Consider the following 72,089-nt stretch of genomic DNA (forward strand, 5'->3'; position numbering starts at 1 on the left):
CAAGGCTCATCTCCGAAGCTTGTAGGTAAGCAGCTGATCTCTTTGACGGCATTTTGAGCTGATATAACCAAGACAAACGTAAGCACAAGCCTACGGCTCAAAACAAATAGCACAAGCCTGAGGTACTCGGTTGAGTACGAGCTACTCGGTCGAGTATGCTGACTACTCGGCTGAGTACTCCGATTCCAGTAGCTGATTAAAAATACACATAACGCATACTCGGTCGAGTACCTTACGTACTCGGTCAAGTACCGCCTCTACTCGGCCGAGTGGTCATATTCCAGTAGCTACTGCCAAAAACACAAGCCCCCTCACTCGGTCGAGTGACTGGTTACTCGGTCGAGTACCCCCTACTCGGTCGAGTACCTGCCCTGCTCGGCCGAATATTCCTTTTTGATTTTCTATAAGATTTTAGCCCATTTGTAGGAAATGAAGCAAATTAGGCGGAAATCACGCAATTATGGAGCATTTAGGAACTAAATAGATGGTACTAATAACCAAGCATAAAGAGGAGACAGAAACTAGAAGACCGTAGCAAGATTTTAAGGCTAATGGAGTCAGTCGCCACGGCCTAGAGCCATCCCCCACGGATTATAGGGCAGCATTTGAAGAATGAAGAACTTAGCAGAGGAGCCTAGGCCGGTTCACTAGCAACCCGGGTTGGCAAGCCACCAACCCGGGCAAGTTCTCACCCAGAGTTCCCCTTTGACACCATCAACCCGGGCAGGGCATTGCTTCCTCGCCTTCGGATTAAAAGTGTATTTACTTAATTAGCCTTGTAATCTTGTAGTTAGTATAAATACCCCTCATTCCATTAGGTTTTCATATATATTATTAGAGGGATAATTAGGAATCAACTACTTTAATTAGTATCTAAATCTTTCAATTAGCTTAGTCTTTCCACAATAATTTCTAAATCTAGTCTTTGTATTGAAGAATTCTGGGGTTGTATTTGAAGAAGGTGACAATTCTTCATTAATCAAAGGGTTTCTTCTTCTTTTATTCATCATTATTGTTCATGTTCATTCTTAAAGTTTGGTATAAATCCTTAATATCGACTTTATTTCTTGTTAATCCTTGTTATTTACTTACTTTGTTCATTACTTTGTTCATCATGTTTACTATTGCTATGATGCTTGACAATATTATTTGAATGATCAACATGAGAATGAGTGATTAGTCTTCTAGCTAGGTTTAATGGGGGATTAGGATGAATAATTAAAGGTAGATCCATACTTCAAAATAATTTGTAAAATATAAGTAAGATAGAGAAGGTCAGAAGGTAGCCAATTATAAAATTAGTTTCTCCAAAAAAAAATAAGATAAATGACTTGGAAGGTATTAAATAATAAAAGTATAAAACAAAGTTTAACAAAGTAAAAACTATCCATTTAACTTCTCAGTTTAACAAAGTAAAAACAAGATTGTACATCTGATGTAGTATATCAGATAGTATAATTTTTGAGCATTAAGATAAAGTTTTTGAGTTTTAATCTAAAATTTTCGAGTTTTATTATAAAGTTTTTGAGTTTATTTACTTAAACTCTAATTTCAAAAAGTTACATTATATCTCAAAAAAATTACATATAAGCTCAAAAAAATTTGAAATAGACAAAAAGTCAAAAAGTTATTAAGTATGATGTAGTACATCTGATGTACAATGCTTTTTCTCAACTAAAAACTATCCATTTTCAAGAAGCTTACAATGGCAAAACCTTCAACCGCCATAAACATTGATGAATCCGAACTTTCCAAGAACCGAAAACGGTCAGACTTCGCCTTCATTCTGAAACCCGCCAAAACCTTGCAGATAACAATTGAGGCCTTATCCGACCCGAAATTGAACAAGAAGAAGGAGGCATTGATCCAAGTGGGTCCAAATGGGTTCGAAATGATGGTTTGGAGTGTCGATATGCGCCCTGTAAATGGAGTCTTTGTGATGTTACGCTTCAAGTCCGCTGATTTACAAGACTTTCAATGCTCAAAACCCTTGAAGAAAATGTTTCCATTGAAGGGACTCTCTCGAGTTCTTAGAGCTTCTGAAGAATTTAACCCGGAGTCCGTCGCTATTTTCGTTGAAGAAGGTTCCAATCGAATTTCCTTTCAATGGGGTACTTCTGCTCTTGGTATGTTTATTAAATTCCTTTCTTTTCTCAAGAAATAAAGATACTCTGTTTTATACCCTTGTGATCATATGATTTTTTCAGTTTAATATTTCTTGGTTATACTTAGCTGTTTATATTTTTGGTAATTTTGATTTCGAAAAATTATGTTTCCTGAATCCGTAACTTGGATTTAATTGTTTTGATCAAACGCCTATGCTCTTAGGAATAAATTATGTTATCGGGCTCTCAAGGAACTATTTTTCGATTTTCTCCGACAATTTGTAATTTCTGATCATTTTACATTATTGTTCGGTTCTTGATCTCGTACAAAAGTTTGGAAGTTTTCTTACCATTCAGGTACTGTTATTCGAAAGTGTTTGTTAAAGTCTAGTGTTTGGGCTTTTATCAAATAATCGAGCAATTTCATGAGCACCACCAGAAACATTTCTGGGCTATTTGTAGTCTCTTGTGAATTTTATCTTAATTTGTGATATCCTCGACTTAGATTTAACTGTTTTAACGATTTTCGACGACCTGTAAGTCCTTTTCTTCATTGTATCAACATTTGTCGAATGTGTAATTTCTGATCATTTTGCAGTATATTCAGTTCGCAATCTCGTACAAAAATCTGGAAATTTTCTTTCCAAATGCACATATTGTTTTGTTAGTATAAGTTTGATGTAATTTATTGTAAATATTACATTCCTAGATTAGTGTATTTCATCTACGGAGTAATAGTTAGGTTTGAGCTCGATTAATTGGCTATACAGTCCAACCAAATCCAGTGCAAGTTTTGGTCGAAACTCGATTTCAGGTGATGTTATTTACTTATTTTAGCCGGGTCTTCTATGAGTCAATCTAATGTTTAGGAGCAATTTCTCATAGAAACTGGGTGGTGTGGCTAACTGTGAAGTTATGGTGAATTATGACAGATTTTGCTCTAGGTCGTTCTGTGAATATTGACTTAAAAGAAGCTGATGACGATCACCCAAACTCCATCAACGTATCATACATGTACAAGAGTGTCGTGCCATTAAAGGACTCGCCTACAATGATGACAATGTTGCCAGTCAGTAATAATGGAGTTCAATATGGTAGGTATATGGAACAATTAGCATGTTGTTTTAGGATATTCTGTATGTATGGAAACAAAATAGAAAGACTGAGTTAATGTTTGTTGAATTGCAGTTGAAATGACGGTGGGGCCAGAGGAGTACAAGATCAAGATGGAATGGTCATTCTGGGAATCATTTGAGAGTGCATCAGGAATTGGAGACAATGATACAATGATACAAGTTTCATCATTTGCTATTGTTACTAAAATTCTCATATTTGATACAATGATACAAGTTTCATTATTTTAGTGACTTTTATCATACATCATACATGTTTCCTGTTTCATGGTTTAGTTGTGTTAATTCAGTTGAGTTCAAATTAATTTCCGAAAATGAGGATGGGTCGTTCTAATTGGCTTAGAAAAAAATATGATAGTCGGATCAAGAAATTCCTGTACTAAAGAAATTTCCAATTGAAAACTGATAATGAAGTACGACCATGAAGTCATCAAGTACCAAGCCCACAACATTATAATCTAGGCAATGTATATCGACTTCTCGCTTGCTAGAAATTACTTGTATTTGAAGTCCATCTAGTAGTAGTCGCCTTGGATAGCGGCCTGCTATACTTCATACATATGCAGCTGGCATTCAATTCTATTCATTCAAATTGGCCAAGGATTCAGTCAGTTCAGGTCAGTCGTTTGGGTATATGACACTTTGGTAGCTGTTACAACTGTAAGATCCCACTGAACTAGCTTACGAAAGCTGATGTTATAGGAAGGGCGAAGAGCTCTAGCTGAAATTGTCGTCGTGTTAAAGAGATTGTAAACTTAGATTGTGAAAGTATAAAGCCATCAACATGTTGTTCACTGTACTGTCCCTGCCAGGCGATCAGATTTTGTTTGGTAAATATATAAGAAAAGTGTATTAGACATTGCAACAGACTTGGGTATATATATAACCCTTATGTTACCTAACACTAACTAACTTTCATAACAGAATTGTTAGGTAACTAACTGCTTTAACCGACATATACTAGATTATTATACGAGTATAGAGGTTCACAGACACGGCAATTAGGTTCTTTACACCTTCAAAATGACTATTATTATCAGTTCCGATGCCTCACGCACGACACCAGTCCCAATTACAACGTTACACACTGCAAGTAGATCTCACAAAATGGGTCCGACCCGAATGACACAAGACCCGAAAATGACTTGAACTTGCTTGACCCGAATACGGCTCAAAACCCTAATTGACCTGACCCGACCCAGACCCGACTCGAGCATTGTCTGACCCAATGTTGAACCGACCCGAGGTAACCCAACCCAAAAACACCCGACTCATAATTGACTCGATCCCAAATGATTTGAAGTGACCCAAAAATGACCCAAAACGACTAGTACCAAGTCATATTAATATTAATCCCCCTTAAACTAAAAGAATAAGAAAACTGAAAATTTTTCCGCCTAAATGCTTTTAACTAGAAATTGGGCCTAACTTTATCTAGATATGTATTGGACCTAATATATGGTCTTTATGTGTCAAAATATCTTATCAAACACCGCAGCTTTTATAGTTGGGCCAAATTTATTTTTTTATTCATTATTATCTCTTTAGTCAAATATATTTATTTTAAATGTCGTAAAATTTCTATTTAAAACATATGCAGATTTTACTCATATTATTAAAATCAGTGTGTGCTTTTCACTTTTCTATTCTTTAATTTTTTTACTCCGTTTAAATTGTTACTCCGTATATTGTAACAAAGATTACAAAATTAGTTATATGCTTCAAATGCGTAAAAATAAGCATAAGTTTTTGTAATTAAACTAACAATCTTCTTTTTTTTTAATCATAAACTTATTCCGAGTAAAAATGTAAAATTCGTTCTATTTTAATTCTTAGTATTTTTACACATTAACAATTGTAGATAATTACAAATAAAAATATTATTATTATTATTATTATTAGCTCTAATTGTCAAGTTCTCTCCACATGACATTCTAAAATACCGTGCATTCGCACGGGCTCTATACTAGTATTATATATAACAAAATAAAGTTTCATTGGTTACAACTTTGCAAAATAGTACTCCTACTAGTGTAAATCCCGCACATTTGTGGTATATATAAAGATTTTATTTTTAGTTATTATTTATATTTTGAATTTACCCATCAGTAATTTGTCATACACCTCACTTTTCGATATGAGAAAAAAAATTGAACTATGAACTAATTAAGAAGATTAAAGTTATAAAATGTATATTTACTGGAAAAAAATCTATTTTTTCTTTACCATAAAACTAATGATTACAATTTATAATTTTTCTCAGTTTATTTTAATGATTGTTTTTTTATGAAACTAATAATATCTGTGTTAGGTGATTCTCTAATATATAATAATAACAATAAAAACTTAGAAATTTATAGTTTATAAAATTATAGCAAATTTATCTTAGTTTAATTAAAATATTATAATTTAGATATTAATGAAAATAGTATTATTTGATTAAAAGATTATATTTTGATGAAATGATGATAATGTAATGAATAAGTCTTTTCATTTCCTTATTTAACTTGATGCTTTTGGAGGGAAAATCTTGGAGAATTTTATTCTCTTAGTATATAGGGGATTAGTATATAGGGGATGAGATAATTTAATTATAGCAATGATTGATGTTTCATCCGGTTTACATTATATTTTTTATTTTATTTTTTGAGCTTGGAGATTTATCCCATAGTGTGTTTAGTAGAATGCAAAATTAAAGACCCAAATAGAAGATAATATATTTAGGCGGGAAAAAACGTACAATTTATTCATTTGGTAAATAGGGGATTATCTAAGATCTCCCACAATTCCTAAAACGATAAATTTACAAAGATCTTCCACTTCTCTTATCTATAAAATACTATTAAAAGGCATCCTAAAAATTGCCAACTAAACAAAGCCACATAGGATGTGGAAAAACCACATAGTCATTCACATTGACACCTTGATTAAGATTGACACACGCCTACCCAACCATTCTCCATGCAGACATATATATCATTTAATTTTATTCCACATGTCATTTTTAGATTGGTTAATATTAATTAATTTTAATTTATATTGCTTACTTGATTAATGACAATTGACAACATAACATTAACTTATAAAATTAACATTTTAATTGAATGTTTTGTAATAAAACATGTTAATGAATCTAATTAAAGTTTTTCATAGTTTTTTTTAATTTATTTTCATATGATGAAATATTGTTTGAAAATGTTGTATATTTTATTTTATTTTTTGGTAAAAAGTTAAACTTAACTTTCCTGAAATCGTACCACTTAAAATTTACACCTACATCTATTTATTTAAGATCGTTATACAAACCCTTTTAATTAAAAATAAAATAATTGTGAAGTTTAATAATATTCTTAAAAGTAAAGGTATGACATTTTATTTCAACCACTATTTAAGATCAATAATAATAATAGTAATTTTCATTAACATTTTTTCCTATTTTTTTACCTTTTGAGCTCCTCACTAATGAATTATCTTATTTAATAATACTCGTAACTCAGAAATAAATGAAAAGGCAAATTAAAAGATGTGAATCAATAGTTTATAATGGCTATTAAACCCATAATAGTTTCCATTCACTAATCCTCCATTTAATAACTATTACTCATGAACTTCCAAATTACAAACAATATTTTATGGTTGAATTAAAAAATTCCAAAAAAAAAAAAAAAAAAAAAAAAAAAAAAAGATGTAACACCAAAATTCACATCAAAATTTCTTAATTTACAATTAAAATTCCCATTTTACAATAACAAAAATGTTAGTGAATTGATTAACATTTTTCATAGTAATATAGCTCATAAAAATTATACATTTATTTATTTATTTATTTAAAATTACACAAACTTGAAAAGAAAAACAAATGAGTAGCTTAATAATATTCTTAAACGTAAAATTATGGCATTTTATATTCAACCATTATTTAAGTTCAACCCACGATAATTTTCATATAAGTCCAATGATTTTCTTATAGGCATCGTCGAATTTTCTCACAAGTCTCTTCTAATTCTCTATCCTAGCATAACCGTTATTCCATTTAACTCTCATACTAATTTTGCAATAATTCCTATCACTATAAAGATTATATAAAGCAACCCATTATATACAACCCTTTGAATGCTTTTGTTTTTTCCTAATTAATATTTATGTCATTTAAAGTTTGTGAACACTAATTTTAGTGTACATCATTTAACTTCCAAATTAGCATTATTTAGCATGTCCTATTTAAGATCGTCTCATTTGTTTTCCTCCAAAACAATCATTTGGAGGTGGTAAAAATTTACAGTATTTTCTTTCAGCTAGTCTTGCTTGTGACAGACTAATTCCGTCACAAGCTTGTGACCTCTCACAAAAAGGGAGAGGGGACAAAGGTGGGGCACCCCCCATGTGCTTCCCACTCACCTCTCAATGGACATTTTGTGAGAGGAAACGGTATCCGTCACAAGCTTGTGACGGATATCGCCGTCACAAATGAGAATTTGTGATTTTCTTTAACTTGAATTTGGAATGACGAATTACTAATTTGTGTATTGTTTTTTTTGTTGTACTTTTGTTTTATAGGCGGTACGAAAGGAAGACCTTGTGGTGAAATCGTATGGTTAGCGGCTAACTCTTGATGCCATGCACACTCCATAGGTAAATTCACTTTTTATACAACTAACAACTTCAATATTTCAATTTGGTTTTAAAGTTTTCTAATTCGTACATAATCAAATTCTAAAATTTATGAATTTTTATTAGATGATGATCAAAATTAAAGAATAGGCTCACCTCAAAAAAAAAATTAAAGAATAGGAATATGTATCAATGATGAAATAAATTTCGATTTCATTTGATATTCACAAAAAAAAATCAACTATCTAAATTGTTAATTTTCCTAGAGATAACCCGTGATTTTCACGGGTAACAAAACTAATTAGTCTATTATTTGTGGTTATCATAACTTATGATCTCACATTCTCTCTCCTACTTTTAAATACATCTACATATCACCGTACCACTAAATTCTACCCAAAAAGTAACGGGGATGTAGAAAATTACTCCCATAACTTTAAACTACGTGCAAATCAGCCCCCTAAGTTTCACTTGTAGCAAATTACCCCCATAACTTTTCAAAAATGTGCAATTAAGCTCAAATCAAATTTTTTTCCATTAAATATACATTTTATAACTTTAATCTTCCGGTAAATATATATTTTATACTAACTAGAGTGAATAGGAGGTAGTATTTCTTAATCAAAATAGTACTAACTAGAGTACTTAGCCCTTAACTCGTAAGCAACACGACCCTGAATGACCCATGCTCGAAATTGACCCGACCAAAAATGGCCCGATAACAGGTCACTCAAAATTGACCCGAAACTCGAAAGTGACCCGAACCAACCGATCCAAAATATGTATCAAACATGAAATGACCCGACTCAAACTGACTCAAATCATACCCGAACCGATTGACCCGTTTTTGCCAGATATAATTCTGCAAGTTATATTTGTAAAATGTTATCTACCCAATTATATTTGCCTGTTAGCTTAGCTACTTGTTATATTTCTACTTTGTAAAAACTTTCCTTATTTTCTTAATACAAGTTCACTATTAAAAAAGAAAAAATCATAAAAATAATAATAATAAAAAAAAAATAGAGGGAGAAGGAATTGGAAGGAATTAAAGAACTCATAATCCGTGTAACAAACTGAGCAACAACCTTTAACGAACTTAGTAATATCCTTGAGCCATTTTCATTAAATTGCATATTTCTTGTCAATTGCATATATAAACAATGCCAAATTGCTCCAACCATTGTAACTTGCTCCAACCATAAAAATTACATATTCTTTTTTTCACTCTCCATAATTTCTCTGTAAAACTACCCATTTTCAAGAACCCTACAATGGCAGAACCTTCAACCCCGAATAAACCCACTTCCGAAACTCCCCAAACTTCAGAATCCGAGCAGAACCGAAAATCGTATGACTTTGCCTTCATTCTAAAACCCGCCAAAACCTTGAAGATAGCAGTTGAGGCCTTTTCGGACCCAAAATTGAACAAGAACATGGAGGCATTGATTCAAGTGAGTCCAAATGGGTTTGAAATGACGGTCTGGAATTTCGATATAAACACTGCTAATGAAGTCTTTGTGATGTTACGCTTCAAGTCCGCTGGTTTAGAAGACTTTCAATGCTCAACACCCTTGAGGAAGATGCTTCCATTGAAGGGACTCTCTAAAGTTGTTAGAGCTGCTGATGAATTTAACTCGGAGTCAGAGGGCGTCGCCATTTTTGTTGAAGAGGGTTCCAATCGAATTTCATTTCAATGGGGAACCTCTGCTCTTGGTATGTCGACTACAAATCTCCTCCTTCTTTCTTTTAATGAAATGAAGATACTCTGTTTTTTCCTGGATTCCTTCCAGTTTTCGGTACGATGAACTAACGATTATTAGCTGGGTGGTGCAATTAGTTTATCTGTTTTAAATTGCGGTCCAATTCTTGGTGTATGAGCATTGATGAAATTTTCTTATTTCTTTGTTTGCGATTTTTAATCGTTTTATATTTTTGATGGGAATTTTTCCTAATTCTTGATTTCGGAATTATCTTGTAAATAATGTATGTCGGATAATTCTTGGTTATGACAATGTTAGTTCCATTTTCCCCTGACATTGGTAAAACAATGTATGATTTGAGTTTTTGATATGATCAACCGCCCTTTTTAGGGTTGGATTATAAATTTCTATTTTGTTGGAGGATGAATTTCTTGGGTTATATTTAATTGTTTTGGTAAAAGATTGATGCTCGTAAGAGTGAATCATGTACACATTGATAATAATTTTTTCGTCATCAAAATTTTCGATTGTGTAATTTCTGATCAATTTAAAATCTTGTACGTTTCGCGAAAATTTTCAAGTTTTCTTACCATATGGACAAATTGTTTGGTTCATGTACCCTTGACAGACGGGTCATTCGGATACATTAATCAGGACGATATTTCAAAAGTGTTTGTTAAGGTTGTTTTGGCATTTGTTAATAGTATTAGATTGTATTTCATTTGACATACATGATTTCAGGTGATGTTATTCAATTCTTGGTTGCCTTGTCTAGTGTTTGAGATTTTACTAAAAAAATTCAGCATTGAAATTGGGTGGTGTGGCTAACTGTGAAATTGAGGTGAATTATGACAGATTTTGCTCTAGGTCGTCCTGTGAATATTGACTTAAAAGAAGCTGATGCCAATTACGAAAACTTCACCAACATCTCTTACATATACGAGACTGTGGTACCATCAAAGGACTTGCCTACAATGATGACAAGGTTACCAAAAGATTTCGGTTTTATGGGAGCTCAGATGGGTACATACATATATACATACTCTAATCTTGCTCCATCATTTCTTATAAAAGTTACTACTCGTAAAACACTGTTTATAGGGGGTGTGGTGTATGGGTGAATAAGTCAACTAAGTTAAAGTTTGTTGTTGAGTTGCAGTTGAAATGATGATAGGGGAAGAAGAGGAGGAATACAGGATTCAGATGGAATGGTCATTCTGGAAATCATTGGAGAGTGCATCAGAAATTGCAGACAAGTGTTCAGTATGCCTGATTGGAGAGCCGGACAAGTGTGTAATGTTGAGGTTCAAACTGGGTGAATTTGGAGATATGGTGATCTTGAACGAGGCTGATTTCGTGTATGCTCCCGACCTTCCTATCAAGGGTCACTTCCATTCTCTACACTGAATCAAGATTGAAGATCCACATATATACTGCAGTACTGTTGATTTCATTTCAATATTAGTATAATATACTAGTACAGTAATAAAACATACATACTACGAGTAGTTCTTTGCTCAACTGTGTATGTATAATGCAACGAGATTGCAGTTTTTGAGATACAGCATATGTCTGTATAAACATACTACTATATCCCTAATTCTTTGCTCTGACGCCTCAATAACAATGCTCAACTAGTATGCATAATCATTGGCGGCTATTGTTGCTTAATTTCTCATATATATCATTTGCTCTTGTGTTGTTGAGTCGTATTGCAACTAACTAGGGGAAGTATCAGCTTATATATGCATTGTTGGTTTATTAACTAATCATCTCTTACAGCTCGTTGCGAATGTTTGGATTAACGAGGGTCCGCGATCAACTGGCCTGGTCCACGGGTTGTCCCTTTGTGACTAAACCCCAATATAATAATCTCATCAACTATATATGCTACACAAACCAACACGAATAGCTTCATAATCGCTCATCTACCAAACCCGTCGCTAAGCAATAAAGGATATACAAGTAACTCTTCTAGTAATCTTGTTCCTCAACAAGTGATGTATAAGTAATAATACTCGTATTAAAATTACATTCTCAGTTTCTCACTAACCTAAGCTACGTCCATGCTCAAATGCAATGCCTAGTGATACCTAACCATGCCTATTACTTAGTTTAGCCACGACATCAACCCTTCTTAATGTTAAAAGATTCTCAATCTTTAATCTACAATTTCAAGAATAAGAGTCAGCTCAAGTAGTAAGAGCTCTCTTACCCCCACCGTGAGGTTGGGAGTTCGATTCCTATCCACGACACAGTTCCCTTGGGTTAGAACCCTAGAATCCTTAGCAACAACTCTTCATTTGGTATTTTGGATTTAGACTAACGTACATAGTTCGTCGCGTCAAATGTAATAGGTTACCAAATACGCTAAAGTCATCATTTGGTATTTTGGTTTAATATATAGCTAAGGATTTAAGTTCATTTTTTTTAGGGTTAACGAATTTGTGAAACAAAATCGTGATGTTCATAAATATTTTGGTTAAGAAATTTTAGATGCACAAACTAGACTTGGAAATAACTGAAGGTTTTAAACCAAAAAAAAAAAAAATCATAAATTCTCATTTTAAGTAGGTCTAATAAATTCGACAAAGCAATATTATGAATTTGATATGTAAATTCCACTAATAAATCTATTTTAACCTCAATCGTTTGCTAATTTTATAAAAGTAAATTGATTCATCAGGTAGTATAAACAAAAAAAAAATACAATGATAGTCGTATTGCAAAGACCTATACCGTACATAGCATCCGATAAAAAAAAAACCCTAATTAATGGAGAAGATGCCTCTACTAATATTAAGAATATGCCTTTACTTACACTCCTTAAAAAAATTACTAATATTGAGAAGATGTCTCTACTTACACTAGCGTGTAAGTTTTATCGTCTAAAATTAACATGTTCTAGTCTCATAATGAACATGTATAAACTGAATGCGGAAGCGATAAAAGAGTTCGATTACTTACCTCCAGCCATTGTTTGAAATAATTGATCCGTCTTAGTGACTAACCCAATTTCTTATGCCCCAAATCTGACTTGGTTTCCAAACCCTCAGCCTCACAATTTAGATGGTGTATTTTCTTAATGAGGTAGACTTGGTGAACCTTAATCAGAATAAATATGTTCCCCTTATATAGACTCTCGCCATCAAAGAGTCAACTGAACAGTTTCCTAAGTGGTGAGTGGTAAGTTATGGGAGATAATAGTGGAAACAGAATCCTAGGTAAATTCCACCATACAATGGACCAACTTAATTTCCATAAAATAACTTAATTAAATATTAATAAAATACTTATTTATTTTATGGAATATCTTACATTCTCCCACTTGGTCCATTTAACAAGAGACACAACATATGGATCATGGCGACGAATTCTCTTAGAGCAAGAATTAATCTTCCATGTATCACAATATATCAAGTCACTCACACCACATACATTTAACTTAATGAGTAAACCCCATATTTACTCGAGGTTCAAACAAAATGATATTTCTCAACATAATTTTAATAAATATGCGCATATAAATCCAAAAGAGAAAATATCCAACTTAATAAAAGTTTCTTACAAAAAACTTAATGAATGTACTACACAATGGAACCAAGTCCAATTCTCACTAAATGATCCTTGAAAGTCTTAATTGGCATGCCTTTTGTCAAGGGATCTGCAATCATCAACTCTGTGCTAATGTGTTCAATGATCACTTTCTTTTCCTGAACACGCGCCTTTATGGCTAGACACTTTATGTCGATGTATTTACTTCGACTTCCACTTTTATTATTCTTAGCCATAAACACAGCAGCTGAATTATCACAATACATTCTTAGCGGCCTACAAATAGAGTCAATAACTCTAAGCCCAGATATGAAACTTTTCAACCAAACACCATGTGAGGTAGCCTCAAAACAAGATACGAACTCAGCCTCCATAGTAGAAGTAGCCGTCAAGGTTTGCTTCACACTCCTCCATGACACAGCTCCATCGGCTAACATAAACACATATCTTAATGTGGCTTTACGTGAATCTATGCAACCAGCGTAGTCGAAGTCGGAGTAACCTACTACTTCAAGATTCTCAGTCCGTCTAAACATAAGCATGTAATCCTTAGTACCTTGAAGGTATCTCAACACTTTCTTTGCAGCCTTCTAGTGATCAAGACCTGGGTTACTCTGATATCTTCCTAACACTCCAACCGCATATGCAATGTCGGGTCTAGTATAGACCTGAGCATACATAATGCTACCAACAGCTGAAGCATATGGAATATTCTTCATTTGTTCTCTTTCAATGTCATTCTGGGGCCTTTGGTCCAAGCAGAACCGGTCACCTTTCACAATTGGTACTACACTTGGTGAACAATCTCTCATCCTGAATCTTTCAAGTACTTTATTGATATAGGCCTCTTGAGACAATCCCAAAATGCCTCGAGATCTATCTCTATGGATCTTAATGCCAATGACATAAGATGCCTCACCCATATCCTTCATATCAAAATTACTTGAAAGGAATTGTTTCACCTCATGTAGCAATCCTTTATCATTGGTTGCTAGCAAAATATCATCCACATACAACACTAGAAAACAAACTTTACTCCCACTGACCTTAAGATATATACATTGATCCATTATATTTTCTTCGAAACCGAATGAAGAAATAACTTCATGGAATTTCTTATACCATTAGCGGGAAGCTTGTTTTAAACCGTATATGGATTTATTTAGCTTACAAACCAAATGCTCACCATCTTTAGAGAAGAATCCTTCAGGTTTTTTCATATAAACCTCTTCCTCTAAATCACCATTGAGAAATGCTGTTTTCACATCCATCTGATGTAACTCGTAATCAAAATGAGCTACTAATGCCATGACAATTCGAAAAGAATCTTTCTTTGATACAGGAGAAAAGGTCTATGTGTAGTCAATTCCTTCCCTTTGAGTGAATCCTTTAGCAACGAGTCTTGCCTTATGTCTCTCGATGTTACCAAGTGAATCTCTTTTAGTCTTATAGACCCACTTGCACCCAATAGGTTTTACACCATCAGGCAATACAACGAGATCCCAAACTCCATTAGATGCCATAGAATTCATCTCATCTTTCATAGCATTCAACCATAAGTTTGAATCTGTAGAACTTACGGCTTGTGAAAACGACATAGGATCATTATCAGCTCCAACATTATAATCCAATTCTTGTAGATATACTTCATAGTCATCAGGAATAACCGATCTCTTTTCACGAATAGATCTTCTTAATGGAACTTGTTCATCCTCATGGTGAACCTCTTCCTCATTATGATCTACCATATTTTGATCGACATTTTGTGGAATTTCTATCACTGGTTGTGTAACACTCGATTGAACTTGAGGGGTGTGAATGACAACCAATCTGTCACTTGAATCAGAAGGTGGAACTTCATGATGATCCCTCTCCACGACAATGTCCTGAATTAGGTCACTCCCACTGATCAAGTCATTCTCAAGAAATTTAGCATTTCTTGATTCCACAATCCTTGTACTATGAGATGGACAATAAAACCTATAACCCTTAGACTTTTCGGCATATCCAATGAAATACCCACTAATAGTCCTTGGTTCAAGTTTCTTTTCTTGTGGATTATAAACTCTCACCTCCGACGGGCATCTCCAAATGCGTATATGCCTCAAACTCGGTTTCCATCCTTTAAATAACTCAAAAAGTGTCTTAGACACAGCCTTGGAAGGAACCCGATTTAATATATACGTTGCCGTCTTAAGAGCATCAACCCACAAAAATGAAGGAAATTTAACATTACTTCTCATACAACGCACCATCTCAATTAATGTCCTATTTCTTCTTTCTGCTACACCATTCTGATCTGAAGAACCAGGCATAGTGTATTGGGCAACAATCCCATGCTCTTGAAGAAATTTAGCAAATGAACCAGGTGCTTGTCCGTTCTCAGTGTATCTACCATAATATTCACCACCTCTATCAGATCTCACAATCTTAATGCACTTACCGCATAGGTTCTCTACTTCAGCCTTAAACAATTTAAAGGCATCAAAAGCTTCATCCTTAGAACGAAGTAAGTAAAGATACATATAACGTGAGTAATCATCAATAAAGGAGATAAAATATTTTGGATCATTAGCGTTCATGTCCGGACAACAAATATCCGTATGTGTGATTTCTAATAGGCTAAAACTTCTCTTTGCACCTTTCTTAGACATGTTAGTTTGCTTACCCTTAATGCAACTAACACAAGTATCAAAATCGGTAAAGTCTAAAGTATCAAGTACTCTATCCTTTACTAATCTTTTTACCCTCTCAATGGAGATATGTCCCAATCTCCGGTGCCACAAAATAGAGGAATTCTCATTCATAATACAACGTTTAAACCAGCATTGACATGCATAGAATTATGAGTAATATTATTTTGCAGTTCAAGGCGATATAAATTATCAGACAAAATACCATAACCAATAATTTCAGAATTTCTGAGAATACTGAATCCAGAGTCTGAAAAATTAAAGGTAAAACCCAAAGGTACAAGTCTTGATACTGAAATCAAATTTCTAGAGAAATTCGGAACATAAAATGTCTTTTCCAAATGCAAAATAAAACCACTACTTAATATTAAACTGCATGTCCCAATGGCATCCACATGTGAACTAATCCAGTTTCCTGAATAGATTGAAAGTTCACTGCCCACTGATTTCCTTAGGTTTGTCATACCCTGCAAGGTATTCGAAACATGGATTGTAGTTCCAGAATCAATCCACCATGTATTATGATTATCATTAACCATATTAGATTCATTACAAACAAACGCATGAAACTTACCTTTCTTCTTTAGCCAAGCCTTAAACTTAATGCAGTCTATCTTCGTGTGTCCCTTCTTTTTACAGAAGAAACACGTAGACTCCTTCTTAATGGCTGGCTTAGCTGAAATCTTTCCTTTTTCCTTATCTTTAGTGTGATCCTTTTGCCTCTTTGAAGAAGAAGCATCAGTAAGGTTCATCTTTTCACCTTCCTCCATTAATAATTTGCCATCCTCTTGAACACACATGGCCATAAGTTCATTAATTGACCATTTATCCTTATGTGTGTTGTAAGAGATCTTAAAAGGAGCATATTTTGGAGGAAGAGTGCATAAAATGAAGCGCACAAGGAAAGTGTCAGACATGGTAACTTCCATGATCTTAAGTTGGGCTGCAATATCCCTCATGCGCATGATATAATCACGCACACCTTTAGTCTCGGTGAGCCTCAAAGATGAAAACTGCATTATTAAGGTACTAGCAAGAGCTTTATCAGAAGTTGCAAACTGTTCATCGATGACCTTAATTAGATCTTTAACTTTAGTATGCTGATCGACAGAACCATGAAAACTAGCACACATTCTGGTCTTTATGAACATAATGGAGAGACGATTAGATTTCTCCCACTTTTCATAAAGATCAATTGCTTCTTTAGTGCTTTCTTTAGTTACTTTAGGTGGTTCGTCTTTCCGAATAGCATAATTAATATCTAATCATCCCAACTGCAGTAGCATTCTCTCTTTCCAGACCTTATAGTTATCACCGTTTAATTCAAGAATGTCAAATTTAACATCAGTAGAACTCCCAGGTAAAATTATTGCAAATATAATAAATAACATGCTTATTACAAAAAATTGAGACTTAAAATTTATCATGTTTTACCAATGTAAATCATGCTCAAATATGAAATCTAGTGACATACAACTTGCCTCTGGGCTAAAGCTCTACTCAATTAGATACATATAAATTTTAACTTTATGACAATACTATCAAACCATATACATCTCTTAACTCCTGTGGGTAGATTAAGAAACAAGATTCAATATATCATCCTAATTAGTCATACAAATACATACAACAAGATTCATGTGGGTAAGTCTCATTATATTACATACGACTAATCACAAATAATGTCTAGTTTCCACATGTGATTCCAAAATAAAATTTTAATTAATTAGAGATGTTGTGGCTATTCCCTAACTAATGAAATTTTGAATCATTCAACATTAGATATAAATCTATATACTCAACTTAATGTATATAGAAAAATCAGATGACCATAACAAAAATTTAGTTGGTCTTACTCTCTATACACATGATTATAAACAATTTCAAAGAATATGATATACACATGTGCTCCTCTTGAAAATAAGCATGAGTCAAACATTAATTAAATGGACGAATATCTTGTATAGCAGTTCGAAGTTTCCCGAAAAAGCAATCACGTATAGACATAATCCATATGCAATAGCCAATAAACAAGACATTATAATCATGTATGTTCAATAGATCATAGAGGTCAGAACATAGTAAGTTCTCGTCTTTAATCAACCAAGTTTTTCAATATAAAAAATACGCAGTAAAGAAACTGAACTTTTATTTTCTCTTACTTCACACAAAACTGTCATTGATAAGCAAAACTGCCGCGTTAAGTTTATGAAGGCTCGTACGCATAATTTCCAGATTTCATACATAGAGCGAAATAGATATTCAGCGATAAACCCAAAATACAATCTAATTCGCAGCATACAAAGGCAGGACAGAAAAACTAAGTTTTCATATTCAAGCAAGACAGAGGCGATTACGCTCTGATACCAACTGTAAGTTTTATCGTCTAAAATTAACATGTTCTAGTCTCATAATGAACATGTATAAACTGAATGCGGAAGCGATAAAAGAGATCGATTACTTACCTCCAGCCATTGCTTGAAATAATTGATCCGTCTTAGTGACTAACCCAATTTCTTATGCCCCAAATCTGACTTGGTTTCCAAACCCTCAGCCTCGCAATTTAGATGGTGTATTTTCTTAATGAGGTAGACTTGATGAACCTTAATCAGAATAAATATGTTCCTCTTATATAGACTCTTGCCATCAAAGAGTCAACTGAACAGTTTCCTAAATTGTGAGTGGTAATTTATGGGAGATAATAGTGGAAACAAAATCCTAGGTAAATTCCACCATACAATGGATCAACTTAATTTCCATAAAATAACTTAATTAAATATTAATAAAATACTTATTTATTAATAAAATACTTAATTAAATATTAATAAAATACTTATTTACTTAATTAATCATTTGCTAATTTTATAAAAGTAAATTGATTCATCAGGTAGTATAAACAAAAAAAAATACAATGATAGTCGTATTGTAAAGACCTATACCGTAGATAGCATCCGATAAAAAAAACCCTAATTAATGGAGAAGATGCCTCTACTAATATTAAGAATATGCCTTTACTTACACTCCTTAAAACAATTACTAATATTGAGAAGATGTCTCTACTTACACTAGCGGGTTTTTTAGAATGATTTCTCTAGAATTGTACTTTATTAAAAAATAGAAATTAAGAAAAATTATCATTTTGGGTTAGATGAAACTTTTTTTTATAGTTTTGTGAAAGACTACCTTCTTTTCCTCAATTTCTCGCTTTGTTAAAGACTTTATTGTTTTTTGCTCGGATTAGATTACCTTTGGTTTTACCTTATTTTGGGAAAAATTAACCATATAATTAAGGGTGATGATATTCATTAATAAGTGCACATTTGAATGTTTTTGGTCTAAGGCTGGGGTACCGGTAAAGGTATGGTCGTAAGGGTAAGGGTGATCACTCGAATATTAGATAATAATATTACATTCTCAATTAAATAAGGGGTTATAAATATGGAACTACCCTCGCAAACATTTTCCACCATCCTCGCCACTACTTGCCCTCACTTCTTTCTATTTTGATTTTATCGACTGACTAGTTTTAAATCCGTGTAAAAAATGCACGGGTCGTAACTGCAGGCGCTATCATTGGATACGGGAGCACAAAATGAACGTGATTAAATGTGCAATGCGGTAAAAATGTAAATAGGTCCATAATTTGATATTCGACTTATATATAACTGAAGTTACTAAGTACTACCAAACGGACAAAAAATATGCTATAAATGTTATAGTAATATGAAACTTTACAAATATTCAAAAATTTCTGTGTAAACTACGTTGGTTGTCATATTAGATGTACGCTTGTTATTGTCACAAATCAAAAGCTTCAGGCCTTGTTTGCTTGCAACCCTGGATATTGCGACATAAAGCTGTCCATAACTGAAGACCGATATTGGCAGATAAATGCTCACTTGAGATAAGGATTGGCCTTGACTTTTGTTTATCGTCATTGCAAAACAAACAGCAATGAGAAATTGCCTTCTATTAAAGCGCACTGGAAATTTAATGGAATCTAAAGGCGTAAGTGTAATGCGGGCAATATGCACTTGATCACCTTTATGACTACCAGTTAAAGCTGTACATCTAATTACGCGAGCCCCTAAATCTGTCACTATTAACCTGGTGCCATTGCATAAGCCACGTGATTGATCAATATTTTTAAGCAACATAACCATAACACCTCTTTTCAATCATAATTCATGGTTAGGGAGGCTAGGACATTTAATACTGCTCAAATATTCTGTGGAGAAAAGGTCAGGCTCACCTATAGTTGCATTATCTTTACTGACCTCATCAAAGCTTAAGTAAAGTCTCGCTTGCCCATCAATAAGTGATAACACAAAATTATTTACATCTTCAATTATTTCATGAGTCGGTGCAAGTATTACCATTTCCTGAAGATAATCAGGGTGGGGTCCCATAACCGGTTTTGAAGATCAGGATAAGTGATACCTACTATGGAGGCAATTGGATTTGTCACGTGTTGAATAAGTACATCGTCAGGGAACTTTATGTCAACTTCACCATCATTTGGACCCCTGACCAACCCATCTCCAATCCAGAATCCACTCCGAGAATTTCCTTATCTCATCTACAATAGTTTCTGCACTTCCGACTTCTAAGCGCATATTTCTAGTCAATTTAAGCACCTGAAATTTATGACACGTCTTTAAAAAGTTAAAGAAGATAGAATGTTATTGAATAGTGTTTTAATACCCCATTTGAAATAAAGTTTTGAACATACCTTACATGAACTCCAAAAATATGACGAACAAAGAGACGCGTGCATAATGTCAGTTCTACTACCTTTTTAACAACTGATAATGTTTGCCGAAAATCGCCACCAAAAACTACCACTTTACCGCCAAATGGCAGTGTTGTATTACGCGCATCTATAATACGAATCGCGTCTTTTAAACTTTTATCAACAACCTTGAAGCTATGTTTATGAGTCATTGGTGCTTCATCCCATATAATGAGCTTCGCTCTTATCAATAGTTCTGCTAACTACCAGGTTTAATTCTGGGGCAAGTGGAGTTCTCAGTCACGTTTAACGGAATGCCAAGTCTCGAGTGCGCTATTCTACCACCAGGTATCAACATTGCTGCAATTCTGCTAAATGCAACGGGCAAAACAATTTCACCCCGACTTATTAGGGCAGCACACAAAGTTCGCCATATGAATGTTTTACCAGTCTCCCCATAGTCATACACAAAGAACATCCCTTCTTTATTAGATGCAACAACTTCCATAATTTGGTTATAGACCGACCTCTGTTCATCGGTCATTGAAGAGAGTTGAGACGCGTGTTCTGCCTGCAACGATTCTCTGTCATAAGACAACTCATCCATGACCAGTGTATTCTGGTGATGTGACGTTATCGAAGTATCCGGTAGGGGCATTCCTTCAAATCTTGCTAAACTACTCCTATTTAACTGGAGTGATTCTTCGATGTCGATCAAAGCATAATTTTTCAATTCCTCTTCGGTTAGTTTTAAACCTGTAAATATTTTTGTAGCGTCATCGTAACGTATTGATAACTATTATGTTATATTTTTAATATACATACATAATAATTATAATAACTAACATCGTATACAACAAATATAAATTAAACGAACAAAAGAAAAATCGTCAGATTTAAGGATACCTGGGTTATGAAAAATACTGCGTTGCCTGCGAAGGATATCATCTGATAGAAGGGGCCATGTTTGCTCCCAGACTCTGATGGGCATGGCCAACATCCCACTTAACAATAAAGTCGCAAAAAGGTTTCTAAGATAAAATCCGGACCCCCATTCGCTTGCTTGGTTTATCGCATCAATGTACTCTCTGTTGTCACCAATCAAGCCAAAAGCATAACACGCTTCTCTATATGTGGGATAGGGAACGTCGTTCACCGTTCTTATGTCCTCATAGCTTTTAGGCCCCTTTACATGGTTTAACATCATTCTCATATAATATAATTCACCGCAAGTTGGTGACACATGTTGCAACCTGCCTATCTTAAAAAAAAAATTCTAAGCCACCACTCCCGCTTGTCTTTATGCCACACAAATTTAGTCGGGAATTGACAGTATAATAGTTCTTTAGCTACCTGTAAGTCTTCCTTGTCACTATTATTAATCTTCATCCAAGATAGAAACTTTGACACTCCCATTGATGATTTACCTATGACCTCGTCAATAGGATCTTTATCATTAAAAAAGACGCTTTGTTTGCCAAGAAGGTGGAATTGTAGCCTTTCGACGGCGGGAGTCCTATGATGAATGTCAAATGGGAATATTCTCCACGTAGCCTCACATGATGAAAGGTACCTACAATCGTAGAACCGTTTAATTTCATCTACAAGTGAAGGATCTTACTCATTGTGGCGTCTATAGGAAGATTGCATTGTCACTCGATCAAATCCATTTTTTATGTACTTGAAAAGATATTTGATCGCTTTCGACTGGTTACACCACTCCACGTTGATATGCGCACGATACTTCAACAGTGATTGTGGATTATATGGAACAACGAATCCATTACCAAGTGTCACTCCGTCCTTAACTATTGTTGGTCCTTCTTTACTTCTCTTATATACAGGATAACCGTCTTTGTCGACAGTTGTTCTTTCGGTACACTTTTTAGGGAAAATTTTTTAAGCATTTAGAACTAACCATGCACGGTGATTGCAGTCTTACAGTCCCACAGGGTCTCTGCATCTTGTCCGTGCATCACTTTCGGGTTTCTCCGCAGAAATGATTTTATCGATATCTGTAGCCTCGGGGAACTTGTCTTCACGATGTAGAAACAATAGGATATGAGCATAGGGAATAACACGCTTACGAAATTCAATAATATAGACCATTGTGGTAGAATTACGTAAACAATTTAGAATTTATAATACGTCATGATAGAATATGTAAAAAAAATATTAAACACGACAGGTGAATTAGTGCGTACCTGTTCTAACCCTACCAAATATATGACGCTCATTGAAATCAATCATCAACTCATCGAGCTTAATCTTGAATACACGACACAAAATATCAGGACGATCCTCGGGATTAAGACACCTCTTACTAACAAACCGAGTGATTTCCGTCAACATGGGATTGCGTAAAAGTGATAAATAGACCAGGATAACCGAACCACCTACAAATGGTCATTGTATCAAGGTAATTCACTCTCATGTATGGCCCACCTCCTAAGAACGGGGAACAATAAAACGACTGCCGGTGGAAGATAACTCGATGTCCCCCTGTTGAACAGCTCGTGAAAGAGTATTGTAACACGCGAAGTAGATCTTGCTTAAAGCGTACAAACAATCGTCTATGAGCTTCAGTCGTTGTATATCCATCAACGAAGAACTGCTGAAAGAGTCTACGGGCTAATAGAGAATGGTATATCCTGTATACGGAATGCAAACCACTCTTTGAGTGTTTATTTGTCACGCGGATTTTCAAATTGGCTAATCCCAAGAGATTCTTCACCGTGAAGAATTCCCAATCGATAACCGTCTTCCCCGCATGGAAATAATAACGGATATTGTAGGGCCATGTTGTTGGGGTTGGTGTCCTTAACAGTTAGTGCAAGGACTTATAAACCTCTAAAAGGATCAAAGGGCATACTTTGGTATTATTATCAGTTGATCCACGTTTATCAATAACGGTTGGCTTGCTAGATAAGTTTGACGTTATTGTCATACAGATGGCGGTGATCAACTGGTCCCTAAAAGTCACACCTATAGGATACGTTCGAGAGATGTGACGGTATGAAAATACTGTCATGTAGATGCCAAATATTGACTAACCAGTTAGTCCGAGTTATTTGACTAGTAATTAGTCAAATATGTGATGTTGAGATATTATATTTAATACGGATTAAATATCATGGGCTAAGGCGAATTAACCAGTTAATTCGTAAAATTAAATATACGTGATTTATATTTAATTAAATGTATATTAAAAATAATTATACAATACTGTTTTGTCGGACACGAATTAATAATTCAGCTAACCCGTATTATTAGCTGATGCCTTAATTTCCGATAACCGATAACAGTTTATAATCAGACCGCGTCATATACACTTAGCGAGTTTTGGACCGGACCGCGAGCTTAAGTGAAGAGGAAATTAAAAAGCCCATGAGGCTTCCTCTCACTCGGTCTGGCCGAGAATCACCAAGACAAAAGGAGAGCTTTCTCCTCTTGTCTAACCTAATTCATTCTTGCTAAAATTTAGGGTTTCGAAGAGCATTCTTCTCTGTAGAAACCGAGATCTCACATCTCAAGCAAACTCACATCAGTTCTCCCTATATTACAAGGCAATCGGAGAACACTGTTCTAGCACAAGGGCATATCTCGGACAAAGTCTTGGGTGCAACGATTAGGAGGAAATCTGCTTAGATTTCTGTTCTTTACGCCGCAATTTAAAGGACCCGAGGTTGATTTCTATACACTTATCGTTTCTATTGTATTTTATGTTTTATGACAATAATCACATGTTTAAATTTACGTTATAGTCCTAAATTTAAAGGGTAGTATACGGATATTAACCTACAAGTGGTATCAGAGCGAGGCCACGTAAATTTTCTATGTGTTTTTCATAAAACGTTTTGAGAAGATCATGTTTTGTCTAGAAAACCGTGCGGCTGGAATTTTATTTCAGTTGTTTTCTGTTTTTTTTTGTAAACCGTGTCATGTTTACACACGGCTGACCCTTGTTTTCAATTTGTTTTATACATATTGTTGTTTTATACGGAGATTATAACAATATGTCAAGTTTTATCAAATTGTTAAATTTGTTTTGATGCGTTTTGATCAAAAATTGAAATAGTTTCTGTCTCGAAAACAGTTTTCACGAGGGTTTTTAAGTTTTCAGAGACTTTTGCACTCGATCGACCAAGTTTCTAATCGATCGAGTGGCTTTTCTGTATAATTTTGCTCGATCGAGTCCCTGTTGTACTCGATCGACCCTGACCCAAAACTTTTTGCTCGATCGAGTCCACGCTGTACTCGATCGACCAGCTTTTAAAACCCCACTGCTCGATCGAGAGGTCCTCGTACTCGATCGAGCAGTATTGCTGATATAGGTACTCGATCGACCACTAGTGTTGTCGATCGAGCACCTCCTGATTAGCATACCTCTCGATCGACTTGCAGTTCAGTCGATCGAGCCCTCCTGTCCCTCGATCGAGCACTCGTGTCCCTGGATCAAGGGATTTCGTCTTTAACAGCTTTGAAAATTTGTTTTCTTTTGATTTAAATTTTCTTTTGGCTTCTATATGTACTTTATCCGGATATAGTACACTCGCTATGATTGTGAAACGGTTCACACACGTACCATTAAGTTATTTTAAATTATATTTAAAGTAACGGATTATAATAGATTAAAATTAAATGATAGAAGCGGTTTTATCACACGAATTTTAATCATTAAAAGGTGGTTTGGATAAATTTAACATAATTACAGAATTATGTCACGAATGAATTTGTTTTTAGTTGATGCATTTTTATTTATCGTTAATTTATGAATGCCGTGAATGCCTTTTAATTACGTATTTAATTTTACAAGCGATTGTAACTTAGTGTGGCCTTAGTAGAACGTGTTACCGTAATGATGGAACACGGTCTTGGTTGTATTTTGAGATCTTGTATCTCCATTTTGGATTTTTCACTTGTAATTACAGTTTTAATTAGAATGTAAATAGGTTTATATTTGTAATTTTAAATTGTAATTTTTGAGAAGACTAAAGATGGAGACCGGATGCTCACTCCCGCTACTTGGATCAAGATGGAACATCAAGACAAGCTTTTCGGGTCCAACGGTGGATTCCAAAGTTGTATCTTGTTCTTATACTAGGATAGGCCACACTAGGAATTTTTAATTTTTATTTACGTATCGCATTCCTTTATTTATTTTTATGCAACGATAATATGCATCATATTCCGCCTAAAAACCAAACCACCTATAATTTATTGCATGAAAACTGACACATATAGAGGTCACGAGTTAGTTTTCATTGACATTCTCATGTCACACGTTTCTAAGCCATCTTCCAAATAAATTCATTCACGACAGACGCTAGTTATTCGTTCACTTAAAATGAATTATAATTTTGTTGATGGGATCTTCCTCGTATAAACCAAAATTGAGAACGGTCTTTATAGGTCAAACTCCAATGAGTCCCTTCTTCGTCGGTAGGCATACTATGACCCCTTCTACGTCGGGTAAGTTGGAACCGATTGACCTATTTTATCTCAACACTATGGTCACTCGTACGATCCTGTGATCATGGTGGACTATAGATAGGATTTACGGAAATCTATCGACCAAGAGTTCTTCCGGAAGAATTAGCTAAACAGTTGGCTTATCAATTTACCGAAATTGAGTCTTGGGATCACTTGTATCATTCTTGAGGGAGATCAATTATGCAAGTGCGAGAGTCTACATGTTTAAAATGAATTTTAAAATAGACTTAAATCACCTCGATGAGTTGCTTATTTCGTTTTGTTTTTCTTTCTTTTTCGGTGTAGATCACGTTTTAAATCGCTTAACATCAAATGGTGGTTCAAGTGATAACCCAATGCCAAGTGCCACATTGGACCGTGAGTCCTGGCTTAGGATCTTCATGAGTCGATGAATCGGTCCACTTGATCGAAGAATGACGGATCCAACTTCATGGATCGGGAGGCAAAGATTACGGAATGCTGCCACTGCTGACGGAAAGCTCAGATATCTGCTTGAGCCCATGCCGTTAAACCCAGGTCCCACGGCTGGAATTAACGAAATCAACAAGTATAACGATTTCGCTTTAGAAGCTGGTGCGGTAAAGAACGTACTTATTTTTGCAATGGAACCCAATTTGCAGAAACGCTTCATAGCCCAAGGTGCAAACAAGATTTTCACCACGCTCACTAAGGAATTCTCGAAAGCACCGAGAATCGTGACCTATGAGCATACCACTCGCTTCTTTGATGCGAGACTCCAGAAGGGCCAACCGGTTAGCCCACACATTCTCAGCATGATTGAGAATGTCGAGAAGCTGGAGACCTTTAACTGTAACATCAGCGAGAACATTGTTATCGACCGCATGCTTCACTCACTCCACGATGGTTTTTCGCAATTTAGAGCGAATTACTATATGAATGATTTGAAGAAAACTCCCCATGAACTGCACTCCCTCCTCGTACAGACCGAGAAGGACATGAAGTGCAGTGGGAGCTCGAAACAGGATGTTCTCGTTGTGTCAAACAAAGGGAAAGGTAAGGGCAAAGCTCCAAGCAAACCTAACAAAAGAGGTAAGGCGAAGTTCAAGAAGTCGGGTTCGGGGAAGAGTGGTCCTGGTGAGGCGAGTAACTCATCAGGCATGACAAAGAGCAAGAGTGAAAACATGGAATGCCATCATTGCCACAAGATTGGGCATTGGAGACGCACATGTCCTGTTTATCATGAGGACTTAAAGGCGGGTCGTGTCAAACCGTTGGTATGTCTTCTCTCTCTTCTACTTTTATTCATATGATTGAGATTAACCACGCAAGTTACGGAACTTGGGTACTTGATACTGGTTGTGGTTCTCATCGGTGTAATCATGTGCAGGGGCTCCGAAACATCGAACCCCTCGTAAAGGGTGAGGTGGACTGCGTGTCGGGAATGGAGCAAGAGTAGCCGCCATCTCCAAGGGGACATATGTGATCCAGCTTCCAAGCGGATTTGAGTTGTCATTATATGACTGCTATTATGTACCTAGTCTTTCCAAAAACATTATTTCAGTTTCTGCGCTTGATAAACTTGGTTTTTCATTTGTAATAGAAAACAATGCTTGCATTTTCTCATTACACGATATGATTTACGAGCGAAGGCGTTTCCATGAATGGAATTTATGTTTTAGATCGACCAACGAAATATTACACGTAATGAATAAAAGGTTAAAGGTTGGTGACAAAGATCAAACGTATCTATGGCACTCGCCGCATGGGACACATTAATGAGAAACGCGTAAAAAACGGCTCATCAAACATGGAGCTATCTCGGCCTTTGATTTTCAATCATTTGGCACGTGTGAATCATGTCTCATCGGTAAGATGACTCGGATTTCCTTCAAAGGTGTTGGAATGCGCGCTGCTGACCTATTAGGGCTCATACACACGGATGTATGTGGTCCTATGTCAATCACCGCACGAGAAGGCTATAGGTATTTCATCACTTTCACGGACGATTTGAGTAGATATGGCTATGTCTACTTAATGAAGCACAAAAGTGAATCCTTTGAGAAATTCAAGGAATACCAAAATAGGGTACAGAACCTGTTGGGTAGAAAGATAATAACACTGCGTTCGGATCGTGGTGGCGAGTATCTTTCTCACGAGTTTGATCAACACCGAAGGATTTGTGGGATTGCCCTACGTTAACTCCACTGGAACACCTCGGTTGAACGGTGTGTCCGAACGGAGAAATCGAACACTACTTGATATGGTTCGATCCATGATGAGTCACACGATATTACCTGATTCATTATGGGGTTATGCTCTTATGTCAGCCGCTCTAATACTTAACCGAAGTCCGTCTAAAGCTGTTGACAAGACTCCATATGAACTATGGAAGGGAACGGTCCCTAACTTGTCCTTTATACGGGTTTGGGGCTGCGAGGCTTATGTCAAGTGGAGACCTGAAGATAAGCTCGGCCCGCGATCGGTCAAGACATACTTTATAGGTTATCCTAAAGGATCACGTGGTCATTACTTGTATTCGCCAACCGAACAACGTGTTTTTGTTGCGGCTAGTGCGACATTCTTAGAGAAGGAATTTATCGAGAATGCAAAGAGTGATAGAACCTTCGACCTGTCGGAGGTTCCAGAACCAAATACCGAGCAACCATTGGAGGAACCTATTCCTTCAATCCCGGCTGCGGTTAACATTCCTGAGGAACCTAGGAGGTCGGGAAGAGTCTCTATTCCTCCGGACAGATACATCGGTATGGTCGAGGAACATGACATAGATGACGTTCTACTCTTAACGAGTAGTGAACCCGCAACCTATAAAGGTGCCATGACTAGTTCTGACTCAAAGCTATGGCTTGAGGCCATGCAATCCGAGATGGACTCCATGTATGAGAACAACGTGTGGGATCTTGTTGACTTACCTGCTAAGGTTCGTCCCCTTCAATGCAAATGGCTTTACAAGATAAAGCATTCTGTGGAAGGTCAACAAGATATCTACAAAGCACGACTAGTTGCTAAGGGTTTCACCCAAGTGCCAGGTTTGCACTACGATGAGATTTTTGCACCCGTAGTCATGCTGCGTTCCATTCGGATTATCTTAGCGATTGCCGCTTTTCATGACTATGAAATTTGGCAAATGGACGTGAAAACCGCCTTCTTAAACGGCTTTTTGGAAGAAGAGTTGTACATGGTACAACCCGAAGGTTTCATCGATCCTGAACATCCTAAGAAAGTATGCAAGCTTAAGCGTTCCATTTATGGACTTAAGCAAGCATCAAGGAGTTGGAATCATCGCTTCGACCAAGTGATAAAAGAAAATGGATTTACTCGATCTGTCGAGGAACCATGTCTATATATCAAGTCGAGTGGGAGCAAGATTGTCTTCCTAATATTGTATGTTGACGACATACTCCTGATTGGGAATGACATACCTCTCTTAACTTCGGTGAAAGTATGGTTGAAGAACCATTTCCAGATGAAAGATCTGGGAGAGGCACAAAGAATTCTAGGCATCCGTATCTATCGAGATAGATCACGATGGATGTTATCTCTCAGTCAGGAGTCTTACATAGACAAAGTCCTAGAGAGATTCAGCATGACTAACTCCAAAAAGGGGTTCCTTCCGATGACTCCAGGGGTGCATTTGAGCAAGTCTCAGGCACCAGTGACACCGGAAGAGAGAGAGCGCATGACACGGATTCCTTATGCTTCGGCTATAGGATCAATCATGTATGCCATGATATGCACACGTCCGGACGTGGCATATGCATTGAGTATGACAAGTCGATTCCAACAGCAACCAGGTGAACCACATTGGTTGGCTGTCAAGAACATCCTTAAGTACCTACGGAGGACTAAAGATTGGGCATTGACTTATGGAGGCTCTCAAAAGCTATGCGCAACCGGTTACGCAGATGCTAGCTTCCAAACGAATCGAGATGACTCGAAATCTTAGTCTGGATTCGTTTTTACTCTTAATGCGCTGATCATCACCTGGAAGAGTTCGAAACAAAGCATTAAAGCAGATTCTACGATCGAGTCCGAGTACTATGCCGCGTACGAAGCAACAAAGGAAGCGATATGGATGCGTCAATTCTTACATGGACTATCTGTAGTGCCTAGTTCGAATGACCCGATCACCATCTATTGCGACAATAGTGGTGCCATCTTCCAAGCTAAGGAGCCAAAGTCTAGTAACAAATCTAGACATGTACAACGGAAAGCTCATCTAATCCGGGATTACGTGGAGCAAAAGGAAGTAGTGATAGAAAAGATTGCTACTGATGATAACATAGCAGATCCTCTCACTAAAGCATTACGACAAGATAAGCATGAAGGGCACGTTAATTCCATGGGAATCAAACGTGTTCCTGAGTTGTAGTACTCTTTTATGGATTAGATTCATCCTCTTTTGTACTCTATACGACATCATCGTTTTGATATTTATACATATATTTTGTTTTTCATGTGGATTTGTACGACAAATTTTGAACACCACAAAGTGAACTGAACAAACATTATATCTTTTCAGTCCTTAATTGCCCACATGAGCTGATAACTCTGGCAATTATTTTGTGACGTTGGTTGATGGTGGGTTCAACGAGCCATAAGTCAACCGGTTGACTGACCAATCACAGAGGCGATTTATACGGATATTTCGTAGGACACCATTGTGACATCGACGTGGAGTCCTAAATGTTTTATAACATTCGTTGCCCGGTCGTGGATAGGACTTCCATGGTGATCCTAAGAGTCGATTCTTAGACTATCGACTGTCTCTTGAGACTACGGCAGATTTTGGGTGACTTTGGTTTCTTTCTCACGGTCATCCGTAACAGGGGGCCAAGTAGATTTTTTCTGGGTCATTTCATGCTGTGCTTAGATCGGAAGGAGTCGAGTTGAAGGAAATATTCAGCCTTTATCAGGTACTCGATATTTCTCAGGGCCACTCGAGGAGTCAGAATCGAAATGCATGGCCATGCTCGGATACGGATTCGTTTTATCAGTTAAGTTACTCTCTAGTCGGGGAAACCACTCTAGATACAGATCGATTGTAAAATACGACCTTTGTGGATCCAGATCTGCAAATTGTTTTACATTGAGTGGGAGAGATTTTAAATGAATATGAGAATCGGTTATCGCACATACACTTGTACGGACAAGTGGGAGTTTGTTGGAGCTTGTGTCCTCCAGTTAGTGCGGATAACGTCATTGCACATGCACTTGTACGGACAAGTGGGAGCTTGTTGGGGTTGGTGTCCTTAACAGTTAGTGCAAGGACTTATAAACCTCTAAAAGGATCAAAGGGCATACTTTGGTATTATTATCAGTTGATCCACGTTTATCAATAACGGTTGGCTTGCTAGATAAGTTTGACGTTATTGTCATACAGATGGCGGTGATCAATCTGGTCCCCCTAAAAGTCACACCTATAGGATACGTTCGAGAGATGTGACGGTATGAAAATACTGTCATGTAGATGCCAAATATTGACTAACCAGTTAGTCCGAGTTATTTGACTAGTAATTAGTCAAATATGTGATGTTGAGATATTATATTTAATACGGATTAAATATCATGGGCTAAGGCGAATTAACCAGTTAATTCGTAAAATTAAATATACGTGATTTATATTTAATTAAATGTATATTAAAAATAATTATACAATACTGTTTTGTCGGACACGAATTAATAATTCAGCTAACCCGTATTATTAGCTGATGCCTTAATTTCCGATAACCGATAACAGTTTATAATCAGACCGCGTCATATACACTTAGCGAGTTTTGGACCGGACCGCGAGCTTAAGTGAAGAGGAAATTAAAAAGCCCATGAGGCTTCCTCTCACTCGGTCTGGCCGAGAATCACCAAGACAAAAGGAGAGCTTTCTCCTCTTGTCTAACCTAATTCATTCTTGCTAAAATTTAGGGTTTCGAAGAGCATTCTTCTCTGTAGAAACCGAGATCTCACATCTCAAGCAAACTCACATCAGTTCTCCCTATATTGCAAGGCAATCAGAGAACACTGTTCTAGCACAAGGGCATATCTCGGACAAAGTCTTGGGTGCAACGATTAGGAGGAAATCTGCTTAGATTTCTGTTCTTTACGCCGCAATTTAAAGGACCCGAGGTTGATTTCTATACACTTATCGTTTCTATTGTATTTTATGTTTTATGACAATAATCACATGTTTAAATTTACGTTATAGTCCTAAATTTAAAGGGTAGTATACGGATATTAACCTACACATGTATGATGAGTGTAGCTCAAATATACGTTGTAACCTCCCGCATGACTTTTGAACAATAATATCTCGTTTATCCATGTTTGGACCTAAATCACCCTCAATCAATGCTGCTACCTCTGAAGCCGTTGGGCAATTATATGTTCTCCCGTCCGTGTCTCTTCTAGAGATGAGTCTGATACTCACCTCAACATCTTCATCCGAAGACAATCTATCTCTAGCCATCCTAAAGTTCTTTGCAACAGGATTTTTTTCATCGGCCATCTTTTGCAACAATTCTATTAGCTCATCGTCAAATCTATGCGGAGTATTTTGGCCGCATTCACAGTTAATTAATAATAAGGGAATTTATTTTTCAATTGGCTAACAATCGTTATTTGAGATTCTAACATATTTGAATCGTATATTCAATACCGGAGTGCGTTTTTTCGATTTTCAACTTCTTCTGAAGTGTCATATATGTATAACTGACAAAATTTAGGCATTGTTCCAGCTGATGGCAACAAACTTCCTATTCAGTGGATGTTTTGGCTTCTCATCCTGAATGTGTATATATGGACCTCGACCTTGATTGATAGAGTCATCAATCTTGCTACCCATGGATGTGAAGGAAAACATTGCGTTATAAGCTCGAATATTCTCAATAAAATGCCTACTTAAGCGATGTTGTCTACTTAATAGACACTTTAGGAGTTGAGGGGGTTTTTTTTAAACGTGGCAGCACAAATTTGCCATCAGAGCAACACAATGAGAACTTAGGGCATCTAGTACCCCTTTTTTCTCTTTTCGTTCTTGAAACCACATTTGTGCTCCACATTTCCTGCACTCGTATTCTGGATCTCCAATATCCCAGTATCCTTCTAGAGCATATAAATAAATGTCACCATAATATGAAAACATTAAATAGAATTTTTTACATAACTATTTAAATTAATTTATAATAGACCGATATGTCACATTAAACAAAATAACCTTCGTTGATCAATTGGGAGGATTGATTTGGTCGACTTGGGGAACATTCTTCGTTTGACCGAAATGAGCTTCTTTCACATCCACCGAGTAATTCTTGATATTGAAGAATTGAGTTATCAAAATCATCATAAGTTTCACCAAAGTCCGAACATAATTCTCTTATTAATCGCTCGACGGCATTTGATTGACCAATGCTACCTATGTAGTTAAGTTATAAACAACGGATTACGGTTCAAAACACATACCAACTAAAATTAATATGAAACTTTTTGAATACTTATTATAATAAAAATATATTATAAAATTTGTTCAAATAAAATACGCAGTAACTATTATTTTCCGACTTTATTTTCGCAGTACGTTTTTTACTCATTATAGTACTTTTTACGTCAAATTTTCCATTTGCTACCCTTGACTAAAAAACACATCAAACCTAATTCTCTCTAACTTTTCTCTATTGTTAAAATTTTAACCTTATTGAATCTCAAAATTCTTTAATGATGGACGATTACTCAATTGAAGAGCATGTATTAAATGCGTTAATCCCATATTACTAATTTAATTGACTCTTTCTTATATTTTTATTCCTTTTTAATTTGGGTTTTACGTCTAAATTAATAGATTGCTAATTAGTGTAGGTGGGTTTGCCGTTAGTGTTTTAGCATATGGCGTCGCCGGAGTCGTTTGATGGTGGTCTACCGGCGACGGTAGTAACAAGGGTGACGGGTGGTGGTGGTTTATGATGTTTGTTACGGTGATAACTGATAATGGAGGGGTAGTGTTAAGGTGGTAACGGATGCGAAGGGTTGGCGTTAGTTTAGTTGGTCGGCGAAAGGTTGGCCTTAGTGGCCTTGTTGGTGAACATTGTACGACATGACTGCATCTCCTTTTTTTCAACATAGTACATTGTTGGATTTCTTTTTGTGTACGTACTGTATTGCGATGCTTGTTGGTGAACATTGTACATGATTGATGATTTCCTATCGATATCGATATTCCTCCACCGATGTCGACAACAACCGTCGAGTGTTAGCTTTGTGAAATCAGGGGGAATGAGTGTTTGAAATTAGAGAGAATATTGGGAGAGAGACTAGAGGAGGAAAATGGTAGGAGAAATAAAAGGGTATAATTGTCAATAGTGTACTGAGATGAGTAAAATGAGTACTGCGAAAATCAGCACCCATTATTTTTAATATAAAATTCTTTATAGTGCGTATTCAAATCATATATATTTGCTAATAAGTTTACGTAAACTTACCTTGATCGATCAACTGAGAAGAATGGATTTCTTTATTGCAGGGTTCTTCCTCCGTTTGTGGTATCGAAGGATGATAAATCCATTTTACATAGATTTTATCTCCTTATTTTGGCTCCAATATATATGATCATTGCACTAACATTAGTGATTTTATGAGCTAATATTGTATTCTAGTTGTCTTTGCATGTTTTGTCACATTTTGTAGGAAGTTGAGCTTTTAGAAGCTTATTCCATCACTTGTGCAAGTAACTAGAAGCAAGGCTAAGTAAAGAAGCAAACATTGCACCAACCTTGAAGTGTTACATGGATTTGCATGCATAAAAATATGGATTAAAATGAGAAATGCGAAATAAGGTCTTATGCAAAGTCAATCCCAAGATTTGAAGCCTAACTAAGGTGGAAGCTTTGGATGCTTAGTGAAGCTTTGGATGCTAATATCACATTTAACCGGGTGAATTAAGACGAAATTAGTGGCTCACATTGGATCCCCTTGGCATTTAATCAAGAAGTGAAGAGATTTGAAGCAAGCTTTGGGATGTTCATTGGATGATCTTAGGATGCTTACTAAGCATTTAACCGGAGGATTGAAGTTGAGTTAATAACTTTGTAATACCCTTCCTTTTAGGAACCGGTTGACTGACGTTGACCGACCTTAGTGACATGTCTTAGTCTTTAGGAAACCTTACGAGAGATATCTTGTGTCATGATAAGCATTGGGTAAGTGGTACTCGATCTAGTCGAGGCTACTCGGTCGAGTAGGTGGGAGGCTCGATCGAGTAGTGGTCACTCGATCGAGTAAGTTAATTACTCGATCGAGTAGCGTCTTTACAGGGGGGATTTATAATCGTGTTTTGGTAGAATCGCAAATCATTTCCGCCTCTTCCCAAAAACCTAAAAGTCGTCTATCCTTATTCCCTTCACCCTAGTTTTTTCATGGAAGCCTTTGAGGATGCTTGTGCCGTAGGGATGGGTTGCTTGAGTCGGGTATCGGTCTTGACGTCGATATGCTATGCGAGAGTATGTCATCATCATCATCATTTTCGTTGTTGTTTCATTTAGGATTGTAGTAATAGTAATAGGTGTTTTGTACTGCTTGTATAGGTGTGTTGATTGGTTGGTTGATATCTTGTAGTCGGACTCGGAATCGCTGCAGTTGGCTAGAGGTAGGTTCGCCTACTCAGTACTGTTGGGTGTCTAGTGTGTCTTTTGATATGAGTTGGTTAGTGTCGTGTCGGTGTGATTGATAGATTGTGATAATCGGTTGGTGTTGTGTTGTCTCGGGTGACGTGATTGTGATTATTGTATAGCTGTCTGTGATCTTCGGGGCGCGTCCCTGGCTGAGTTGTAATAACTAGGATATTCAAGGACTCTGTTGACCGACCCTGTTGACCAAGACAGACCGTAGGGTTGAATGGGTGAGGGATCAGGCTTGTAACATGAGCCTTATAGGATTGTTTTACTCGACCTAGCAGAGGCTACTCAGCCGAGTATCGCCTATACTCGACCGAGTAGAGCCTACTCGGCCGAGTACTCCAGTACTCGACCGAGTATGGCTGCTGTCGACGCGTTAATATAAAACGCAAGTTCGCGAGATTCATTTCATTTTCCTCATTTTCTTCGACAATTCCTCTTTCTCTAAGCCTAGCCTGCAACTCTCTCTTATCATCCCTATCTCTATACACTCTTATAAGGTAGCCTACACCTCCACCATGGGGAAAGACAGGATTCACTTAGGAAGGTTGCGTGCGTGGTCGTTGTCTGCGACGTCGGAGATGCGTGTTATTAGGTAAGTCTCTGCCTTGTGTCTTCTTTGATAGATTTGAGGATAGTTGCTTAATAGGGGATGGCTATCGTTGTAGGATGCATTTTGGAGTCTTGCTTGGCTATGTGTGGATGACTTTCACGACTTGCGACGAGGTAGGGTTTCCCTACTCAGTTTACTGTTCAATGATTTAAGATTTGATTGTATTGTGATTGTCGTTATCTGCTGATCATCGGGGTATAGATGTTGTAGTGATAGTATTGGTGTGGTTGTGTTGTGATGGTTGTGGTGTTGTGACAGCTGTGAGGCTGGATATGTTGTGTTTGTGGTGGAGGCACTTGCGGGAGTGGCTTCACACCCTAGTTCGCCCTCCGTGGAACCCGTCACGGGAGGGGATGTGCACATTAAGGGACAGGGAATGCTAGTCGCTCATTGAGGAGCTGGACTTGGTGGGGATGGGCTGCGGTCACCCACTGGCGGCGAGGATTACCTGCTGCGATGGGTAATCTGGCAGGACTACACACTTTGGTGTGTAGTCGGTTACTGTTTGAGATCGGGAGACCGGGGTTGGTGGATGATCAGCTGGTTATTTGTCGTACTTGTCTTATTTTGAGTGCTCAGTAACTGACCCCATGTTATGTTTTCAAAACTGTGGTGATCCATTCGGGGATGGTGAGTTGGCTTAGCAGGTACAGTTGGTTGTTGCTCTGTGGCTACTAGGATGGGAGAGATTGAGTTATCACGTTGCCAGTCTAGATGTGCTGTATCACGAGTTATAGTAGTATTCATCTTTTGTGTAAATGTTTGTATTCAGTTACGTTGTAAAGGCCACATTATTGTATTAACCATGTTCTATTATTGTCTATTTGATCTACTACCTCGGGTAACCGAGATGGTGACACCTTCGTACACTGGTATGGTCCTTGGTAAGGCATCCTGGTGTGCGGGGGTGTTACAAAGTGGTATTAGAACCGACGATTTTGGAACCTGAACTAATGAATCTAAAGAATATAGGATGTCAACTAAAATGAACCTGGTGTATGTGCGTTGGGAGCCCCAGCCGATGCTAGATTTTAGGTGAGTAGGCGCCCTCATTTCAAAATCATGGCCCCATCGAGCTTAAGCCAGACACGGGAAAAAGGGGTAGCTAGTAAGAGTCGTTACTCTATGATGGTCATTGTGTGCATTTGAGGTTAGGATGATGTGTCTCTATGTGCGTGGGAAAGTTTGGAATTGTGAATGAATCATTGCAAGATGTGACTAGGGGTAAGTCAGTTAATGTGTTTGATAATGGTTGTGTTATGTGATGATTGCTATCTTGAAAATGTTTGATTTAAGGTAAGTGTAATGGGATTAGCGGGATGTGTACGAACGTGGTATGTGAGTTTAACTTTGCAGGTACAGTAGTTAATGATTACATGTGCTTAGGATGACATGTAAATTGTTTTATAGCAAAGCAGGATGTGTAGGTGGAGATGATGATTGATTTGGTAATGGATGTGCAAAAAAAAAAAATTGTGTTGATGCGCGTCTATTTGGTAGAAGGAAGCTCTAACAGTGACGAGCCGGTTGCACGGAACTCCGAACTATGTTATTTATTTTGCAGGAACATTAAAGATTCAATTCTATCTCGACTCTTGGAAACTCGACCGAGTAGAAGTACGTACTCGACCGAGTAGACAATACTCGGCCGTGTATGAAGGTGCTCGACCGAGTGCCCATTTTGTGGAAATTAAATTCGCTACTGTTCTCGAAAACTCGACCGAGTAAGTAGAATACTCGACCGAGTAGTCGATACTCGGCCGAGTATACTAAGTACTCGACCGAGTACTATTTTATCGGGGACTAACCGAGTTATACAAAAACCCTATTTTCGTCCCATTCTTTCCTATTTCCGCCTCCCAACTCTTTATCTCCTTCTCTCTAAAACCCCATATTCCTCCTTCCTCAAGCTCTTTGGGTAAATTCTTGGTGTTCAACTTGTTCATACTTGCCACAAATCAATTCAAGGTAAGGTTTTAACTCAATTTCTCCCTTTATTTTCAAAGTTATGATATGATTTTGTTAATATTTCGAATTGTCATCATAAGTAACTGAAATTAAGTCTTCTTCATGTTATTCTTTGGATTTAATCATATATAAACCTCGATTATACCGTTATTAAAGCAATTTCTTGGTTTAAATTGGATTTTCGAGTTCTAGGGTTTGCTAAAATCGATATACCTTGTCTTTTGTTTGATTATCACACTATCTTAAGCCTATTGATGTTGGTAAAGGTGTTTTGAGTAAAGTATTGGAGTTTTGAGTAAAATATTTGGTGATTTGCTGAGAAAATTTCCTTAAAAGTTCGTCTCAAAATTTTTATACAAGTAAAAACGGTCCATCTTTTGGTAAAGTTTTGGTGTGCCTAGCACCGTTGTTAAAGACTTGCCTTTTGCAGCATGGTGAAAACCAGAGGCCTACCCAACAAGAGGACCCGTCTTAACGTCAAACTTGAGACGGGTCAGTCAAGCAGTGGACATGTAGTCCCACCGGTGGAGGCATATCCATCGGTAGTTTTCTCTGATTTCAAGCAGCGCAAGGCCTTTGTAGCTTTGATGAGGCGTCCTTTCCGACCTACTCGGTGTGTGAACCCCGATATTTTAGAGACCTTGGGGATTAGGGGAGACATAATTCATATATTTGAGATTTTGGGAATGGAGGGGTTATATCATTTAAGGAAGAAGTCCTACCCCCATCTGACCTTAAAATTCTTGAGCTCGTACGAGTATGATAAGAAGGAGAAGACCGTCTCCTTCTGTCTCATGAATGAGGATCACGAGCTGACTTTGAATGAGTTTGCGGGCCATCTGGGTTTGGAGGAGGAGGGGACGGGATACCTGAGTGATGTGGCTAAGAATAGTGGTGCTCCTCTTTACCTTCCTTTCTTGACTGGCCGACCTGCCCCTAGTGCCAGTGCTATGCTGATCAATGATGTGCAGCATGTTTCCCTTCGTATGTTCCTGAGGATGATGACTTGTTTGTTGTATGCGAGAGATGATGTGAGTAAGCTTAATTCTCATGAGGTCATGTTACTTATGTCTTACCTTAACTTGCACCGTAGGAAGCCGTTTTATTATAGTGCTCCAGGGATAGTGTGCTCTAGTCTGGAGCGTATGGCACAGTCTGAGACCCGACACATTGCTTGCGGGGCCATAGTGACCCGCCTAGCTCAGCGACTGGCTGATTTTGAGGCCCCACCTCCTGATGGGGATGAGTATGTGGAGACCGTTCCTACCATGGACGCCCAGTATTGGCGTCAGAATAGATGGTTGAGGACGTTGGATGACGGGTCTTATCCTGGAGGGTGAAGAGATCTATGTGGATGGTACTTCCTGACCCCGCCCATCTCCCTGTTGTTGACCACTTGGCTGAATGGGAACCCTGTGCTATACCTAGGCCTGAGCCCTAGACCTATCTGATTGATCCTACTATTCTTTTGGACCTACCTGAGCCGGTCATCGTGCCTGAGGGACAACAGCAGGCACCTCCCCCACCTCGTGAGCGTCGTAGGGTCAGACAGTCTAGAGCAGACCCGGTTGTGACTGAGCCTTGCTACTCAGCCCCCAACACCTACTCTTACTATTACTCGCCCTATCCCACCGTGCATGACCCTAGGATGCAGCCGAGTGACTTGTCTGAGCGGATCTCCACTACTTTGGTGCTCCGCAACATGCATGAGATGGCCCATAACCAGGGCATAGGGACACACTAGCTCGGCTGTCATGCGGTGGAGAGGACCTGGAGTGGACACGGGAGTCTTCCACAGCTACGGAGTTGATCCTGGTTTCTGGAGGCCACCGGAGGAGACAGAGTTTGGCTGCCTCGCGGGACCATGGGAAGCCAATTACGGCAGCCAGCTAGGAGGGGATTACTCAGCAGCAGCAGGCTTTCCAGGAGTGGGTAGTTAAGGTGCAGGTACTTCTGGTGCAGGTGGTGACGATAACATGGAGGAGGGTCCTGGCTTTTGATCCTTTAGTTGTATTTCCTGGATTGGTTTCTTTTGTGTTGGATGTTTATTTCCCGGATTTATTTCTTACTGTTGGATGACTGTACTCGACCATAAGGCCGTTACTTATTTTAGCTTATCGTGTGGAGACGTGTTGGATTTAGTTATGTTTGGTATTGTTGTAGGGAGTTTGGTTGCAGGTTAATTCAGGAATGCTTTGTGTGAACTGCGTTAAAAGCTCTCTGCCTGTCACAACTCGACCGAGTATAGACACTACTCGACCGAGTAGAGCTTACTCGGCCGAGTATACAATTATACTTGACCGAGTAGATCTTACTCGACCGAGTAGCCATTCATACTCGGCCGAATATTACTGTTACAGGGACCATGACGTTTGATAATTACCAATTGTAAGATTTATGTGAATATTTGTATGACGGAGTGTGTGGGTGCTTTATAGTGTCGCTTAGCGTAATCCATTGTCTAAAAATAGGCTACGGACATGTTACAAGTATGTATGTGCTTGGATAACATATCGATTTATGGAAGTTAGTCATATTTCTATGGTTGAAAAAAAGGAACTTAACTTGTTCAAGGTGCCGCATGAGTCTATATGTGATAGGTGAATGTTAACGGAAAGTGTGGTAGCTGTCACGAGTCTTATATGTATAAATGTTTGGTTATTTAATGCAACCTTTCGCGGTGTCAATGCTTGGCTACAGTTATAACGGGTCTGACTAGGTGAGTGAAACTGGTGGTTAGTATGTGACTAAAATAACAGATAATGCATAAAGCTGCTATCATTTGATAACAACATCTTTAGATGTATATAGAATACTTAATCGCCGTCACTTTTTGTTGCTGTGGATCACATTTGGGTAATGTCATAGGTTATGTTTTGTAACATGATTTGAAGTCAATTACAGTTGTGAGTAATGTCACAATTACGATGTATGTGTTTATTGTGGGTACGGAAGGTAATTAGTGGTGAACTTCAGGGATGAAGTTCCTTTAAGAGGGGAAGATTAATGTCGCGGAAACAAATGATGAAAATATGCCTATAATACTTGAAATCAGATGTATGTTATGTATCACATGTATGTTATGTATGATAGTATGCGGTATTGCATTCATGTTACATGTTATTGAAGTTACATTTACGTTTCTTTGAAGTTGTATCGATGTTATATTTTAAGGGATATGAACGTACGTTGAACAACTCTGTAGGGGTGTGTGGGACGTGTACTTTTGTGGTTGTGTATCGCGGCTGGTCATTGTGTTGCTTTTAACATGTAGCATGGGATGGAAACATATTTTATTACGAAATTATGATGGGATTATTTCCCATAAGTTTTGTGTGTAATAGTTGATGGTTGGTAATATATGGAAGAACAGCTATGATGGTATGATGGTTGTTTGAATAATGGGGTGGGATGGTAGTGTCAAGGATGGCCAGAGTTCGTATTGTTGGAGCTTGTGTCCTCCCCAAATTAGTGTGATAACATTTGTAAATCTCTTACAGGTTCACAAGGGTATACTTCGTATATTTAATCAGTTGATTAACGTTTACCTAATAACGGTTGGCTTGCTAGAAAGTTTGACGTTATTATCATACAGATGGCGGTGATCAACTGGTCCCTAAAGTTCACACCTATAGGATGTGTTTGAGAAATGTGGGTATAGAAATATATTCACATTGATGCCCAATATGACTAAAAAGTTAGTCAATGTGTTGATGAGACAATTATTTAATGAAGATTAAATAATATTAGTTGAGACGAATTAACTGTCAATTCGTAAATTAAATATAATAAGTTATATTTAATTAAATGTATATAATGTTAGCTTGGACGAATTAATCTGTTAATTCGTAATTAAATATAATCAGTTATATTTAATATCAACAAGATGAATGTGTCCTAGTGGTAATAGTGAGGGTACACAAACCAAGAGGTCTTGGGTTTGATCCTCACTAGATGACAATTCAACACACTTTATATATTTTTGGAAAGACCAAAAATAAGGAAAATATACTCCTTATTTTGGTCAGTTTGGCCGAAATTAGGAAAGGATTATTCTTTCCTAATTGACTCCATAATACGGTCAGTATAAGAAAGAAAGGGAGATGTTTATTCTACCCTAATTCTTTTTCTTGACCTAGCATCTCTCTCTCATCAGAAAAAACACAAAAACAACTAAATTTTACAGAAAATTTTAGATCGATTTCTAGCATAATCAAGGGGCATATCTCATATCGTCTTGGGTGCAACTAATACGCGAATATCAATTTTGATATTGTTCTTAGGCCAATTTTTCTAGGACCGAAGGTTAATTCTAAATCCTTATACTTTGTTTATGTATTTTGTTTATGACCATTGATCATCATTGTTAAACTCGTTATAATCCTTCTAGTTTAAGGGAAGTATACAGATTATTTCCCACAAGTGGTATCAGAGCACTAGGCCACGATTTTTAATCTTGATGATTTTCATAAATTTGTATGTGAACAATGAGGATTTTCGAAAAAAAAATTTAGGGTTTCGAAAAAATTTTGGGTTCGGCAAAAATTTTTTGTGCCGAATTGTGTTTTTTTTTTGCCGTTTTTCTTTTAAGTTTGATGATATTTTTCCATTTTATTTTTCATATTATTGTTTTTAATCAGTTAAAATTATCATATGAAGAATTGGTAGTTTTTGATTTAATGCAGATTAAGTTAAAATTAAATGGAATCATCATGTTTATGATAAATAGATTGTTTTTGCTATATAGTTTTTGGCATATAAATTAATCATGTTCATTATTTCATATGCTAATCATGTTCTAATAGCAAATGTAAACAATTTTGTCATCAAATCTTGTTTTAGGGCATATTACCGCAAAAGAAAGAAAAAAAGGGGCAATTAGGGTTCTTGTTTTTTTTTTTTAGCCATAATTTTTTTTGGGTTCTGCTACTGTTCACGGCAGAATTTAAAAAAAAAAAAAAAAAAAAAATTTGGAAAGTTTTTCCTTTGTTTTCCTTATTGCCGAAAGGAAAAAAAATATTTGGGAAGTTTTTTTTCTTTTGTTTTCCTAATTGCCGAATAAAAAAATAAAGGGGGCTGTTTTTTTCCAGCCGTGTGCAGCTGGATTTTAATAATAAAAAAAAAATTGTTGTTTATTTTTCAGCCGAGTACAATTAAAAAAAATTGGTTTTTGTTTTTTTTTTTATTTGGCCAATTAGTTATTGTGAATCAGTTCACAATTTAAAGATACCGAGTTATTTTAAAGCAGTTTAAAATTTTGACGGATAGAATTCATATTACAAGTTTAATATGGATTAAGAATGAAATTAATGTGATTAATTGCGGAATTGTCACTTAATTTAATTTAAATAGGTGGTTTGGATAAATTAATCAACATAATTAAGGAATTGTGTTATGTATGTTTAATTTATTTTAGTTGATGCTTTTAATTTTGTTGAATGAATCGAATGAATGGATTTTATTTACGTATTTAAATTTTGCAATCGGTTGTAATTTGTAATACTTAGTGTGGCCTTAGTCAAATTATGTTTTCGTAATGAAGGAAACATGAATTTTATGTAATTATGAGATCTCGAATCTCCTTTATTTTAGTTTTGGGTTTTGAAATTAGAATGTAATAAATAGGTATATTATGTAATTTTATTTATTGTAATTTCAAAGAAGACTAAAGATGGAGATTGGAGCTCACTCCCGCTACATGGATCAAGATGGAACATCAAGACAAGCTTCTCGGGTCCAAGGATGGATTCCAAACTTGTATTTATTGTTCATTTTGATAGGATAGGCCACACTAGGACTTTTCTTGTTTTTTTTTACGTTTTTCATTCTTATTGCTTTTCATTCACATGTTAGTTTTATGCATCATATTCCGCCTAAAACCAAACCACCTACTACTAAAATGCATGAAAATTGACTCATATAGGTTGTATGTTAGTTTTCATGGACATGCAGATGTCACAGTCCTTTTAAGCCATCACCTTAGTTTATTCATTCTCGCATGCTAGATATTAGTTCACTTAAAATGAATTAAAATAAAGTTGATGGGATCTTCCTCTAAATCGGAAATTGAGATTAGTCTTTATAAGGGCAAACATCTATGAATCCCTTCTTCGTCGGTAGGCCTAATATGACCCCTTCTACGTTGGGTAAGTAGTTGTATTGACTTAGTTTACCTCAACATCATAGTCCGAAGAGTTTCTCGTGATTATGATGGACTAAAGATAGAATTTACAGAAATTTATCGACCAAGAATTCTAACGGTAGAATTAGCTAAAAGGTTAGCTTATCAATTTACAGAGAATTGAGTCTTGGGATCATTTATATAATTCTTGAGGGAGGTCAATTGTATAAATGTTTTGAGTCTTCGCGTTATGACATTAGTTCATTAGACTTAAAATCAAAACGATGCACATGCTTATTATTTTCTTCTTTCGCAGTGTAGAACACGATTATTTTTGATAATATTGTTACAACAAATGGCTGGAAATAACGAAATCCCAATGCCGAGTGTCACACTAGATCGTTCATCTTGGCTAAAAGTATTCATGGATCAAATGAATCAGTCCACGCGACTGAAGAATGATGGGTCCAACTTTGCGGACTGGGAGGCGGCACTACGGAATCCGCCATTGCGACGGTAAGCTCAGGTATTTAACTGAGCCAATACCGGTCAACCCAGGCCCAAATGCAGGAGCCGACGAGTCATTCGCTTATAGTGACTTCGTTATGGAAGCGGGTGCGATAAAGAACGTACTCATCTTTGCAATGGAAACCAATTTGCAGAGACGCTTCATTGCCCAAGGTGCAAACAAGATTTTCACCACGCTCACTAACGAGTTCTCAAAGGCACCGATAATCGTCACATATGAGCATACCTGTCGCTTCTTTGATGCGAAACTCCAGAAGGGCCAACCGGTTAGCCCAGACATTCTTCAAATGATTGATAATGTCGAGAAGCTGGAGACACTGAATTGTAAAATCAGTGAGAGCATTGTCATTGACCGAATGCTTCATTCTCTTCACGATGGTTTTGCCCTTTTCAGGGGGAACTACTACATGAATGACTTGAAAAAGAGTCCTCATAAGCTACACTCCCTTCTCATACAGACCGAGAAGGATATGAAATTGAGTGGGAGCATGAAGCAGGATGTTCTCACGATTTACAACAAGGGTAAAGGTAAGGGCAAGGCTCATGGCGACCTAGCTGTAGGTAAGCCAAAGTTCAAGAAGCCAGGAAACGGTAAGAGTGCGCCTAGTGAGACTAGTGGCTCACAGAGCAAGGCAAAGAGCAAGGGCGGTGACATAGAGTGCCACCATTGTCACAAGACTAGACATTGGAGGAGGAACTGTCCCGTTTACCGTGAGGACATCAAGGCAGGCCGCGTCGTTCTTGTTGGTATGTCATCTTATATTCATATGATTGAGATTAACCATGCAAGTTTCGGAACTTGGGTAATAGATACTGGTTGTGGTTCTCATCTGTGTAATCATTTGCAGGTCCTAAAGAACATCATACCTCTCGAAAAAGGTGATGTGGACCTGCGAGTCGGGAATGGAGCACGAGTTGCTGCTGCCTCGAAGGGAACATATGTAATCCAACTCCCTAGTGGTTTTGAGTTATTTTTAAATAACTGTTACTATGTACCCAGTTTATCTAAGAACATTATTTCTGTTTCCGTACTTACTAAAGACGGTTTTACATTTTCAATAAAGGATAATAGTTGTATTTTCTCTTTTAATGAAATGATTTATGGCAAAGCAGTTTCCATGAATGGAATTTATATCTTAGATCAAACCACAGAAGTATTACACATGAATAATAAGAAATTAAAGGTAGGTGACAAAGATCAAACCTCTATGGCATTGTCGAATGGGACACATAAATGAGAAACGCGTGAAGAAACTCGTCGACAATGGGACTATTCCCGCATTCGATTTTTCTACATATGGCACGTGTAAATTATGTCTCATTGGAAAGATGACTCGAATTTCCTTCAAAGGTGTTGGAATGTGCGCTAGTGACCTATTAGGACTCATACATACGGACGTATGTGGACCTATGTCTATTACCGCTAGAGATGGCTATAGATATTTTATCACTTTCACGGACGATTTAAGTAGATACGGATATGTCTACTTAATAAAGCATAAAAGTGAGTCCTTTGAGAAATTCAAGGAATACCAGAATAGGGTACAGAACCAACTGGGTAGAAAGGTTAAAGCACTCCATTCAGATCGGGGTGGCGAATATCTTTCAAATGAGTTTGATTAACACCTTAAAGACTGTGGAATCGCTCTACAGTTAACTCCACCTGGAACACCTCAATTGAATGGTGTGTCCGAACGGAGAAATCGAACCTTACTTGATATGGTTCGATCCATGATGAGTCACACCGTAGTGCCTGATTCATTATGGGGTTATGCTCTTTTGTCAGCTGCTCTTATACTTAACCGAAGTCCGTCTAAAGCTGTCGACAAGACTCCATATGAAATGTGGAAGGGAACGGTACCTAACTTGTCCTTTATTCGGGTGTGGGGCTGCGAGGCTTATGTCAAGTGGAGACACGAGAATAAGCTCGGCCCGCGATCGGTCAAGACATACTTTATAGGTTATCCAAAAGGAACATTTGGTCATTACTTCTATTTGCCTACCGAACATCGAGTTTTTGTTGCGGCTAGTGCGACGTCCTTAGAGAAAGAATTTCTCGAGAACAAGACGAGTAATAGAACCTTCGAGCTGTCGGAGATTCCAGAACCAACAACCGAGGAACAGATGGAGGAAGCTGTACCTCCAACTGATGATACGGTTAATATTCCTGAGGAACCTAGGAGGTCGGGTAGAGTCTCTCATCCTCCGGACAGATACATTGGTATGGTCGAGGAGAATGATGTTTTACTTCTAGAAAGTAATGAACCCGCAACCTATAAAGGTGTTATGACCTGTTCCGACTCAAAGCTATGGCTTGAAGCCATGCAATCCGAGATGGACTCCATGTATGAGAATAACGTATGGAATCTAGTTGATTTACCTCATAAGGTAAAACCTCTACAGTGCAAATGGCTTTACAAAATAAAGCGTTCTGTAGACGCGCAACCAGATATCTATAAGGCACGACTTGTGGCAAAAGGTTTCACTCAAGTGCACGGATTGCATTATGATGAAATTTTTGCACCTATAGTCATGCTACGTTCCATTCGGATAATCTTAGCGATTGCCGCATTTCATGATTATGAAATTTGGCAAATGGATGTGAAAAACGCCTTCTTAAACGGTTATTTGGAGGAAGAGTTGTACATGGTGCAACCCGAAGGTTTCATAGATCCTGAACATCCTAAGAAAGTATGCAAGCTTAAGCGTTCCATTTATGGACTTAAGCAAGCTTCTCGGAGTTGGAATCATCGTTTCGACCAAGTGATAAAAGAGTATGGTTTCACTCGATCGGTCGAGGAACCATGCTTATATATCAAGTCGAGTGGGAGCAAGATTGTATTCTTAATATTGTATGTCGATGACATACTCTTGATTGGGAATGACATTCCTCTCCTATCTTCTGTTAAAGAATGGTTGAAGAACCATTTCCAGATGAAAGATCTGGGTGAGGCACAGCGCATTTTGGGAATCCGTATCTACCAAGATAGATCACGACGGATGTTATCACTTAGTCAGGAGTCTTATTTGGATAAGATTCTTGATAGGTTCTGTAGACACCTCGTTTCTGCACCTCCCGCAAACCACCCGGTGATGATTGGGCCGCATGTTTGATTCGCGGAACGATTTGTGACAGTTCGTAAGATTATCATCAAGTGTTTGCTCAAATATTAATGTCGACCTCTTAGTTGTCATCTACGTCCTGATACGGTCGTTTTGGCAGTAATTAGAGTACATTCGGAGTCCGGGTCAAAAACCGTCTCCATTTGCTGATAGCTGTTAAATCCCGAGTCAGAATGTTCTGGAATGTTCCGGATATTTCTATTCCATATTTCATAAACTTTATCTTTTGGCAAATAATATCCCGTAATATTCATAAGATAATCGAATTATTTCCGTCCTACCATAACTCAAACGCGGAAATCTTTCTTGACGGGAGGAGGAAACCTCTCGGGAAAGACGCGCAGCAGGCGCTGCGCCTCTTCCAAGGGACGCAGTGGCTGCTGCGCCTCGTCCCAGGCCCCTCTTTGCATGATCTACGTATCTTTTTATATCTTTCCGAGATTCACTTCCAAAGAGTCTCCGAAACCCTATTCCTCCGTGTGATTAGTATAAATAGGAGCCTTCGCTCCTCATATTTCTCACGCGAGTGTCCGCCCTTCTCTTCTCCCTTTGCATTCTAGACTTCGTTCTTACTAATTGGCGCCTACGTGCTTGGACTTCCGACCACGTAAGCTCGGATCTTTCCGGGTACCAGCCTCTCCGTTGCATGACCGACCAATTTGACCAACTACACCAATAATCAACTTAATTAATCAATCGTTTTCCTCTTACGAGGGCACTCTCTTTGCATTCGCGTCGAGCATTCGCTAGTCGATTCTTAGTTCATCTCGTTCCGTCAACATGTAAGTCTGAGGGTGTAAATCTCTCTTTTTATTTATTGTATTTTACTTTTCGTATCATCAATTGTAAGGTTTACGTCGAAAATACCATTAAAACCGATTTCTAAAACCATGCTTTAAAACCTCTTTTTACGGATTTCCAATGAGATAATCAAGAAAGGACGCAAAGCAAGCTCGCTGCGCCTCTTGAAGGAGCGCAGTTCTGCTGCGCCTCTTCGTGAGGCTGCCAGATTCTCGCTTCCTTTCTTCTTCGTTCGTCCTCTGTTATTCGTCAAATTCTTTATTTGTTTCGTTGTTCCTTAATTCTTTGACATGATAGCATATTAATTTCACATGTATATTATTCATCATCATTAACATGTTTTATCCATTATATATCCGACTCAAATCCCTAATAATCTCATATTTGCGGGTTTTCGTCATTAGATTCAATCCCGGGTTATAGGAATTCAATTCGTTCATATTGAGTTTCTGGAATTCGATCCTTTGATATATTTACATCTGTTTATTCTCATATTCGTCATTGATTCGCCATTAATTCATCGTGCTTATTTCATTCACTAATTACATCGTTCACTCATGTAAATAATTCGTTTAATTCCGTCTCATCCATGTTCTTGTTGTTTTCATGACCATCATTCACATGTTAAATAATCTATTAACCACTTTCATCCGAGTAATTATATCTAATCAATCCTTAAAATTAACAATTAACCTTAACGATTTGCAGTTCCGGCTTCACAGCCAGAACTCACCCTTGGAACAGACGCAAAGAATCGCTGCGCCTCTTCCAGAGGCGCGATCTCTTTGCGCTTTGTTCTGGCCGAGTTTCGTCCACGAACTCCGTTTCGCCTTGACCTAGTTTAATTAGCTTACGTATTAATTAACTATTATCCGTATTATCACTTACATTCATTCGTAATTCTTTTATTCCTTTTTCCCAAATTATTCGTTTTAAAGGTATTTTCGACATAAATCGCCTAACCCTTTGTAATTATTGTAATTGTCATTATTGTAATTTATAATTATTGTATTCCTTTTATTGCTTGTATGTTTTCACATGTAATCAACATAAACTCCTACTTTGACTAAATTGTATGCTAAATTAATTGTCAACCGACTTAGTTGAATTCTCACATGCTAGGATTAATCTATGGATGTTGCATTGCATGCATTATAGCCGACGATATATCGAGTATAGACAACTTCCCTAATCATTAGTAGAGGCCGCTATCGAGGCGGGCGGGATTAGGTGTTCGATCAAAAGAGCTTCCTAATACGTACCCTCACCCCTTACTCCAGATCTCCGTGAGCACCCGTGTTCATTGGTATCCACGAGAGTCATTCTAGACATAGAATGCTAAGGGTAACGATTGCTTAGTGTTCATGTCACTACTTTGTGTCTTGACATGACACGAGGTATTCGAACGGTTCCAATTTCCCATAAAAATTGGTGGCGACTCCATACAAAATGCAAACGCTTGTTTCCGCTTCTCACCAAGCGCCCCGTGGGCGGCCCCTGTCCCACGTTTGGCGACTCACTGGGGAAAATACACTTACGTGTAGCAAGGGTGAAACTTGAACAAGGTTAGGGAATAAGTTTGTACAAGACAATTGTCGGTTTTCATAACTCGGTCTTCCTAGACCGTTTATTCGGCCTTCCTAGGCCCAACCCAACCCATTCGACCAATCGTCCCGTCTAAACGGTCCTAATTCTTATTTGGGCCTAAGGATGGATAGCGATTGACGTCATCCATACCATGATGCTTACTCTTGTTTGTATCAAGGGCCTTCACTACTTGAGGAAATGGACTAGGAATCGGCCTTACTCTTGTTTGGCACGAGCCTCTCCACAGACTTCGGGTTTGATGGTTCGGTATGGCAACCCACCCTTTAAACCAAAACCCTTTTAAATGCACTCAGCATCCCGTTATAATGCTTGTATAAATGTGTAAACCTTACGTGATCACCACTTCTAAACAAAACTATGACGAATTTTCAAAAAATCAAAATCCTCATTTTCAAACAAGAATTTCGAAAAAAAATATAGGCCTTTAATTAGCGCAAAATCCGGTCAAGACTCTGTCCGTTTGTCGCGTCAAAATTCGGGCCACAAGCCCATTTCAAGACCTCACTTCGAGTCCACTCCTACAACTACACTACAGTTGGCTAGGACACACATTTTCAAAGACCTTGTCTTTCTTCAAAACTCACTCAACACAAGTGGCACACACCCACTTCACGAGTCAAAGCTTTTCCTCTTTTAGCAAGTGTGATAGAATGGTCGATCGTGTTTTGATTCGTCACCGATCTCTTATCCAGTTTCCAAGATGCCTGGGCCAAGCGATGAAACAAACCTCCAGCAAATTCAAGAAAGTAATGATCGAATCCTAGCCGCGATAACCCAAATGCAAATCACTCAGGAACAAACCTATGACCGCCTTGAACTTATCGAAGGTCGTATCTTTGATGTAGAGGGAAGGTTGCCTCCCCTTAAAGGTGAAGTACTACAATTTTCCGATGACGAGTCTAAAGATGAGAATCCTGTCCTAAGGACAACCGCAGCTGAGAAAAGACTCCAATACCTAGAGGAGCAATTGATGTACCTTAAGGGGGATGACATTTATAGGGAAAATAATCGCAAATATGAAGCCGTCAATTCCAAATTGCCCACTAACTTTAGCATGACGGATATCCCTAAGTTTAAAGGACATGAGAACCCTTTGAACCACATCCGCGCCTTCAAGGACTACATGTCTATCAAAGGCATCAAACCCGAGATGTTCTTAAGGATCTTTCCTTCATCTCTTGACACCATTCCGAAGCAATGGTTCTACACTTTAGATCACAAAAAGGTCGCTACTTGGGAGGACGCCGCGATCGAATTCTCGAAACAATATGCGGATAATGCCGAGATCCAAGTCAACATGCGTACTCTAGAGGTTCTTACCCAAAATGACAAAGAAGGATTCACCGACTTCCTAAGTAGGTGGAGGAAGACTAGTACTCAACTAGTTGAACGCCCGGATGAGGCTACTCTCGTGGAAAAGTTCGTGGATAATATCAAACCCATATATGCCAGTCACTTGAGATATCAAAACATCAAGACTTTCAAGGACTTAACCGTACTAGGAACACGAATTGAAGATGACATCCGTAAAGGACTCTTGTCCAAAACGGTAGGTCGAGGATATCAAGGGTCCACAAGTCGTTCATACGGCTCTACTAGCAAGACCGACGAAGTTAACCTTCTCGAGCCATCCAAGAAAACTAGCCCACCAAGGAAGTTCACAAACCTCGGGGATACGTACTCCAACGCTCTAAAAAGGCTAATGAAGCAAGGTAAACTCCAACCCATTGGACCTACTCCCGAACCCGAAAAGAAGTCCAAGTTCTGGGATGAAAACTCCTACTGTGAATACCATAGGGGCAAAGGGCACGACACAGAAAAATGCTACAAGTTGAAACACGTGCTTCAAGATATGATCGAAGATGGTCGACTTCCAATTCCACCAGGAGGTAAGCCCAACAACACTCAGAATCCTCTTGGAGTTCTAGTGATTACAAGTGACGAATCTACCTTAGATTGCTCACACCTCATTTCTCCCACCGAAAATGAAATTCACGCAATTGAGAAAGAGGGGTCCTACTCTACTATCTCCCCTACCATTTCCGACTTCATCACATGGGCAAGGAGTGTAGATAGACAAGTTTGGGAACTAGAAAGCATGGTAACAACTTTACGCAATCCCAACGCAATACCCAAAAAGCATGTGCCATTAACCTTCTCTCAAAATGCCACTATGCAAGAAGTAGTCACCATGGTTGATAAACTAGTCGATCAAATCATACAACTAGAAAGTGATATCATGAGAATGAAGGAACTAGCTGCAATCAATGGGGTTTGGGCCGATGATGATGAAGACGAATACCTCATTGAAAATTCCTTAGTCAAGGAAATAGTCCAAAATGGAGAAGACCAAGATGTGGATCACCTAACCCGTTCGGGTCGCCCATATCAAAGCACTACTCAAAACGGTCCAACCAACGTCGTCACACCAAATGACAATGAAGACGACCCCACTGACCATTTGCTCAAGCAATTACAAAAAACCAAGGCTGATCTTTCAGTCTGGCAACTAGTGGCAAGCTCATTTCCGCATCGCCAAGCTTTACTGCAAGCTTTGGCCAAATTGAATGTAGCGCATAACTCCACTCCTGAAGATGTAGTCAACTTGGTCTTCCAAGAATCACCGAGGCTAAGTAACCCTATTACTTTCTCAGATGAGGACTTGCCACCTTTTGGCGCTAGTCACAACCTTGCTCTATACATCACTGTCATTTGTCTAAAGAAGAACGTGCCAATGACTTTGGTAGATGATGGCTCTGCGGTCAACGTCATACCTCTCAAAACGGCATATAAACTAGGCATGAAGGAGTCGGATTGGACTCCTACAAATCAAGGTGTACGTGCATATGACGGTACACGACGAAAAGTGGTTGGACTTGCTAGCCTAACCATAGCCACGGGACCAATCGAACGAAAAGTTAACTTCCAAATAGTGGACATCGAAGCTTCATTCAGCATACTTCTGGGAAGGCCTTGGATTCACGCTTCCAAAGCGGTAACATCCACCCTTCATCAAAAGATCAAGATCCCACTAAATGGCAAAGTTGTGACGATCGCTTCGTCACCCATCAAGGCAATAATTGAGAAGCAATCAAACAATCAAGTCCTTGCGGATCCCATATACGAACTTGGGGGCTTCCAAAGTGTGAATGTCATAGAAAGTGAGTTGGCACCCTTATACTATAATCCCTACTCTAACTTGGTGGTCAACCACATACTCAAATCTCAGGGATACTTCCCTGGAATGCCTTTGAACCCAATTCGGAAGAACACCTTCGCACCATACAAGAAAGGTAACTCGACAAGGATACCACTTGGACTAGGATACAAACCCACAACTGAAGAAGTTCTCGAAATGCTCGCTCAAGTCCAAAATCGCAAGTACGTAGGAGTCCAAATGAGACCGTATCTCCCCACTTTAAATGGATACTTCGTTCAAGAAGGAAGTTCAGAACTCTTCCATGGATTTCCCGAACCTTGGCATTATCTTGAGAGGAAGTTAGCCGGAATCGAGATCTTTCACGATTGCTACTTCATTCCTCCCGAAACGGTTCCTACCGTCAAAACCCGTCAAGCACCTTGCTTCGACGAACAAGCTGTTAGCCTATTGTTTGGAGAAGACCGATTCATTAGGGCCGCGCAGGATGAGATCATTACTATGATACTTCAGGACGATCGCTTCAACCCCACCGCATTGATCACAGAAATCGACACAAAGCAGCAGAAAGGATGGAGAAAATCTATCAAATGGACCAACAACCAAGGAAGGCTCTTCAAGCTCACTACTGGAGAAGGAGAGATGTTCAAAGGAGAACCAGAAGACGACGAGTTCGAGTCGGAGTCGGAGTCGGAGTCAGAGTCGGAGTCTAGAGAAGTCATTAGAGAGTCTACTCCTGTTGTCATCCCCACTCCCTTCGTTTCTCCTAGCCTAGCCTCGAGTAGTCACGGTAGTTCGGGGAATGCCCCAATTACTGTTCCTTTGCCGCCACTGACCATGGATCAGTTGGCTCATTTGTTTCAACTTTACTCAAATCTTAATATGAATAAATCAGGTTCTGCTTACTCTCTGCGTTCTTTCGAGTGCAATTTCATTTTACGATGATGCGAGGATGACCAAGACCCGGACTTGACCGAAATACCTCCCTACGTAGCCAAAGAAATATTACAGGAAGGGGAAGGGGGACCAGTAATAGAGGACACCGAACCCATCAACGTAGGAACCGAATTAGAACCCAAAGAACTTAGGATAGGGACTACCTTGAGCTCTACCGAAAGGGCCGATTTCATAGACCTCCTAAATGAATTCAAAGACGTTTTCGCTTGGTCCTACAAAGACATGCCAGGGATCGACAGGGATATCGCCGAACATAGGATTCCGATTAAGCCGGGTTTCAAACCTGTGAAACAGAAGCTTCGACGAATGAGAACAGAATGGGCTCTAAAGATTAAGGAAGAAGTTGATAAGCAATTCAAAGCCGGGTTCATCAAAGTTTTGAGTACTGATTTGGGTAGCTAACATAGTACCTGTGCCCAAAAAGGACGGGAGAATCCGTGTTTGTGTTGACTTCAGGGACTTAAACAAAGCAAGTCCAAAAGATGACTTCCTTCTACCTCACATTGACATATTAGTGGACAATACTGCAGACCACGCATTACTATCCTTCATGGATGGATATGCGGGTTATAACCAAATCAAGATGGCCATGGAAGATATGCACAAGACCGCATTCGTCACCCAATGGGGAACATATTGCTATACAGTAATGCCATTCGGATTGATCAACGCCGGAGCTACATACCAACGCACCGCAACTACACTCCTACATGACATGATGCACAAAGAAGTTGAGGTATATGTAGATGACATGATCGTCAAATCCAAGGAAAGAGAGGGACACATTGCGAACCTTCGCAAGTTCTTCGCAAGGCTACGAAAGTACAACATGAGACTCAATCCTCAGAAATGCACATTTGGGGTAACATCCGGAAAACTCCTAGGATATGTCGTCAGCCAACGCGGTATAGAAATAGATCCCTCAAAAATCAAAGCTCTGATCGAAATGCCACAACCTCAAACAGAAAAAGAAGTCAGAGGATTCCTGGGAAAGGTACAATATATAAGTCGATTCATATCGAAACTTACCATGATTTGCGAGCCTATCTTCAAGAAACTCAAGAAAACAGACCACACCATGTGGGATGATGATTGTCAAAAGGCGTTTGACCAAATCAAGGAGATATTGGCTAAACCACCAGTGCTCATGCCGCCACAACGAGATCAACCTCTTGGTTTATATCTCACAAGAATCGAAAGCGCCATGGGTGCTATCTTTGGCTCAAATTGTAGGAAGTGAAGAAAGAGTTATTTACTATCTAAGTAAGAAGTTCTTGGAATATGAGTGCAAATACTCGCAACTCGAAAAGACATGCCTCGCTCTTGTGTGGGCAACGAAGAAGCTACGTCACTACATGCTTAGCTACTCCGTCAAGATATATTCCAAAATGGATCCAGTCAAATACCTCTTCGAGAAACCCGTCCTCAACGGACGTCTTGCAAGGTGGACTCTGATGCTCTCAGAATTCGACCTCAAATATGTGCCACTGAAAGTTATAAAAGGTCGCGCCGTCGCCGAATTCTTCGCAGAAAATCCTATCAACGACACACAAACCATAGACACTTGGTCATTTCCCGACGAGGATATACTTCAAACAGACATAGACTCTTGGGATCTATACTTTGATGGAGCATCAAATTTAAGAGGATTCGGAATAGGAGTGTTGCTCATTTCTCCTGAAGGTGAGCATACACCAATTGCTGTCAAACTCGACTTCGAGGTGACAAACAACGCTGCAGAGTATGAAGCTTGTCTCATTGGACTACAAGCGGCAGTAAGCTTAGGCATCAAAAACCTCCGAGTACATGGGGACTCATCGCTGATCATCAACCAAGTCACAGGATCCTGGAAAATCCGAAGCGAAAGCCTCGCACCCTATCAAGCTAGGATAGACCAAGTGGCCCAATTCTTTGATCACGTAACCTACTTACACCTACCTCGAGAAGAAAATCAATTTGCAGACGCTCTTGCGAAACTTGCATCTTTGATAAATATGCCAGATCACATGATGGAAATGCCTTTGTGTATCGAACGACGATCAGAACCGGCTTATGTCCACCAAATCACCGATGAAGAAGAAATCGCACAAGAACCCTGGTTCCAAGCGATCCTGAATTTCAAGCTCAATGGTACCTATCCACCGGATATGGACAAAAGGGGACAACGTGCTATACGCCTATTAGCTTCCCAATACATTCTGATGCAAGGAGAGTTATACAAAAGAACACCTCTTGGTGTAGTCCTACGTTGCCTTGATCATTCACAGGCACGAAAGGTGATGGAAGAAGTCCACGACGGAGAATGCGGTCCTCACATGAGTGGGCCCATGATGGCGAAGAAAATCACACGTTTAGGGTATTATTGGACCACAATGGAATCCGATTGCATCAAATACGTGAGACATTGCCACAATTGCCAAATCTTCGGGAATGTACAACATGTCCCTCCTTCATTGCTATACACAATGACATCTCCTTGACCATTCTCCGCATGGGGAATTGACATAATCGGGAAGATAACCCCAGCCGGAACAGGAGGTCACTGTTTCATTCTAGTAGCAATTGACTATTTCACCAAGTGGGTAGAAGCGGCTTCCTACACTGCTCTTACGGCTAAAAATGTGGCAAAATTCATACAAAACAACATCATCTGTCGATATGGTTGCCCACATGAGATCATCAGCGATAATGGGTCACACTTCCAAGCTGAAACCGAGCAATTGCTAGCCAAATACAAGATTAAGCATCACCACTCTTCGCCCTATAGACCACAGACTAACGGCGCGGTAGAGGCGGCAAACAAGAACGTCGTCACAATTCTCAAGAAAATGACTGACAACTATAGAGATTGGCCAAGCAAAATACCCTTTGCTTTATGGGGGTATCGTACATCAGTCAGGACGCCCACTGGGGCTACTCCTTTCTATTTGACCTACGGCATGGAGGCTGTACAACCAGTCGAGCTAGAAATACCATCCTTGCGTATTCTACTAGAAAGCCAAATCCCTGAGGCCGATTGGAAGAGGGATAGGTATGAAGAACTCATCCTCCTGGATGAACGTCGGCTACGCGCCTTACATAATGTCCAAACATATCAAGCACGAATCAAACGGGCTTTCAACAAAAGAGTTAGGCCAAGAAACATCAAAGAAGGAGACTTAGTACTCAAATCGGTTAGAGCTCTTTTACCTGTCGACCCGAGGGGAAAATTCAAACCTAATTGGGCCGGACCATATCTAGTCAAATCCATACTTCCAGGGGGTGCGGTTAGAATCACAGACCTAGATGGGAATGAGTTTTCAAACCCCACAAACCTTGACCAACTGAAACGATACTATGCCTAGAATAGGACAAAAACGCGCCTCGCGTAAACCCATGTGTCGCTCTTGTGGCACTAAATAAACGGCCCCTGGCCAAGCTGAAATAAGCTAAGTGTCACTATGCTCTTGCATTTTGACAAGATTGTCATCCTCAAATAAACTAAATTCGCACCTTGAGAACAAGCAAAAGCTCATGCTTATTTTCTATGTTCATTACAAGCTCTTGCTTCGAACAATTATTCTTTTACATTTACTCGAACTACGCGCAAGGGTTTGATTTCGGTTTTTAAGTGAATACGTAGGCAATCCTTCACGGGATTCAACCCAATATACCTAAAATGTAAATAGAAGGACATTTGCATTGCATTTGAAATTCGACAAGAATAATAGAAGAAAATCACGGCGGTTTCTTAACCATTCAACCTTTTTTATTCCAGTCGTTTTCTAATAATAATAGTACGATACATAATAAAAAAAATAAGAATAGGATAGGATTCTAAAAATCCCTCCTTTTTATTACAACAATAATAATAATAATCAAATAATAAATAAGGACTCGGGCTATTCCTCCATCTTCCCCTTGCCCTTGTCATTCTTGTCATGTTTCCTGTCACGACCTCGAGTCGGGCGCTCCTGCACCACTTCAGACCTAATTACCAACGGTCTTTCTCGAGGCCTGACTCTTCCACTCTTGCCAACCACCATTTCTGCAACAGGAGTAGTCTTTGATTTCTTTGAAGGACGAATGACCTGAAATCCAGCTTCTTCTTCTCCTTCTGTCAGATGCTTCTCCTTCTCTTTCTCTCCCTCGCGCACCTTGTAGTCAACAGGCTCGCGTTTCCTCAGTCTCTCACGTTCTTCCGAAGTTGCAGCCTTTCTCCACCTCAGATAGGAATCCGACACCCACAAAGCATTGGCGGAGAAGTTCAAGAACCACATGTTCCTTTGGGCCCATTTGATAGCCCACTCTCTTCGGCTCTCGGTGGTAAGCGCTACAGCAGTCTGCAGAACGGTATCAAGCCTCGGGATAGTCTGCTTCAAACCAACTTGCCTCATCAATCTCTCCAGAAAGATGCATACCATAAACCCCAATCCCGGAATGCGCACGGACCTAGTAGGATCCAAAGAAGACACTCCAGTGACAGACTTGAGGTGCCACCACGGTACGACCCACCTAATCAACGGGCCATCATCATTCTTCAGCTTGTTCTTCCAATAGTCACGGACCGAGTGAAGTCCACCATGTACAACCGCGTCCTCATCGCAATCATACGGGAATGATAGGAAAGTGCATGAACTGGGGGCTCGAGCAGTCGGAGCCGTTCCATAAGCCAAACCTACCAAAAGCAGGTATTAGACACCAGAACGAACAAAAAAAAAAGAACGAAAAAAAAAAAAAAAAAAAAAAAAAAAAAAAAAAGAAAAAAAAAAAAAAAAAAAAGAGAAAAGGTGTCTTTTACCTGTAAGATAACGGGACTCCCCAAAAATGGAAGATCGCGGTTGGATTTCCTATTATCCAAACCCAAGATAATCTCCCCTAAGCATAAGCAAGTGGGCTCTCGCGACTCCATTTGCTCGATAAGACCCAAAAGACGGGGATCACCTCGCAAATCTTCATCAACATGTCCATGGAAGACATACACATGCAGCAAACAAAAGCCGAATGCTCTCCTCCTAGCAACATAAGAGACAGTGGGGTCAGCCCTGTTGATGAATCGGTCTACAAAGTCCAGCATTCTCACGCCTTTCGGGGTAACCAAGCGATCCACCTCGAGTCTAGTCAATCCGAGCAGGTCTCTGAATTTTGTCTTATACCCTTGTGAAGTGGAAGGAATGGCAGGTAGATGCTCGGGGTCCCACCCACCAATAGCAGCAATTTCCTCCGGAAAAGGACAAATATCACCACCTGGGAACGCGAAAACATGACAATTTGGGTCCCAGTAGTCAAGGCAAGCATCCAAGAACGGTTTTACAACCTTAATGAGTTTCAAACTCAACAAAGACCCAAGGTTATGAGCACCCATGTCGTGCTTCTCAATATTCGAGAATTCATTAGTCCATTCCTTCAAGCGGATCTCCAAAGTATTCATGATTACAATTTTCTCTTGAAAATTTATTTTGGGAGTTTTTATGTGGATTAACGGAGAAGAGACGGAAGAATTATATGATTTAAAGCTTCGTCGACGCTTCTATTTATACTAATTGCTGTTTCCAAAAATCCGCCAGAAGAAACAAGCTTGGGAACAGCGCGACTCTGCTGCGCCTATTCAAAGCGACGCGACTCATCTTGCGCCTCTTCCCAGTGCTCACTTCCTGAGATTTCCGCGTTTGGATCTTTCCTAATTCTATAACGAATAATTTCCTATTCCTACGGGATTTTATTTTGGTAAATACGAGCAATTTACCATGTTTCCTGTTTCCTAAATTCGCGGGCACGCATTTCGAGGCGACGTCGACACATTCGCCATTTTCATCGCACTTAATTCTTCTTTTGTTATTATTTTAATTCATTTATTTATTTCATTTTTTATTTTTAGGAAGTAAATTTCTTTTTAGGAAATAATTTTCTTTTGTTTCAACATTTTCATTTCTACACTTGTAGATTTTTCTTTTTTTCTTTTTTTAGGGGGTAACCCTCCCTACTGTCCGGTCATTTCCGACAAATTTTTGCGTTTTTTGCATTTTTGTCCTTTTGAGTCTCATTTTGGCGCTAATTAAGGCCCTATGTGTATAAAATGTATGCTTTGGCGTGATTTCTATGTAAATTTCGGCAGCATGACGGCGTAAACCGTTGTCTACCAAACCTGTTCAAGAACTAACCTACAGGTACAAGCAACACAACCCAGCAGCAAAGGCACTCAGGCCATCATATATACAAATGTACAAGCAAACTGGGGGCTTGCGCCCCGAATCAAGTCCAAAGTCCAGGCAAACTGGGGGCTTGCGCCCCAAACAAGTCCAAAAATGTTCAAAATCAGATGTACAAGTCTACAAAACTACGCAGACTACTGCTGGGCACCCTCCAACTCAGCAACCCTCGCCGTAAGAGCAGCAATCTCGGCATCCCGAAACTCGAGCTCCCTCGACAAGCGAGCCGTCTCCTCCCGAGACTGGGTCAGCTCTCGCTCCAGCTCACGACCAGCCTGTGGACAACAAGAAATTGGCTCATGTCAATCAACTCAAACAAAACTGAAAACCAAAAATCAAAAGAAATCAAATGAGGTTCATACCTGACGATCTCGACCACCGACGAGCGCCTCGATGGCGGTAGCTCGTAGCCGATTGGCCACCCTCCATAATGCCACAAACCGAGATGGCGCAACCTGCATTTCAAAAAGAATTCTCAGTAAAGTGAAGAAGTCAAATCAAATGTGTTCTTACACGAAAGGTATATAAGCTGGAGGCTCACCCTCCGAATCAGATGCTGCCAGTCGTCTAGGCCAGCATCCGTCACAGCTACGTCGAAGTCACGCAACTCGGAGATCGTCGTCCTCCCAGTCGCGTCAGTGTACTCAAGGGTCTCGGGGTACACTGGGGGCTCGATGCCCGCCGCCTCAACCTCCTGCAAAGACAAATAGCTATCATTAATCGACGATCTTTCGTCGTAATTCCCGAAATCAAATCAAGAAAAATAAAGGATACTCACCACTACTGGCCAGTACGCCAACCTCCCGTAAAGGAACGCCGAGTAGTCCTCGCCAGGCAAAAGAAGGTCGTCGCCACTGGCACCAGCCAAGTCCGCTTCCGTCTCAGCCTCAGTAGGCTCCCTGAACATCGTCCTCGGAGGGTCAATAGGAACCGTCAACGCGCCCCGAGAGCACTGACGAGCCAAACGCTCGCCCAGATACCACACAGGACCCATTGACGTCCTCAACAGCAGCCGACTCGGGCTCCTAGGTCGAAGGACCTCAGCAACAATAGGAGGCGCTCCAGCGTACTCCGCCCAAGGTCTGGGCACCCACTGCGACAAGATAAGGCAAAGATCATTCCTATGATCAATTAAAAGCAAAGGACAAGGAATATAAATAAATACGAGTGGGATACTCACGCTGCTCAGCTGAAGGGCGTTCACATCCCGCCGGTAGACATTGTGAGAAGAACGCTTGCTCTTCGTCCGGCACATCACCCAATCCCTCACCACGGGATAGGCCTTCTCCAGCGGCTCTGTCCTCTTCGGCGCGAGACTCGGGAAGTAAGAGTACACCCATGCCTGTAAAACAGAATAATCAATAACGATCTTTCGTAATTCGATAAAGAAAAGAATTTACTTTGGTCTAAAGGAAGGTTCATACCTCCAACAGTAGTCCAGGTCCGACAGCGCAAGGAGAAGTCCCCTTCTCCATCAACTCCGGACGAACCATGGCCCTCATAAAGCGGATGAGGACCGCAAAACTAGCAGTGACCCAGTCCCAACGTCCTAGGGAACTCAGGTCAGAAAGAAAGGGAAGAAGCTTCGTCGATAGCCTCTCTCCCTTGTCTCCGAGGTAAATCGAAGATAGAAACCACCAAAGCCACAGACGAGCTCTCTGCTCAGCTGTACAAGGAGGAGGAGCAGTCTCCCTCCCATCGATCGTCACCAGCTCCGGGGTCTTCCCCGCAAAGTAGTCTCGGACGTAGGTACTGGGTACCAAGCCCGGCATTGCAACAGCCTTCGGCGACAGGTTCCAGCCGATCAACCTCCTCACCTCGGCCGAATCCGCCCTCATAGCAGTCTCCGGCCACACCACCTCCTCGGTCCCGCACGGCAGACCAGAAATCATGCCGTAATCCTCCAGAGTAACTCCCACCTCACCAAAAGGCAGGTGAAACGTGGAAGTCGTATCCCAGAATCGATCCAAGAAAGCGCGGACCAGGCTAAGGTTAGCCCGCAACTTCCTCTTCACGATATCCCTCCAAACCTGAACCAGAGGACCGAACGCTCCACGCTCGATCATGGCCCTCTCCTCCGCCGACAGCCGCTCGTAGTGCTCCATAGCTGTCGTGTAACCCGAGAACGACCTGATGTTCCCGGCCTCCTATTATGGTTTGAAACAAAGCTATCTTTAGTTTTGAATGAAATTTGCAAGAAGTTTGGACAAAAAGAATGAGAGAGAATAGGTAATGAGTAGTGAATTCTTATTTACCAAGCTCTTCACCGTCCTGTAGGACAGGTGACCCTCTGCAGCCCACACGAGGTGCCTACTCTCCGAGTCTCGGCCCACGCAGAGCTCCCCTCGGTGACGACCTCCTCGCTCGACGTTGGCCCGTCTCGGGGCCTCCTCCTCCTCGACGGCCTCCTCCTCGTGAGCCTCGTCTCCAGTAGCCATCACCGCATCGGTGAAGACCTGCTCCAAAGCCTCCTCAACAGCAACGTCTACCTCCATGAGAGTCCTCCCAGAAGTAGAAGCCTCATCACCTGCAACATTAAAGTAAATTTAGGTCGCGTCACATGACGACAAGCCTTTGTTAAGGAGTTTTCGAGCCTCCGGAGCCCTGAAAACGCCCTTTCCATGCCATCTTTGGCCATATTCCCGCCAACCCAATCACTCATGTGATAAATTGGGTCAAGTCAAGTCCAAGTCAAAGCCTAGTTCCGGGTTCAAGCCGAAAATTCGGCAGCATTTCGCTATAACGGCGATTATGCCCTAGAAAGGTGCCCCGAAAAAGTTGTCACAAACCGAAATTTCGAGATGGCAAGAAGTTTACCCATCATCCAAGGATCCTAAATATCAAATTTCATCGCCAATGGGCAATCCTAAGGTTATTTTCGAAGCAATTTACGGTTCAGCTGTGAAACCGTCTCAAAATTCGCTCAAGGGCTCAAAACTCGATGAAAATTCAAAGCAAACACATGGTTATGTTCCTAACATTTCTTACTATCCATTTCTAGCATCAATTTGGCAAAACAAATCCATTTGGGGGAAAAGCCCCAAATTTTCGATCAAAAGGGTCGAAAACCCTAATTCTCGCGGCTCAAAATTCGACAAATGTAGATGATTAAAGCAAGATTAAGACACATACCTCGATTAGTCATGTTTAAAGCAAGCTTTTGAGTCCAACCTCGACGGAAATGGTGAAGATTTGAAAGAGAAATTGAAAGAATTGAGTTTCGAAATAATGAACATAACCCGTCTGATTTCGCGTTTTTACGCGGAAATAGCCAAATTGGGGAAAAGACGCAGCAGGCGCTGCGCCTCTTCCAAGAGACGCAGCTCTTGCTGCGCCTCTTCCTTGTGTTCCCTCCTTGCGAATTTTCAAAAATTCGTTATGAGTTCGTTATTAGTGGGCCCATCTTTGGTGCGCCTCTTCTTCAATGCTATTATATTCTTTTGGTCCGTTTCGATTTTCTTTCATTCCGACCCGCATTTTATCCAGCGCGACAGTATTTTGCAGTATTGTCCAAGATCATCTTATCCCGCGCAGCAGTATTTTGCAGTATTGCTCAAATCCTTTTATCCGGCGCAGTAGTATTTTGCAGTACTGCTCACTCAAGATTCTTTCATGACGATCAAGATGTTCCTAGTCGTCTGTCCCCAGCGCAGTAGTATTTTGCAGTACTGCTCATTCGAGATTTCTTCCGCGACGATCCAGATGTTCCTAGTCGTCACAACATTTCCCAACAAGAATTTGTTTGAGACCGACGCAAGCAGATTCAACCTCAAGTTTCGCCAGAGTTCGCTTGAGACCGACGCAAGCGGATTCCCCGGCCAGATTTTCTACCGACGCCCCTGTTTGCTTTCAATATTTCTCGTTTCCCCGCGAAGTTCGATTAAGTCTCAGGTGTGATCTCTTCTTATGGCTGGCGAGCTTCCTTACGTAGTCTAATGGACTTTAAACGACCCTCCCCGATAGTCGACAGACTCTAAAATGTTCCCGACGATAGGTCCTTGGCTCAGACCCCTTGAGCCGCCTCGCGTCGCCATAGTTGTCAGGTTGTAATCTTCGATTGACCTGATGGCTATACTTTGACTTTCGCCTTGTCCAAGCCTCAGTCAAAGTGGGGGCTCTGTAGACACCTCGTTTCTGCACCTCCCGCAAACCACCCGGTGATGATTGGGCCGCATGTTTGATTCGCGGAACGATTTGTGACAGTTCGTAAGATTATCGTCAAGTGTTTGCTCAAATATTAATGTCGACCTCTTAGTTGTCATCTACGTCCTGATACGGTCGTTTTGGCAGTAATTAGAGTACATTCGGAGTCCGGGTCAAAAACCGTGTCCATTTGCTGATAGCTGTTAAATCCCGAGTCAGAATGTTCTGGAATGTTCCGGATATTTCTATTCCATATTTCATAAACTTTATCTTTTGGCAAATAATATCCCGTAATATTCATAAGATAATCGAATTATTTCCGTCCTACCATAACTCAAACGCGGAAATCTTTCTTCAGCAGGAGGAAACCTCTCGGGAGCAGACGACAGCAGCAGCGCTGCGCCTCTTCCAAGGGACGCGGTGTGGCTGCTGCGCCTCTTCCCAGGCCCCTCTTTGCATGATCTACGTATCTTTTTATATCTTTCCGAGATTCACTTCCAAAGAGTCTCCGAAACCCTATTCCTCCGTGTGATTAGTATAAATAGGAGCCTTCGCTCCTCATATTTCTCACGCGAGTGTCCGCCCTTCTCTTCTCCCTTTGCATTCTAGACTTCGTTCTTACTAATTGGCGCCTACGTGCTTGGACTTCCGACCACGTAAGCTCGGATCTTTCCGGGTACCAGCCTCTCCGTTGCATGACCGACCAATTTGACCAACTACACCAATAATCAACTTAATTAATCAATCGTTTTCCTCTTACGAGGGCACTCTCTTTGCATTCGCGTCGAGCATTCGCTAGTCGATTCTTAGTTCATCTCGTTCCGTCAACATGTAAGTCTGAGGGTGTAAATCTCTCTTTTTATTTATTGTATTTTACTTTTCGTATCATCAATTGTAAGGTTTACGTCGAAAATACCATTAAAACCGATTTCTAAAACCATGCTTTAAAACCTCTTTTTACGGATTTCCAGCAGATAACCGTCGAGAAAGGACGCAGCAACTGCTGCGCCTCTTCGAAGGAGCGCAGTTCCTGTTGCGCCTCTTCGTGAGGCTGCCGCAGTTCCTGCTTCCTTTCTTCTTCGTTCGTCCTCTGTTATTCGTCAAATTCTTTATTTGTTTCGTTGTTCCTTAATTCTTTGACATGATAGCATATTAATTTCACATGTATATTATTCATCATCATTAACATGTTTTATCCATTATATATCCGACTCAAATCCCTAATAATCTCATATTTGCGGGTTTTCGTCATTAGATTCAATCCCGGGTTATAGGAATTCAATTCGTTCATATTGAGTTTCTGGAATTCGATCCTTTGATATATTTACATCTGTTTATTCTCATATTCGTCATTGATTCGCCATTAATTCATCGTGCTTATTTCATTCACTAATTACATCGTTCACTCATGTAAATAATTCGTTTAATTCCGTCTCATCCATGTTCTTGTTATTTTCATGACCATCATTCACATGTTAAATAATCTATTAACCACTTTCATCCGAGTAATTATATCTAATCAATCCTTAAAATTAACAATTAACCTTAACGATTTGCGTTCGGCTTCCACGGCCCGAGAACTCACCCTTGGAAACAGACGCAAAGAATCGCTGCGCCTCTTCCGAGGGCGCGATCGCTTGCGCTTTGTTCTGGCCGAGTTCGTCCCTGAACTCCGTTTCTGCCTTGACCTAGTTTAATTAGCTTACGTATTAATTAACTATTATCCGTATTATCACTTCTGTTCTGTTCGTAATTCTTTTATTCCTTTTTCCCAAATTATTCGTTTTAAAGGTATTTTCGACATAAATCGCCTAACCCTTTGTAATTATTGTAATTGTCATTATTGTAATTTATAATTATTGTATTCCTTTTATTGCTTGTATGTTTTCACATGTAATCAACATAAACTCCTACTTTAACTAAATTGTATGCTAAATTAATTGTCAACCGACTTAGTTGAATTCTCACATGCTAGGATTAATCTATGGATGTTGCATTGCATGCATTATAGCCGACGATATATCGAGTATAGACAACTTCCCTAATCATTAGTAGAGGCCGCTATCGAGGCGGGCGGGATTAGGTGTTCGATCAAAAGAGCTTCCTAATACGTACCCTCACCCCTTACTCCAGATCTCCGTGAGCACCCGTGTTCATTGGCATCCACGAGAGTCATTCTAGACATAGAATGCTAAGGGTAACGATTGCTTAGTGTTCATGTCACTACTTTGTGTCTTGACATGACACGAGGTATTCGAACGGTTCCAATTTCCCATAAAAATTGGTGGCGACTCCATACAAAATGCAAACGCTTGTTTCCGCTTCTCACCAAGCGCCCCCGTGGGCGGCCCGCTGTCCACAGGTTCAGCATGACTAACTCCAAGAAGGGGAACCTTCCAATGACGTGTGGGATGCAGTTGAGCAAGTCTCAAGTCACCCACGACGCCTGAAGGGGTTGAACGCATGAACCGTGTTCCTTATGCATCAGCTATAGGATCAATCATGTATGCCATGATATGCACACGTCCAGACGTGGCACATGCATTGAGTATGACGAGTCGGTACCAAAAGAATCCAGGTATCTACGGAGGACTAAGGATTGGGTATTGACTTATGGAGGAAATACTAAGCTATACGCAACCGGTTACGCAGACGCTAGCTTCCAAACGGATCTCAGTCCGGTTCGTCTTCACTCTTAGTGTGTTGTAGCAGATTCTACTACTGAATCGTTGAATTATGATAAGCATGTAGGGCACGTCATTTCCATGGGAATTAAACGTGTTCCTGAGTTGTAGTACTTGATTATGGATTTGATACATTATCTTTTTCATATACTATTTATAACTTCATCGTTTTATTATAATATTTTGTTTTTCATGTGGATTGTACTGACAACATTGAACGCCACAAAGTGAACTGAATTACATTATATTTGTTTTGGTCCGTAATCGCCAACGTGAGCTGATAACTCCGGCAATTATATTGTGCAGTCGATTGATGGTGGGTTCAACAAGCCATAAGTCAAACGGTTGACTGATCGATCACAGATGCGAGATTATGACGATACCTCGTAGGACAACTTTTTGTGACAACATAATGGAGTCCTAAATGTTTAAAACATTCGGTGTCAGGTCGTGGATAGGACATCCATTGTGTTCCTAGAGTCGATTCTTTTGACTATCGACTGTCTCTTGAGATTACGGCAGTTTTTGGGTGACTTTGGTTTCTTTCTCACGGTCTGCCGTAACTGGAGGCTAAGTAGATTTTTTCTGGGTCATTTCATACTATGCTTACATCTGCAGGATTCGAGTTAAGGAAAATATCCAACCCTTATCAGGTATAGTTATTTCTCAGGGCCACTCGAGGAGTAGTAACTGAAATGCATGGCCATGCTCGAATGATGATTCGTTTATCAGTTAAGTTACTCTCTAGTCGGGGAAACCACTCTTGATAATGATCGCTTGTAAAATACGACCTTTGTGAATACGGATTTGCAAATTGTTTTACATTGAGTGGGAAAATTTTAGGGTATGAGAATCGGTTATCGCAAATACACTTGTGAGGACAAGTGGGAGTTTGTTGGAGCTTGTGTCCTCCACAAATTAGTGTGATAACATTTGTAAATCACTTACAGGTTCACAAGGGTATACTTCGTATATTTAATCAGTTGGTTAACGTTTACCTAATAACGGTTGGCTTGCTAGAAAGTTTGACGTTATTATCATACAGATGGCGGTGATCAACTGGTCCCTAAAGGTCACACCTATAGGATGTGTTTGAGAAATGTGCTTATAGAAATATAATCACATTGATGCCCAATATGACTAAAAAGTTAGTCAATGTGTTGATGAGACAATTATTTAATGAAGATTAAATAATATTAGTTGAGACGAATTAACTGTCAATTCGTAAATTAAATATAATAAGTTATATTTAATTAAATGTATATAATGTTAGCTTGGACGAATTAATCTGTTAATTCGTAATTAAATATAATCAGTTATATTTAATATCAACAAGATGAATGTGTCATAGTGGTAATAGTGAGGGTACACAAACCAAGAGGTCTTGGGTTCGATCCTCACTAGATGACAATTCAACGCACTTTATACATTATTGGAAAGACCAAAAATAAGGAGAATATACTCCTTATTTCGGTCAGTTTGGCCGAAATTAGGAAAGGATTATTCTATCCTAATTGACTCCATAATTCGGTCAGTATAAGAAAGAAAGGGAGATGTTTATTCTATCCTAATTCTTTTTCTTGACCTAGCCTCTCTCTCTCATCAGAAAAAAACAAAAACAACTAAATTTTACAGAAAATTTTAGATCGATTTCTAGCATAATCAGGGGGCATATCTCATATCGTCTTGGGTGCAACTAATAGGCGAATATCAATTTTGATATTGTTCTTAGGCCAATTTTGCTAGGACCGAAGGTTAATTCTAAATCCTTATACTTTGTTTATGTATTTTGTTTATGACCATTGATCATCATTGTTAAACTCGTTATAATCCTTCTAGTTTAAGGGAAGTATACAGATTATTTCCCACACGTATGCCTTTATGTATGTAGATGGTGTCATAGTACGTAACCTTGTGGTGAGTGACGTGTGGGCTGAACTTCGGAGACGAAGTTCTTTTAAGGGGGGAAGACTGTAATACCCAGGATATTCAAGGACTCTGTTGACCGACCCTGTTGACCAAGACAGACCGTAGGGATGAATGGGTGAGGGATCAGGCTTGTAACATGAGCCTTATAGGATTGTTTACCCGACCTAGCAGAGGCTACTCGGCCGAGTATCGTCTATACTCGATCGAGTAGAGCCTACTCGGCCGAGTACCCCAGTACTCGACCGAGTATGGCTGTTGTCGACGCGTTAATATAAAACGCAAGTTCGCGAGATTCATTTTATTTTCCTCATTTTCTTCGACAGTTCCTCTTTCTCTAACCCTAGCCTGCAACTCTCTCTTATCATCCCTATCTCTATACACTCTCATAAGGTAGCCACATTATTGTATTAAACATATTCTATTATTGTCTATTTGATCTACTACCTCGGGTAACCGAGATGGTGACACCTTCGTACACTGGTAGGTCCTTGGTAAGGCATCCTGGTGTGCGGGGGTGTTACATGAGTGGAGTCAATTGCGAGAGTGGCTTCACGCCCTTGATTCGCCCTCTGTGGAACCCGCCACAGAAGGGGATGTGCACCTTAATGAACATGGGTTTATCGCTCGTTATGATGAGCGGGGATTTGGTGGGTACGGCTTCGGTCCCCCACTGGCAGGGCTGGTCTAGTGGACAGTCGGTGACGGTGATCGGCTGTAGTAGTGGTGGCTTGTGTGCGTGTTTTGTTGTGCCTGTAGTGAGTTGGCTGTTGTTGATGTATTGTCCGCAGTTACTGGCCTTGTGTGGTTGTTTTCTTGTTTGCTTCTGTTGTGTCTGCCGTGATCCCTTATGGTGATCAGTCAGTCTTAGCAGATGATGCCTTGGATAATAGCTGGATACTTGGCGGGATGAGTCTTTCACGAGTCATGACAGGAATAGTTCACATAATGATGTTGAGTTGTATCTTTTATATCAGTTGTTTTGATTTAACCTTGTAATAAACTGTAATTGTTCTTTTATCGACTTTTGATGATTGTTATCCTCGGGCAATCAAAATGGTAACACCCTTGTATGCTAAGGAAGATCTTGTTAAGGCTCCTTGGTATATGGGGGTGTTACAAAGTGGTATCAGAGCGACGATTTTGGAACATGTAACAAATGAGCCTAATGAATGTAGTGAGTCTAATAAAATGAACCTGATTTATGTATATTGGGAGCCCCAGCTGATGCTAGATTTTGGGTGAGTAGGCGCCCTCATTTCAAAATCATGGTCCCATTATGCTTAAGCCAGTTAGTGGTTAAGGGAATATTGAGTCGGGAATTTATGTGCCTAGTGTCTATGATAGTGATGTAGAGATGTATGTAGCGGAGTCTTTATGGATGCTAAGTGTGTATAGTTGTGATTCGAACTGTGAAAATCTATAGTTGAGTAGTAACGGAAGTGGTGACGTGTTTGCAATACGAGATAGTGTGCATGATGTGGTGTTGGTAATGCTTGTTCCAAATGGTTGGTATTGGTAATTGATATAAAAGCTTGTGAGTCTTGTATGTGTTAGTAATAGTGATGGTTAATAAGTTGTAAATTTGTTGTAATGGTCATCAAAATAGTATTGGAGTAAATGTAAAAGATGAATGATTGAATACTTCCGCGTGTGGTATAATTCAGTTGAGTACTCAAACTAGTGTGTGGTAAGTGCTAGATGTATGATTAAAGTAATATGGTTAGAAGCTATTTGGTTGAGGTCACAATTGTATGCCTATAAGTAAAAGAAATGTGTTAAAAGTGTGCATGAAAAAATTGAAAGTTTGGTCACTTGGCTGCGTAATAATGGTTATAGATTAAAAATGAAGAGTTGAACGAAGTAATGTATTTGTTGGATTGATACGTTGTACTTGTGTAGTAGTAATACGATGTGAATGAGTACGTTAATCTGTGCCGATATCCGAAATCATTTTTGGAATCGATATGCGTTGCTGTTTTGCAGGAATATTTAGTTAATCTTATATATTTCTGACCATGTATCTAGCCTTACTTGACCGAGTACGAGTGCCTACTAGACCGAGGAGACCTCATTCGATCTAGTTAAGAAGCTATTACGTCGAGAAAGTTGGAATTTACTGCGAAAACTCGACCGAGTAGCTTCAACTCGATCGAGTTGAGGCCACTCGATCGAGAAACATACTTACTCGATCGAGTAAGCTGCTACAGTGCCGCTGAAACACGGGTTAATATACCTTTTTATAATTTTTTCTTCCTGTTCTTTCTTCTATTCCGCAAACCCTAATCCTAATCTCTCTCAAAATACTCTGATTCTTGTTGATTTTGTGCTTGAACTTGGTGATTTCTTTGCTTGATTCATCCCTTTTACTTGCTAATCAATTAAGGTATGAATGTCTATCCTATTTTGATGTTTTTAATTAATTAGAAACATGTAAGATGTTGGAAATTGTTGGGAAATCGATTTATATGGATTAAATCTTGCCTCTAATTGTTGTAATATGATCTAGATGTTTCCCTTTGATGATTATTGTTGTTAGCTATGCAAAAATCGAATCAAATTTGGGGTTTATATGACTCGAATTTTCTAGGGTTTAAGAATTCGAATTGAAT

At 39.2% G+C, this 72,089-nt stretch overlaps 4 protein-coding genes and 1 long non-coding RNA gene across 5 annotated transcripts; 2 read left to right on the forward strand and 3 right to left on the reverse strand.

The window, feature by feature from the left end:
• The first annotated feature begins 3,037 nt into the window (after positions 1 to 3,037).
• LOC141630998 (uncharacterized) lies at positions 3,038 to 3,461 on the forward strand. The gene is made up of 2 exons (XR_012537577.1): positions 3,038 to 3,199; positions 3,294 to 3,461. It is a non-coding gene; the product is annotated as an uncharacterized LOC141630998 (long non-coding RNA).
• Positions 3,462 to 9,036: 5,575 nt separating this feature from the next.
• Positions 9,037 to 11,223, forward strand: LOC141631001 (uncharacterized). The gene is made up of 3 exons (XM_074443732.1): positions 9,037 to 9,565; positions 10,408 to 10,575; positions 10,712 to 11,223. Exons 1-3 carry the CDS (start codon positions 9,124 to 9,126, stop codon positions 10,957 to 10,959), a joined length of 858 nt encoding a protein of 285 aa, XP_074299833.1. The 5' UTR covers positions 9,037 to 9,123; the 3' UTR covers positions 10,960 to 11,223.
• Positions 11,224 to 15,910: 4,687 nt separating this feature from the next.
• Positions 15,911 to 16,933, reverse strand: LOC141641586 (uncharacterized). Its single transcript, XM_074450243.1, has one exon. It carries the CDS (start codon positions 16,931 to 16,933, stop codon positions 15,911 to 15,913), a length of 1,023 nt encoding a protein of 340 aa, XP_074306344.1.
• A 2,598-nt stretch (positions 16,934 to 19,531) lies between these two features.
• On the reverse strand, positions 19,532 to 20,744 carry LOC141641587 (uncharacterized). The gene is made up of 3 exons (XM_074450244.1): positions 20,533 to 20,744; positions 20,177 to 20,326; positions 19,532 to 19,907 (listed from the first exon to the last, which is right to left on the reverse strand). The coding sequence occupies exons 1-3, from the start codon at positions 20,742 to 20,744 to the stop codon at positions 19,532 to 19,534; spliced, it is 738 nt and encodes a 245-aa protein (XP_074306345.1).
• Positions 20,745 to 20,791: 47 nt separating this feature from the next.
• LOC141641588 (uncharacterized) lies at positions 20,792 to 32,503 on the reverse strand. The gene is made up of 6 exons (XM_074450245.1): positions 32,272 to 32,503; positions 22,737 to 22,928; positions 22,475 to 22,568; positions 21,886 to 22,105; positions 21,439 to 21,718; positions 20,792 to 21,288 (listed from the first exon to the last, which is right to left on the reverse strand). The coding sequence occupies exons 1-6, from the start codon at positions 32,501 to 32,503 to the stop codon at positions 20,792 to 20,794; spliced, it is 1,515 nt and encodes a 504-aa protein (XP_074306346.1).
• Positions 32,504 to 72,089: the final 39,586 nt, after the last annotated feature.

Source organism: Silene latifolia, chromosome 2 (assembly GCF_048544455.1).
Source record: "Silene latifolia isolate original U9 population chromosome 2, ASM4854445v1, whole genome shotgun sequence".
NCBI lineage: Eukaryota > Viridiplantae > Streptophyta > Magnoliopsida > Caryophyllales > Caryophyllaceae > Silene > Silene latifolia.

What these genes read in the sequence shown, in the direction of transcription:
- LOC141631001 (XM_074443732.1), top strand. Translation starts at nt 9,124, where the DNA reads ATGGCAGAACCTTCAACCCCGAATAAACCCACTTCCGAAACTCCCCAA. An exon ending in ATGGGGAACCTCTGCTCTTG is followed by an intron (nt 9,566 to 10,407) that starts GTATGTCGACTA and finishes GAATTATGACAG; the next exon opens with ATTTTGCTCTAGGTCGTCCT. An exon ending in TTTTATGGGAGCTCAGATGG is followed by an intron (nt 10,576 to 10,711) that starts GTACATACATAT and finishes GTTGAGTTGCAG; the next exon opens with TTGAAATGATGATAGGGGAA.
- LOC141641587 (XM_074450244.1), bottom strand. Translation starts at nt 20,744, where the DNA reads ATGACTCATAAACATAGCTTCAAGGTTGTTGATAAAAGTTTAAAAGAC. An exon ending in ATTTTTGGAGTTCATGTAAG is followed by an intron (nt 20,327 to 20,532) that starts GTATGTTCAAAA and finishes TGGGTTGGTCAG; the next exon opens with GGGTCCAAATGATGGTGAAG. An exon ending in CTGATTATCTTCAGGAAATG is followed by an intron (nt 19,908 to 20,176) that starts GTAATACTTGCA and finishes CAATGGCACCAG; the next exon opens with GTTAATAGTGACAGATTTAG.
- LOC141641588 (XM_074450245.1), bottom strand. Translation starts at nt 32,503, where the DNA reads ATGGCCGATGAAAAAAATCCTGTTGCAAAGAACTTTAGGATGGCTAGA. An exon ending in TGCAGAGACCCTGTGGGACT is followed by an intron (nt 22,106 to 22,474) that starts GTAAGACTGCAA and finishes CTACGATTGTAG; the next exon opens with GTACCTTTCATCATGTGAGG. An exon ending in CAGTATTTTTCATAACCCAG is followed by an intron (nt 21,289 to 21,438) that starts GTATCCTTAAAT and finishes AAATATTTACAG; the next exon opens with GTTTAAAACTAACCGAAGAG.
- LOC141641586 (XM_074450243.1), bottom strand. Translation starts at nt 16,933, where the DNA reads ATGTGTGCTAGTTTTCATGGTTCTGTCGATCAGCATACTAAAGTTAAA.